We start from the raw sequence: 72089 nt of genomic DNA on the forward strand, positions 1-72089 counted from the left end.
GTGGCAAACACCTGTGAACACTTATGAGCAATAAAAAGTTTACTTTGAGCTCCCAATTTATCCTTATTGTATTGGAGCAAAAGGAGGACTGTGGTTCACAACGGAGAAGCTAGGTCACTATCAGGCAGTGCTGCTGGACAATCTTGAGTGTCAGTCATCACACAAAAAGCAAGATATTCAATAGCAAATACTGCCTCTCCTGCCAGGAACATCAGCACAAATGTGGGATTAATTGCCCTCATAAGGGCCCTCTAGCTAAAAACAAGGCAGTGTCACCCACCTGCACAAACTAGCTTATGTTTTTGCTGATTTTCATGCTCACAAAACAATTTGAAATAAGCATAGTCAAAATAACTGCAGCCAAAAAACATAAAGCTTATAAATTTAATTTTTACATTGTTAAATGCAATAATGCATCCCAATAAATTAGTCATCCCCTGCAAAGGACATCTATCCATGAATAAAAGGGTGAGATGAAGAAAATTATCAAATAGATTTATAGCCCTGCCAAAAGTCCTTGGATTCTTCAAGGACTTGCTAGTATTTGTGTACACTTTTACTAAATAGTTAAAAGCCTTTCCCTTGTTGAACTAAAAAGCACAAGTTGTAAAATGGTACTTCAAAAAAAATTCCTTAATTTGGAGTTCTGATTTCTGTTGAGAGCAGTAGACCAGCTTTCATAGCAAAATTGTTAAAAGTGTTTCAAGATTCTACAGCATCAACTGGTGCCTGCATTCTAATTACCAGCCACAGCTGACAGGAAAAATAGAATATGTGAATTAAACCTTAAAAGACAGCCTCACCAAAATCTGATTGAGAAATGGGACAAAGCACTACCTATTGCCCTCTTGAGAATAAGAGTATCACCCTGAAGTGGGCTGGGTTTGAGCCCTTTCAAATAACATTTAGAAGGCCGTTTCTAAAGGTTAAATAAGCAGATAACTTGCCTCCCAGTTCAGAATTAACTACAATTCAATATGTAAAGTTCTTAAGTACTACTTTAGATGAAATTAGTAATTAAGACTCTAATGCTTTAAATTCCCCACAGGTGTACCCCCTACACCATTACCAGCCTAAAAATTAAGTCTGGGTCTACACCTAAAACAACCAGTATCTCCAGGTTAAATTAAATTCTAAATGGGCTAGGCCTTATTTAGTGTTACTTGTTATTCAATTTTTTCTTAAGTTGCAGGAAATATAACCCTGGAATTCACCATACCAGAGTCAAGTTACAACTGTTCCAGGGTGAAGACACACTACCTGTTAAAAACTGGTAACAGTAAATCCTCCAGAAATACAGTCATGTTTATAGACTCTTTTCAAACCATACTTACAATCTTCCTAATTGTTATGTCTACTGTTGTCCTAGTCAAATACCTCTAATCTATGCACTCAAATAATAACTCAAGTATGTATGAAACACTTCATCTTCCAAAACTCTGGCTAAGAATGATCCATGATTACTTGAATGTAGAGGATATAAGGAATGTTTTTATTAGGGGGAAAAAGAAAGTTTTGTCCAGATATTTGGTTGTTTCAGAATGTGGGACAAAAACCTGAATGGAGGAAAATTTGCAGAAAGTTCACAGAAAGGGAAATTTATTTCTGTGGTAAAGGTAGGAAAATGGTAAAGACTAGTCATGTCACTACTTACTGATAAAACCTCACAACTTAAAAGAGGTGGTTTTTCAAAACCAAATGCCAATAAATATTCTGGCTGCCACCAAAGGTGTTACTTGTCCTCTGATTAATGTTCAATGCTGTATATATGTGCCTAATAATTCACATAATGTAACCCTTTTCATCTTCCAGAGCTCTGGCTAAGAATAATCCATTCTACCCCAAAGGAAATTGACAATATCTATAAGTTATATGTCAAAGGTTTCACCAGATAACCCCTTAATTACTTCACCCCAATAGTCAGCACAAAGCAGCCAGACCAACCAATGGCCAATTCCCAAGACTGGAAATGAATATTATTTTAAGGGGGAAATTATAATGGTTACTTTTAAAATATAATCTTAAACTGTAAACAAGCAAGACATTGTAAAATATAACCTTCAAAACTGGAGACAGCATATAATGGAAGTGCCTATTCTCACAAAGGGGCAATTTGTAAATGTGAAGTGTGCAAACATATATAAATGTAAAGTTTGCACCTTTCCCAGGTGTCACCTAGAAAACAGGAGATAATAGATAACTGAAGTTCTCCAAACCTGTTGCATGTTAACTAAAATAATTGACTCCCTTTGTCTCTAATGGGTTTAGCCAATTAAAAATCACTGGGAGACTGCCCCAAACCTCCCAGATAGATGGGCCTTTTGTTTTTCACTCTTGTTGCATGTTGGCTGAATGATTATCTCTTTTTATCTCTGAACCTGGGTATAAAACTCAATTGGAGAAACACTTCAGGGAGGGAGATTTGGGAAAATTCCCCTTCTTCCCACTAAAATAAACCATAAACTAAACCATATTTTCCTCTTCAGCCTGGTTCAGTGTGACTTCTATTAGCTGCACCAAGCAACAAACACATATATGGGAAGTGTCCCTTCTTCAATTTGAATTGGTATTGTGTTGAGTCTATAAATCAGATTAGGTACATCAATTTAAGCTCTTCAGGAAAAAATCAAATTATGCCATTTAGCTCTGACTGTCTCCCCATAGCTATCCATGGACAGCACAGATCCCTTGAATCAGTCTACATTTCCATAAACCAGAGTACATTTGGCTCCTATACCTACTAGTGTTAACATTTTCTGTTAGTTACGGGACCAGTAAATGGTTACTTCTATATGTGGTCTCTGATCCCAGGGGTCCTTAACTATTGTTTACACCTATGGAGCTTGACCTCCCTCCTAAGGAATAGGGAAAGGGGCTTGCCACAACTCCTCTGGAAAAGCAGAGGTTTCTGACTTCCTTTCTCCCTCAGAGGATTAGGAGCTCACCTTAGTAATCTCTGGCCCCTAGGCAGTTTTCCCCATAGCTTTACTAGGACAATATCTGGTTGCTTAACTATAGTTTCTATTTCTGTGCTACAGTGATGAGATTCACCCCCCTCTGCTTAGGAGATACCCAATTACAGCAGTAAATCTCATGGGAGCCTTTCCCATTGCCCTTACTCCCACCCCCTTCTATGCAGCCTCTCCACCTCCCTGAGGTCAGCTATGGCCTGAGCAGCAAGGGAAATGTGCTGTCCTACTAGCAGACTTTGGATAGACATGAGAGGCCCATAGTAATGGTTGACAGCACCATGCAATACCACATTTTCCATTCCTATGGTAAAATCTTCAGTGTCAGGACCTACAAAAACTATGGCATAAATGGTGTGCTTCATTCCAAGCCCCCCTTAAAATGTCTTGTAGCTCCTCCATAGTTTTCCAATGGGGGTATTGTGTGGATATATCCCCTTCATTGGGTCATGCAGCCTTACATATGTCAATCAGCCACACCAATAAGGAGGTGGTTCTCACATTGGCTGAGGTAGCACACAAGCATTTTCATAGAGAAGGGTAGGTGGAAATAGATGCCAATTTACTCATCTCTACCCCCAGAAAGCACTTATTTCCTCTGTTCTGTTGCCCCATAACCTCAAAAGTCATTTGGATAGGGACTCCCCAGATATTGTCTATACTGCTGCCCCAAATTTTCCATTTCTGCCATGGTACACTCTTATAGTAATATATAATTTCTGTTCAGGAGGCTGGAATTGCTGAGCCCAGGCAGTTGATCTTGTGACACCTTCCATTTCTGTTGTATTATGGGGCACACCTGTCAGGGCTCATCTTCCTCCACCTCCCATCCTTCCTCTCCTTCCAATTCTGGGAAGAGTCTATGAGGTCCCATGTTTTGGGGTCCCATCTGGAGTAGCTAAATTCCCCCAGACTTGAGCTCCAGGAAAATTACAGCCATTGACTTGGGCATATCTTCATGCCAGAGTCTTTAGCTGATTGTCCACTCAGAGCAGGTGATCAGTTAGAAAGTCCTTCATTTCCACCTGGGCATATCTCTTTCTAGTTTTACTTTCTCCTCTAAATGGCATGCAGTAGCTTTCACTGCTTGTTCTGTCTTGGTAGCCATCTGTGGGACTCCTAAAAGGGGCCATACTATGACTGCCAGTATTTGCAGTCCCTTTTCTTTTTTCTCAAATTTAATTATCCTGGTATCCACTGCAAAACAGCAGCCCTGCCAGTTTCTAGGGCATTCCCGTACTCTCACAGCTGTCCCATTCATCCAGGAGGGCATCCACCCCTCCTCACATGGATGGTAGGGGCAATTTGGGATTGCCTCCATGGATTCCCCCTTCTCAGGACCCAGACCCAGTATGGCCAGTGGCTTTTGGGCCTCCTGCCTGGCTCACCAATTGTTCCAACACAGCTTAGCCCTAAGACTGAAGGGCACACCAGGCAGAGAAGGGGTTATTGGTTTAATTGGGACTTTACAGGAGATGATGGCTTCATGGTTGTGGCTGGCTATGGAAAGTGAAAGACTAAAGAAAAGAGAAAGAGAAGTGCCAGAGGGGGTGGTGTAGAAAGACTTAGGTCCACAGGGTGTGACAATGGAATTTCAGTGTGGTATCATGAGTCCTGGGAATTAACACTGATCAAGGGAAGGGAGTTTTACTTCCCTCAACCCATGGGGGATTGGTTGACCTTGACGTCTGTCCCATTCATGTAGGTGGCTGCATGCATTGAAAATGGAGGAGGGCATGGGGTTGTGGGAACTCACACACCCACACCTAGTCCCAACTGGTTAATCCAAAAGCTGGACATTACAACTGTGCTAGTGCATTGTGCAGGCTTAGCAGATGCATCATTCTATTCCAGACAAACAACATCCTGGGAAGGACACATAAAGTTATGATAGTGGTTGGGTGGGAAATAGAGCGTGTTGAATGGTGGGAATATGATGACAGGAATGGAAAATTTATGTGTATACCCTCATTTATTACTGGAATTTTAACCCTGTGCACCAAGCAGCTTTCAAGAGTATGAATAAAAAAAGCATTGAGTAAAGAATAAATGTCCAGAGGAAGGGTATAACAGCAAAATTGGTCTGCACTGACAACCAGAGCCCCCACACTGCATCTGGAGGCAGTTTCACTGTGCAGGCCAGTGCAGCAGGATGGCTCCCCACAGCAGAAGATGAAGAAGATGTGGTGGAAGGTGTCAACCTGGCAGGACACTGGAGCATACAACTGCAGCAGGAAGGCCAGTGGGTACCCACACAGGCTGAAGACCAGCTCCACCAGCTTAACCTTAGAACTGAAGAATACACTAGGCATGGAGTTAGACATGAATTTTTAGGACTTAGAGGAGATGATTTGTTCCACAGCAGTGGAGACCAGAAAAGATGGAAATTAGTGCTTTGCAAAAGTTCAGGGTGCCAGGTGATGGTTTATAAAGCTTAGAACAAGGAGGGTGTAAGAACAGGGTTTAGGCAAGCCCTTGTGACACAGCGTGTGGAGATTTGTTATCAACATTGATCAATGGAAGGCAGTTTCAGCACTTTGTTTACAATATATTTTTCCTCCCCTTGGGACATCTGATGAATGTTAACACCTGTCCCGGTCAAGTAGGAGTCTATGTGAAATCACTATGGAGTGGAGGGGACAAGACCCTGGGTCCCCACAGCCTGCCAGCCCCACTTGCACCAGCCATGCTGGCTGCCCATCCAACTTGCTGGGAAAACGCTCACTGTGCAGGTGCCACACCAGGACCTCCACCATGAACCATAGCTCCTCTAGACCTGCAGAAGTTGATGCCATGGGAAAGACATGGGACTCAGATATGCAGAATATCAGGTTTGCTGAGGAAACATAGAGGGTGCAAAGGCAGACTGCCACAAAGTGCCCAGACAGCAGGATGAGGAAAAAGAGAGAAACCAGAATATAGTACTCAATAGGAAGGAGAGCTATGAAACAATTTGAAGAGAGAGGTGAGAAGGCAGGAAAATGGCATGAGAAGACCTAGGGCCAACCCCTTCTACACATATTCAGCACACTTATCTTCACTGCCTAGAAATGCAGGGGTGGGCCCAGGGTTCCATGCAGGCACAAGGAGGTTCCCAGGTCTCCAAGTTGGTGGGCATTTATAACTCATGTACGATTATGGTGAATTGTGGAAGTTAATGACATATAACTGCAGGAATATTTGAATATTTAAACAAACTAGACTATGCTAACTACTTAAAATGTATGAATCCTATGGAGTGAAATGACCAAGAGTCATGAACAGATGGGAAATATATCTGTGGAGGAAACAAGGCACAAGCTACACAATTTCTCCTAGGGTACTTGTTCTAGTTTGCTAATACAGCAGAATGCAAAACACCGGAGATGGATAGACTTTTATAAAATGGGGGTTTACTTTGCTACACAGTTACAGTCTTAAGGCCACAAAGTGTCCAAGGTAACACATCAGCAATTGAGTACCTTCGCCAGAGGATGGCCAATGGCATCCGGAAAACCTCTGCTAGCTAGGAAGGCAGCTGGTGTCCACTCCAAAGCTCTGGCCTCAAAATGGCTTTCTCCCAGGACGTTCCTCTCCAGCAAGCTTGCTCCTTTTCAAAACATCACTCACAGCTGCACTCAGTTCCCTCTCTTTGAGTCAGCTCATTTATATGGCTCCACCAATCAAGGCCCAATCTGAATGGGTGGGGCCATGCTTCCATGGGAACATCTCATCAGAATTATCACCCACAGCTGGGTGGGGCACATTCCAAGCAAATCTAACCAGCACCAAAACTTCTGCCCCACAAAACCACAAAGATAATGGCATTTGGGGGACGCAATACATTCAAACAGGCACATTCCACCCCCTGGACCCCAAAATGACATTATCTTTCCAAATACAAAATACATTCATTCCATCACAATATCACAAAAACTTAAATCATTCCAGTAACAATAGTTAAGTACAAAATCCCATCAAAATCAATTTAGGCGTGGTCAGTCCTAAGGCATAATTCTTCTTTAGCTGTGGATCTGTGAACTTAGGACAAGTTATGTGCTCCCAATATACAAAGGAGAGACATACATAGGATAAACATTTCCATTGCCATAAGGAGAAACAGTAAGGAAAACAGGGTTAACAGGAGCAAAACAGTTACTAAAACCCGCAGGACAAACTCCATTAGATTTCAAAGTCTGAAAGTCATTTACAGAGCAATGTTGTATCCTTGGGGCTTGAGAGAGTGGGAGTCTAACACTTCCTAAGTGCCTTTGTGGCAGCCCTTTTCTCTCCAAATGCTTGGGTGAGTGCTCCAACATATCCACACACTGGGGAGACCACCTTCTCGGCCCCACCCTCCTCAAACATTGGGGCAGCTCCCGGATTCCCTTCCATCTCCAGGGCACACACTCAACCCCTTCAGAACAGTGTGCTGGAAGCCAGGCTCTCCCCAATTCCCTGGAAATGTGTTCCACCCTCTTTGGGGCCTGAGGTGGCAAAACTCTTCCAGAGCATTGAGGCAGAAAGCCCACTCTCGACCTCCAGGGCAAACTCACCCTTTCCATGCATGTGGGCTGCTCCACTCTCCCAGCCTGAGACCTCTTGATTCCAGACCTCAACCTCCATGGCTCTTTGAAGAGATTTTTCCTTTAATTTTTTCCTTGTCTGTCTCCTCCAGTCCTGACCGGCAATGGCTGTCTATAAAAATCTCGCAAAAATTCTGTTGGCTTTGCATGAAGCACACAGGGGTCAAAGCCATTAGACAACAGGACTTTCCACAGATCCTTTCTGGATAATTCCATCTCCAATCTTGGCTAGTACTGAAATGGCAGCTGGGTTCTGTGTTTGGTTACATCCTCATGTTGGGCTATAGCTTCAGGGATTCCACCTCCTGGAAGCTCATAATTTTCCAAGCGATCAGCTTCTGGTCTCTTTGAACCCAAGAGTTCAGTTCTAAGTTTATCTCTCTCCACTTGCACTTTACTATAAGCTGCAAGGAGAAGCCAGGTTACATCCTCCACATGTAGTCTGGAGATCTCCTCAGCTAAGTATTCCAGGTTGTCACTTTCAAATTCTTCCTTCCATCTGACACCAGGACTCAATTTTGCCAAATTCTCTGCTACTTTAAAACAAGGATCGCCTTTCTTCCAGTTTGCAACAACACATTCATCATTTCTGTTCAAGGCCTCATTAGAAGTATCTTTAGAGTCCATATTTCCACAAACAGTCTCTTTAAAGCAGTTTTGGCCTTTTCTATCAATCTCCTCACAATTCTTCCAGAATCTTCCCCTTATCCATTTGAAAAGCCATTCCAACATGTTTGGTATTTGCAAACTCAGCAGCAAAAGCACCCCACTTCGCTGGTACCAAAATCTGTTCTAGTTTGCTAATGCTGCAGAATGCAAAACACCAGAGATGGATAGGCTTTTATAAAATGGTGGTATATTTCACTACACAGTTACAGTCTTAAGGCCACAAAGCACCCAAGGTAACACATCAGCAATTGGGTACCTTCACCGGAGAATGGCCAATGGCATTTGGAGAACCTCTGCTAGCTAGAAAGGCAGCTGGCGTCCTCTCCAAAGCTCTGGCCTCAAAATGGCTTTCTCCCAGGATGTTCCTCTCCAGCAAGCTTGCTCCTTTTCAAAACATCACTCACAGCTGCACTCCATTCCCTCTCTTTGAGTCAGCTCATTTATATGGCTCCACCAATCAAGGCCCACCCTGAATGGGCAGGGCCATGCCTCCATGGGAACATCTCATCAGAATTATCACCCACAGCTGGGTGGGGCACATTCCAAACAAATCTAATCAGCACCAAAACTTCTGCCCCACAAAACCACAAAGATAATGGCATTTGGGGGACATAATACATTCAAACCAGCACAGTACTGAAGTTTCTTCTAAAACATGTATCTATACAAGCATAAAAGGATGTGAAACTAGGATCTGATAAGGAGAAGGAAAGAAAGAAATTGCTCTCTAATTACATGGTTCCCAATATTTGGCCCCTCCTAAATGTTGATAAGAAAACTTCTTTAGCCAAAGACAAAGGTCAAGAAAGTAAACAATCTCCCAGGAAGTGGAAGAATATAACCATCATGTAAAAGCAGCATTGATCATATCTTAGTGTTAAACACAAATCTTAGTAAAACATCAGGTTTTAGGTCCCTTTAATGAATGTAATAGGGACCCAACATCCTCATGCTATATGGAATGTGTTGTTCTAAAATCACATATTTACACCCTGCCACCCCTGCACTGCTATTCCTCATGGAAGCACTAAACTTCCAGATCAGCCACCACTGGAAAACCTCTCCTGTCCATAAGTCCCAACACACCTATGTCTGCTTCTATACCTGGTGTGTTTTTCACTCTCTTGGTAGCAACCCCCCAACCTCCCCAGAGCTCTGCACAAACTTGGTCTTGGCACTAACAGCTCATTGAACTATTACCACAATTATACAATAGGAATTTAATAATATCCAATGAGAAATGAACAAATATTCATTAACATAAAATAAATACAAGAGCAACACATGGATTGTAAAGGATAATCAAAAGGAGCTGGTCAAAAACATTGTGGAAAGAGCATTCCAGAGAAGGGATTCTGACACCAGGATAGGGATAACAGCAGATCAACCAGCTGGGGTGGATAAGTGGGAAGACCAGTGGACACCTGGAATGTGTCTATTTCCTGAGGTATTTGTAGGTTTCTGTTCCTCTGCAGAGAGGCCTGGGAGGGGCTGAATGCCACATGTGGTTTCTGGATAGCAGAAGTCCCTGATTGTACTCAAAGGGGCTGGAGAGGTGGCTGGGTGTGTCCTATACTCTGGAACCTGGAAAGGACAGGAAGACTGGATAGTGTGGCCCAAGTGCCAAAGTAATTTATGTTCCCTCACCTCATCCCTATTGTGCCAGGGAAGGCAGCAAATCCAGGTTGGATGTGCCCATGATGTGCAGGGTTTGAAAGCAGCTGTAAATGTACAGGGGTGGATGCCTGAGAAGATGTCTAGAGGGCAAGAGGTCTTGACCTTGGCCCTAGGAGTGGTCTGAGCCCAGCCCATGTCAGGCATGGGTTTCTTCTGGGTTGCTACACATATGGATGTGCTGGGTCACAGCCATCTGCCTGCCTGCACTGGAATGGCAGGAGCTAGGGCAGTGGGTGTCCATGCAGGCATTAGCTTGTGGCAGGAGGGCCCCAGGTATTCATGGGGAGGAGCCATGGTCTGGGTGGTAGTGAAAAGAAGCAGCAGCGAGGGAGCCAAGGGGACTCAATATGCCTGGCAAAAGCCTACAGCACCTGGTATTCCCAGATGGCCTCCTATCCAAATTGTAACCAGGCTCAAACCTGATTAGCTTTCAGGATCAGGCAAGAACCAGAAAGTTCAGGCAGTATAGCTGTACCAAGGACCACCAGCACAGGACAGAACTGCTCTGCCCAGTTCAGTCCCTAGAGGGACCCCACTAATCCTAACATCACCCAGCCACCCTGCACAACACCATTAAAACCCTACCTGCCCATGCATGCCCAGAATCTGCTTTCTCCAGTCCCCTAACCAGTTCCCTAACTGCAGGACAGCAAGCTGTGACACTGCCCATCTAGCCCTGCCTTGCAAGAGTGGTGGACTAGACAGAGGGTGAGGAGAAAGCCTGAGACCTGCTTGCACGCAACACATACTCCCTGCACTGGCAGCCGCAGCTCTGTGGGAAAGTGGATGGAGCCTCATACACACTTCAGGCTCCTGGGTGGCCCGTAGGCAGGTTCTCTGCTAAGGCCCTGGGAGCACAGAGGCTGTGGTGCACTTGTCTTTGGTGACCTTGTGGCGGATCCTGCCCGGCCACCCCAGAACCCCTCTAGCACTCATCTTCGCCTCCCCACCACCACCTAGCACCACACCCACTAGGCCTCCAGGCTACTGTGGATTCCGACCCAGGCAGTCACAGAACTCCCAAAAAGATGTGGCCCAGGGTCATGGGAAGATGATGGGTGTGGTTTCCAAGACCCGCCAAAGGCATCCAGAGCCCTGGAGGAACCCATCCTGAGTTCCTATTCCTAGTAGGGTATCAGTTGGGGGTGGGGACAGAGTGTGCTTTTCAGATCTCCCAGGCCTGAGCTGTCCCTCCACAAACCTCCCCATGGCTAGAGTGACTCCCTGGTCCCTTTGGTCAATCTGGCTCCACCCATTTGCCACTAAGGAGCCTGAGCACCAGTGACTCATTCCTCTCCCCTCCCATACCAACAGGAGATCACACTGGTGGGAGATAGACAGTCAGCCTGGGCCCTCCTACCCTGAAGCTAGGAAGCCCAGGGGTGCTGTCAGATGGGCTGGATCCCAAACCTAAGGATATGGACATGGTGACTCTGGGCCAGTTGCTGGCTGGTCCCCAAGGAAAGATGACTTGAACAGAGACTCGGGTGAACCAAGCCAGGAGCTCATGCTAGTGTTGGGCCTGGAGTAGAAGGCACTGCCCTGTTAATGGGAATCAGCCAAGGTGGCCTGGATGTGTGGCACTGCCACCGTGGACTCCACCATGGTCTCTCTTGGGCACCTTCCATCTGGATCTGCCAGCCACTGTGGGAAGACTTATGGGACTCTGTGTTGCATCTCTCTGTTTCTGAGGCTGCTTGATGGTTTCCCTTTGCACTGCCTGCAGAATGGCCACGTGGAGGCAGCTCATGAAGCTGCTAGGTTTTCTGAGAGCACTCCCCACCCACACACCCCCATCGTCCTCAAAGTGGTGTGAGGCTGCCTGGGTGGGTCTTATGTCCTGGAGCATGGTTCCCAGGTGTCAAGGAAAGGGATGTTCCCTTGTCTCAAATCTGTCATGACAGGGAAGGTAGTGAAGGCCTCTGCTATCCATGGCAGGCACTCCCCTTGTGTGCACTGTTTGAGGGCAGGTGCTGAGGGTTAGGGGCCAATGGCCCAGAAGGGTTCCCATGGATAGAGTGTCTTGGCCTCAGTCATGGGGGCCTCAAGGATCATTTACAAAATCTCAATTTCATGGCCTATAGTTAACAACTTAGAAGAAACAGACATTAATTTGAAGGTAGAAACTGCCAAGTTTCACTGAAGAAACAGTGACTAGACCTGTATTCATTGAGGACATTGAGTTTGTAGTGAAAAGCTTTCCAGAAAAGAAAACTGCAGGCCCAGATGGTTTCACTGGTGAATTCTACCCAATATTTAATTAACATTGATGTACTATCAATTCTATGCAATCTCTTCAGGAAAATAAATGAGGAACCACTCCCCAACTCATTTTATTTTGCCAGTTGCACTCTGATACCACAATCAGAGATAATAATAAGAAAAACGTTTTTAACAATGTCTTGACATGCTGACCCTTGTAGTTAAGGTAGCCATTCTTTTTACATGAAATCATGGGAATGGTGTATTTCTTCCACTTCACCCTTCTAGTTTGTCTCTTTGTGGATGTAACCTTGGGAACAAATTCAATCAATATCTGTCAAAAGCCTGGATTTCCATTACATCCAGGCCTCTCTGGTCTTCAAGGATGCACATATATTCCTATGGAATCATTGCATGGCAAGCTATTTCCAGAGATAAGTGTGTATATTGGATTGGACTGTATTGGCAACTCTTAATATTGTAAGAGATGCCCCAAATGTTATTCCTCTTTTTAATAGAAAAATCATTTATTATTTATATAGTAGGAAACATATTTGGAAAAAGAAATGTAAAAATACCTTTGCAGAGAATCAGAGACACAAAAGATGAGGATGAAACTTAACAAATACATGCAAAATACATGGAAAACTCTAAAACATTGCTTTGGGTAATAAAAAGTATAAAAACCAATGAATGTGAAGTTTACTTGCGCAAGCCTGTGGTGCATCTGGAAAAACTTATATTGCAGTCTGGTCTCCTTATTCTAAGTTCTGTTTGTCTTCAGGGGGATTAGGTGAAAAAGGGTCCAGGGTAAGAATAGGACATGCTTTTGGGGAGAGAAGGTTGCAAATCAGCCATGCATTTGATTATTTTATTCAAAGCATAGCCCTTTCATTCTAATCATCTCATATATAGTATGTGGTCTTTGTAGGTTGCTAGTCCTGTTTCAGAGTGTCCATGAATATCACATACTTTGTTTAGGTTCAAAAAGTGATTTTGATAACTGTACTAGTTTGGATGTATTATGTCCCCCAAAACACCATGTTCTTTGATGCAATCTTGTATTAGGGTTGATTTGGTTGGAACCTAATAATTGAGTGTTTTCATGGAAATGTGACTCAATCAACTATGTGCCAGACCTTTGGGTCATTTCCATGGAGGTATTTACCCCTCCCATTCAGGGTGGGTCTTCATTAAATCACTGGAGCCATATAAAAGAGCTGACAAACAGAAGGAGATCAGTGCATCTGCAACCAAATGAAATACTTTGAAGATGTATCTATTTTTTAAATTTTATTTTATTTTGAAATAAATTCAAAGTTATAGGAACAGTTGGAAAAACAATAAAAACCCCATACATAGAACCCCAGCACTCCCTGACCCCCTCCCCTGATACCCCAATCCACCAATTTTAACATGCTGTCACACCACTATTTCTTTCCCTCCCTCCCTCCCTCCTTCCCTCCCTCCCTATCATCCATCATCTATTGCTCTGTCTTCTGAACATATGAGAGCTAGCTGCACCCATCCTTGAACACTATAATTCACATATACAATTCCCATGAACAAGAACATTCCTTTATGCAATCCTATTAAATGCAGCTAAGATGTACTAAAGATTCAACATTGATACAAAGCATACATTCTATATTTCCTTATTTTTTTCCCATATGGCTCAACTGTGTCCCTTTGAGCCTCCTGTCCTCCATCCTCAGATCCCTTCCAGGGTCATCCTTGCCATTCGATTGTCGTCTATTTATACTGTCCTTTTTTTTCCCTCAATTGTGGAAACATATATACACCCTAAATCTTCCCATTCTACCCCCTTCCTGACCTTCCATTAGTGGGATTAGTCACATTTAGAATGTTGTAATGCTATCTCTTTCCCACCATCCAATACTAGAAATTTCTCTTCACCTCAAACAGCAACCCTACAATCATTTCTTAACTCCCCATTGCCCCTTCCCCCATTTCTCTTATCCCATACTCTACTTTTCATCTCTATGGTCATATTCTCTGATAATCTCTTTGTGTTTACTGTGGGGTTTAAAATTAAACTCTTAAATCCACAACAATCTTGTTTTCCTTGATACTAACTTAACTTCAATAGGATACATAAACTATGCTCCTATACTCCTCCATTCCCCCACCTTTATATACTTCTTGTCAAAACTTACATATTTTACCTTGAGTTCAAAACCACTGATTTGTCATTAGAGTTTGTGTATTTTATATCATGTAGGAAGTAAACAGTGGAGTTACAATTCAAAAATTATTGACTTCTATTTGCATTCCATTGTGGTCAGAGAATGTGCCTTGAGTACATCCATTATTTTTTTTTTTTTTAATTTATTGAGGTTTGTTTTATGTTCCAGCATATTAGTTCATTCTGGAGAAAGATCCATGATCACTAGAGAAAAATTAGTGTCTTGGTAATTTGGGATGTAAGGTTCTATATATGTCTGTTAAAATTCTCTATCTCTCTTTTTCCTTTCTTTGTTTCTCTGTCAGTAGGGCTCCCTTTAATATCTGAAGTAGGGCAAGTCTTTTATTGGCAAACTCTCTCAGCATGTGTTTGTCTGTGAAAAATTTAAGCTCTCCCTCAAATTTGAAGGAGAGTTTTGCTGAATAAAGTATTTTTGGTTGGAAATTTTTCTCTCTTAGAATTTTAAATATGTCATGCCACTGCCTACTCACCTCCATGGTGGCCTCTGAGTAGTCACAATTTAGTCTTATGTTGTTTCCTTTGCATGTGATGAATTGCTTTTCTCTTGCTGCTTTCAGAACTTGCTCCTTCTCTTCAGTATTTGAGAGAAAGACTGATCAGAATGTGTCTTGGAGTGGGTTTATTTGGATTTATTCTATTTGGAGTTTTCTGGACATTTCTGCTTTGTGTGTTTATATTGTGTAGAAGGTTTGAGAATTTTTCTCCAACAATTTCTTTGAATACTCTTTCTAGACCTTTACCCTTCTCATCCCCTTCTGTGACACAATGAGTCTTTAGTTTGGACATTTTATTTTATCTATTGTATCCCTGAGGTCCATTTCAATTCTTTTTTTATTTTTCTCTCCATTCTTTCTTTTGTTCTTTCATTTTCTGTTCTGTGGGCTTCTAGGACACTGAGTCATTGTTCAACTTCCTCTAATCTTGTATTATAAGTATCCAGAGTCTTTTTAATTTGGCCAACAGTTTCTTTAATTTCCATAAGATCTTCTATTTTTTTATTTACTCTTGCAATGTCTTCTTATGCTCTTCTAGGGTCTTCTTTATGTCCCTTATCCTGTGCCATGGTCTTCTTCATGTCCTTTATATCCTTTGCCATGTTTTCATTCCTCAATTGTAGTTCTTTGGTTGATTGTGCCAAGTACTTGTCTGTTCTGATATTTTGATTTGGGTGTTTGGAAATGGTTTCTCCATATCATTTGGTTTTATCATATGCATTAAGATTTTCTGTTGTTTTTGGCCTCTTGGCATTTCCTATGCTTGATAGGGTTCTTTCAAGTTGTAAAAAAAATACCAATCTAATTTTTGAGAAATACAAGTTGGTGGTGTACACTTTCTCTAACTAACCAGCAAATGGTGTCTGTGAGTCACGTATACCCTCAAGTCAGTTCTCAACTTTGCTCTTGTAGTGTGTGGGGAAATGATTCTTGTGGGGTTCAGTTGGTGAACTCAATATGGGTGTGTTGCTGGAGCTGTCTGCCCTGAATGTGTGGTGTGTGTCCCAGTGGCTAGGGAGGCAGGGTAGCTTTAATAGTCAAACCTCCCAGGTGTTCCTGGAAATTCAAGGCTGTTGCAAGAGTGTAAGCCTTCATTTCAGTTCTGCCCCCAATCCTCTCTGATGCAGACCCACAAGCCAATGGCATTGATGTAGCATCCCTGGGTTTTCTGAGTGGGCCCCCTTCTCAGCTGTGATCTTCCAGGACCTCTGCTGAGGGAAGGCTATGCTATGTCACTAGTGCATGCCAACCCTCAAGGGAAGCCCAGGGCTGCCAGGCTGTGCAGGGGCCCTCTCAGCCTGATGCAAGGATGGCTGTATGGGGCATCTCCACCCCTCCCCTCTCCTTGCACAGTTCTTCCTTCTCAGCTCAGGGATAACTGGTGCTGCTCTGGGCTGTGGGCATGGACCCAGGCAGGATTGTCTCCAGCCCACCAGGGAGTAGCTGCAAGCAGCAGGGTTTCTTTCTCCTTCTGGCTCTCCCCTCCACTCCCTTGACCTTGAGGGAATCTGAAGCAGGCTATCCTCTATGCCAGACACTGACAGATTGGCTGACTGCTTCTGCTGTGCTTCCACTGTGTGGTTTCCACCATGGCAAATGCAGCCACTCCTGGGTTTTTCCCTTTTCTTTTTTTAAAGAACCAGTCCATCTCCAAATACCAACCCCTGGCTTCCCCCCACTGCAGCATGGCTGCAGGCCTTTCAGCTGGCTTACTCACTTGTTTTAGAATGCAGACTCCTTTTTTCACCAAGTGTATGGCCCCTGTGGTTCTAGCAGACCTTGTCCAGCTGGTGCATCACTGAAATTGGTATTCTGGATCACCTTCTGTTGTTATCTAGAATTTTTCATGGAGGTGTTATTTTTCCCTGTCTCACCTAGCTACCATCTTAGGTTCTCTCCTGAAGATGTATCTTAAAGAACATACAGGAGCCAAGAGTGGAGCTGGAACACAACCTGGGATCAGCAGATACCAGCCCCATGCCTTTCCAGCTAACAAGGTTTTTCCTGATGTCATTGGTCTTCTTTTGGTGAATGTATACTTGTGTTGATTGCTTCATCTGGATATTTTCATGGTCTTTATACTGTAACTTTGTAAACATATATTCCCCCTTTATAAAGCCAGTCCATTTCTGGTATTTTTCATAATGGCAGCATAAGCAAACTGGAACAATGACATTCTTGGCTACAGTACTTGTTATTAACCCACTGGGCCTGCCTGGGTTGTCTCTTTACAATTATGTACCAATTCAAACACCAAGCCTTCTATATTCACAGATACTGGTGGAGAACCATTGCTGTCATTAGCTTTTGGATTTAACTAACAACTCAATTTTAATTTGCTCTGATGTTTCAAACAAGGCTGAGACATTGGGCTTCTCCATGCACTAGCATAAGTGCTGAAGAGGAACTCAGCAAATTCAGGCAGTGCAGCCCTTATATGACACTGGAGATGTTTTTAAAGGAAAGAATCAAATAAAAGGAAACTTTTTTAATGAAGGAATTACTTAGGTGAGTGTTTCAAAAGACACTGGCAGAGAACCTAAGACGGCAGCTAGGTGAGACAGGGCAAAAAAACACCTCCATGAAAAATACTAGATAAAAACCAGAAGGTGACCCAGAATACAGGTTTCAACAATGCACCAGCTGGACAAGGTCTGCTAGAACCAGAGGGGCCATACAATTGGTGAAACTGGGAGTCTGCATTCTGAAATGAGTGAGTAAGCCAGCTGAGACTCAAGACCCATGGCTGTGCTGCAGTGTAGGGAAGCCAGGGGTTGGTGTTTGGAGACAGACTGCTTCTTTAAAAAAAAAGGGAAAAACCCAGAAGTGGCTGCAGTTGTGATGGTGGGAACACAGCAGGAGTGGGTAGAGCCAGCCTCTCCATGTCTGGCATGGAGGATATCCCATGGTAGATTCCCTTAGGGCCAGGGCAGAGGAGGGGAGAGCCAGATGGAGAAAGAAACCCTGCTACTTGCAGCTGGCCCCCCAGAGGGCTGGAGACACTCCTGCCTGGGGCTTTGCCCATAGCCCAGAGCCACACCAGTTGTCACAGAGCTGGGAAGGAATAACTGTGTGAGGAGTGGGGAGGAGTTGAGTTGCCCCACTCAGCCATCTTTGCATGAGGCTGGGAACATCCCTGCATGGCCTGGCAGCCCAGGGCTTCCCTTGAGGGATGGCATGCACTTGTGATGTAGCACAGCATTCCCTCAGCAGAGGTCCTGGAAGATCACAGCTGAGAAGGGGGACCTACTCAGAAAACCCAGGGACACAACATCAATGCTGGTGCTTTGTGGGTCAGCAATGGATAGAGTCTAGGGCAGAACTGAAATGAACCTTAGACTCTTGCAGCACCCTGAATCTCTGGGAACACCTGGGCTGTTTGACTATTAAACCTGCCCTGCCTCCCTAGCCACCTAGACACATGCCCCACATTCAGGGCTGATGACTCCAGCAACACAACCAAACTGAGTTCACCAACTGAATCCCACAAGAATCATTTACCCACACACTACAAGGACAAAGCAGAGGAGAACCAACTTGGGGGATATAGGTGACTCACAGATGCCATCTGCTGGTTAGTTAAAGTGTACACCACCAACTTGTATTTCTGAAAAATTAGATTGGTATTTTTTTTTTTTTTTTTACAACTTGAAAGAACCCTATCAAGCATAGCAAATGCCAAGAGGCCAAAAACAACAGAAAATCTTAATGTATATGATAAAACCAGATGATATGGAGAAACCATTTCCAAACACCCAAATCAAAATATCAGAAAAGACAAGTACTTGGCACAGTTAACCAAAGAACTACAATTGAGGAATGAAAACATGGCAAAGGATATAAAGGACATGAAGAAGACCATGGCACGGGATATAAGGGACATAAAGAAGACCCTAGAAGAGCATAAGAAGACATTGCAAGAGTAAATAAAAAAATAGAAGATCTTATGGAAATAAAAGAAACTGTTGGCCAAATTAAAAAGACTCTGGATACTCATATTACAAGATTAGAGGACATTCAACAATGACTCAGTGTCCTAGAAGCCCACAGAACAGAAAATGAAAGAACAGAAGAAAGAATGGAGAAAAAAATTGAAAAAATCAAAATGGATCTCAGGGATATGGTAGATAAAATAAAACATTCAAATTTAAGACTCATTGGTGTCCTAGAAGGGGAAGAGAAGAGTAAAGGTCCAGAAAGTGTATTCAAAGAGATTGCTGGGGAAAACTTCCCCTACCTTCTACACAATATAAATACACAAAGCATAAATGCCCAGTGAACCCCAAATAGAATAAATCCAAATAAACCCACTCCGAGACATATTCTGATCGGACTCTCAAATACTGAAGAGAAGAAGCAAGTTCTGAAAGCAGCAAGAGAAAAGCAATTCCTCACATGCAAAGGAAACTACATAAGACTAAGTTGTGACTACTCAGAGGCCACCATGGAGGTGAGAAGGCAGTGGCATGACATTTAAAATTCTGAGAGAGAAAAATTTCCAACCAAGAATACTTTATCCATCAAAACTCTCCTTCAAATTTGAAGGAGAGCTTAAATTTTTCACAAATGCTGAGAGAGTTTGCCAATCAAAGACCTGCCCTACTTCAGATATTAAAGGCAGCCCTACTGACAGAGAAACAAAGAAAGGAGAAAGAGATAGAGAGAATTTTTACAGACATATATAGAACCTTACATCCCAAATCACCAGGACACTCATCTTTCTCTAGTGATCATGGATCATTCCCCAGAATGGACCATATGATGGGACATAAAATAAGCCCCAATAAATTAAAAAAAAAAAATTGAATATACTCAAAGCACATTCTCTGACCACAATGGAATACAAATAGAAGTCAATAATTTTTGAATTGTAACTCCACTATTTACTTCCTGCATGATATAAAATACAAACTCTAATGACAAATCAGTGGTTTTGAACTCATAAAACATGTAATTTTTGACAAGAACTATATAAAGGTGGGGGAATGGAGGAGTATAGGAGCATAGTTTATGTGTTCTATTGAAGTTAAGTTGGTATCAAAGAAAAACAAGAGTGTTATGGATTTAAGAGGTTAATTTTAAGCCCTATAGTAAACACAAAGAAATTGTCAGAGAATACAACCATAGAGATGAAAATTAGAGTATGGGTTAAGAGAAATGGGGGAAGGGGCAATGGGGAGTTAAGAAATGATTGTAGGGTTGCTGTGTGAAGTGAAGGGAAATTTCTAATAATGGATGGAGGGAAGGTCATTGTTCTAGTTTGTTAATGCTGCAGAATGCAAAACACCAGAGATGGATTGGCTTTTATAAAAAGGGGGTTTATTTGGCTACACAGTTACAGTCTTAAGGCCATAAAGTGTCCAAGGTAACACATCAGTAATTGGGTACCTTCACTGGAGGATGGCCAATGGCATCCAGAAAACTTCTGTTAGCTGGGAAGGCACATGGCTTGTGTCTGCTCCAAAGTTCTGGTTTCAAAATGGCTTTCTCCCAGGATGTTCCTCGCTAGCAAGCTTGGTCCTCTTCAAAATGTCACTCACAGCTGCACTGAGTTCCTTCTCTTTGAGTCAGCTCATTTATATGACTCCACTGATCAAGGTCCACCCTGAATGGGTGGGGCCATGCCTCCATGGGAATATCTCATCAGAGTCATCACCCACAGCTGGGTGGGGCACATTCCAAGCAAATCTAACCAGCACCAAAACTTCTGCCCCACAAAACCACAAAGATAATGGCATTTGGGGGACACAATACATTCAAACTGGCACAGTCATCAAATTGCAACATTCTAAATGTGATTAATCCCGCTAATGGAATGCTAGGGAGGAGGTGGAATGGGAAGATTTAGGCTGTATATATGTTCCCACAATTGAAAAAAAAGTCTAAATAGATGACAATTGAATGCCAAGGATGATCCTGGATGGGATCTGAGGATTGAGGAGAGGCAGCTCAAAGGGACACAGTTGAGACATAAGAAAAAAAAAGGAAATATAGAATGTAAGCTTTGTATCAATGTTGAATCTCTTGTACTTGTTAGCTGCATTTAATGGGCTTGCATAATAGAATGTTCTCTTTAATGGGAATTGTATATGTGAATTATAGTGCCTGTTCAAGGATGTGTGCAGCTAGCTCTCATATGTTCAGAGACAGCAATAGATGATGGATGATAGGGAGGGAGGGAGGGAGGGAAAGAAATAGTGGTGTGACAGCATGTTAAATTTGGTGGAGTGGGGTATCAGGGAGGGGGGTCAGGGTATGCTGGAGTTATGTGTATGGGGTTTGTATTGTTTTTGCAACTGTTCCTATAACTTTGAACTTATTTCAAAATAAAATAAAAAATAAAAATAAATAAATAAGACAATGGCTATTAGTTATGCAAAGTCTTTTGTTTAATAGACATTTTCAGGCCAAGAGGTTGAGGCAGTGTCATTGCCTTGAGCATTAACAGGCTCCATTTTCAGCTTGCTTTTTTTCTTTCTTTCTTTTTCTTTCTTTCTTTCTTTCTTTCTTTCTTTCTTTCTTTCTTTCTTTCTTTCATTCTTTCTTTCTTTCTTTCTTTCTTTCTTTCTTTCTTTCCTTCCTTCCTTCCTTCCTTCCTTCCTTCCTTCCTTCTTTTTGCCTGAGATAATGATTTTTGGTCTGCCTTAAACTCATAGTGACTGTGTTGTCTTAGCACAGTTGAATAAAACTAGAAATCAATGACAGAAATTTAAGTGGCATTTCTAAGAACCATGGAAGGGATTTTGATTTCCTGGAGCCATCTGGAGCCAATTGTGTATTTGAAATTTCACCTGTGCTCTGTCTATTTTTTTATGCCAAGGGTTACATACCCAGGGGTTTTCTCTAGTGTCATTGCTTCCATACATTTTAAACTAAAACTGAAAAAAGATGGCCTGGCTATAAAACAGAATGATTCCTACCATGTTCTTCATCATCTCAGGTGTCCACTCATCCTTGTCTGCATGTGAAACATGATTGGATCCTTAACAGAAGTCCTGCCTTGCCTCTCCAGTGTAAGAAGAAACAGTTTTGTGAGTGTTTTATGTCATTCCCTTCTTCTTTTCTTACTCTTCATCCCCCTCCATGAATCTCCACTTCTCTCCTGCTTTATTTTTTTTTACAAAACTGGCATAGAAAACACTGATGGGATGGTATTCAAGAAATGAGACCAATGTATTCTTTGTTATTCATTGAATTGAAAAAAAAAAAAAAAAAACTCACTTCCAGAAGTTTTAAGCAGAATGGATAATTGTTAATGAAAGTGCAGACTGAATGGATGACAGCACTTACTGAAACTGGTTTCAGCCAAAAAGGGAAGGACCAGATGGCTCTCCTTGCAGAAAAATTTTCAATATACAGAGTACTTGTTTCAATGATTTAAAGAATTTAATAATGATGGATTCTGTTTATCTTAAGAATTGGATATTTTATTATCTATTGATATTTCATTAATAATTAGAACAAATATCTACCTATTATCTTCTCTTTGCTAGCTTCTGTGCTATATATTCAAGTGATACAAAATGAGTTAATGAATCCTTGTCATAAAAATAAAATATGTACAAGATCCCTTTACACTTTGGTTGTAATTCCAGTGATTTACTCATAGCATTAATGAAAGAGTATATAAACATTTGTTCATGATTCATCCACACACCATATACTTCACATCTGAATATTTTGAAACATTAACTTTATTTTAAATATTATATGGAAGTATGGATAAAAAAATGTAAAATTACCATAATGATTCTTCAGTTTGAAAATTGCTTTCTTTGAGTTTATGCACTAAACTGAATAAAATTTTATTTTATGTTGTGTGGGATGAGAGCATCTATACAGTATTCTAGTTTCCCCAGGAAAACTTTGCTGTACAGAGATCCTCCTGCTACCTGCCAATCTGCAAATAAAGAAATGGTCTAAGTTTTACAATATCCATTTAAAACAATTCAGAACATTTCATAATGTCTTATTCTATTATTTTGGCTTCTATAAAGAAGTTTTATTTGGTTACAAAGTTACAGCCTTAAGTCCATAAATTATCCACAGTAAGGCATCAACAACAGGGTACCTTTCCTGAAGGTTGACCATGGTGTCTGAAAACCTCCGTTAGCTGGGAAGGCATGTGGCTGACATCTGCTTGCTCCCAGGTTGCATTTCAAAATGGCATTCCCCAAAATGTCAGCATAAGATCCCAGTGGCCATCTTCAAAATGTGTCTCTCAGATGCAGCTAGCATAATGGCCTATGTGGCTCTTCTTTTTCCTTTTTAATTTAATTTTATTGTGATTGTTCACATACCATACAATTATCCAAAGAGCCAAAGTGCACAATCAATTGCCCATGGTACCATCATAGAGCTGTCCATCCATCACCACAATTACATTTTTTTCAATTTTTAGTACATTTTCATTACTCCAGAAAAGAAATAAAGACACAAAAAAGAAAACTCAAATCCTCCCATACCCCAAAACCTCCCCCTCCATTACTGACTCAGTATTGGTAGAGTACTTTATTACTGTTGATGAAAGAATGTTAAAATACCACTGTGCAAATGTCCATCCATCCCCACTCTCAACTCCTCCAAGTGCACACTCCATAATGAGGCTGCAGGACCTCATGACCCCCACACACCCAGCTTCCTGTGGAACCACCACACTGACTCCAGTAAGGCTACACCATTCTGCCTCCCCATGAAGAGTAAATAGGCACATCCCTCACTCCAGATTTTCTCTAGCACTTTTACATATATTCATATTTTTTCCTATAATTTTATAGAGATATATCCACATACCATACAATTATCCACAGTGTAGAGTCAGTTGTTCATGGTATCATCATATATATGTACATTTATCACCACAATCAGCAATTGAATATATTGATGACTAAGGAAAAGCTTTTTTTTGGTGAACAATATAAAGGTAGTAAAAAGAAAAATAAAATTTCATACAATATAATAGTAAGGACAGAAAACAGCACCATGACCAAGAATCCCATATACCTCCCCTACATCCCACTCTCTGATTCACTCAACTTTGGTACATGGCCTTTGCCACATCAAATGGAAGCACACTACAGTGTCACTGCCAACCACAGACCCCAATGTGCTTTGGCTTTGTTTTATTCCCAAATACCATCCCTTGTACAACACTCTGCATGGTTGACCTTCATTTGTTCTACCACAGGAAAAACATTTTTATATTTCTACATTTAGCAACAGTCATTGGCCAATCCAGTTTTTGCCAAGTTACACAGTCCATCTCCATCATCCATCATTACCTCTGGTGTCATAAACTCCCCTATCCCACCTCCTTCAGCTTCATTCACAGATATTTTTGTTCAGTGTACATAATAAATTGTGCTACCTTCACACAGTATTATGATATCTATTTCTGGATCTATACAATTAATCCTGCTGAATATTCTGTGGTCCTTCAGCATCAAATGCACAATCTCTACACTCTTTCTAGTTCCTGGTAGCCTGTGTTATCAGCTTTTAACTCTCAAAATTTGCTCCTGAATGTTAGATCATATTAGTGAGACCATGCAGTATTTGTCCTTTTGTTTATGGCTAACTACATTCAACATAATGCCCTCAAGGTTTATCCACCTTATTATATGTTTCATGTCTTTGTTCTATCTTACAGCTGCATAATCGTCCATCATATGCATATACCATAGTTTGTTTATCCACTCATCTGTTGGACATTTGGGCTGCTTCCATCTCTTGGTAATCATGAACAATGCCACAATAAACATCAGTTTACTAAAGTCCATTTTGTGTCTTAACTTTCAGTTCCTTTGGGTATATAGTTAACAATGGAATAGCTGGCTCATATGGAAGATCTATACTTAGCTCCCTGAGAAAACCCCAAACTGTCTTCCAGAGTGGTTGCACCATTCTACATTCCCACCAGCAATGAATAAGTGTGCCTCTTTCTCCACATCCTTTCCAGCACTTATAATTTTCAGTTGTTTGGATAATGGCCACTCAGGTAGGTATGAGATGATATCTTATTGTGGTTTTGATTTGTATTTCCCTAATAGCCAGTGAAGTTGAGCATTTTTTCATATGTTTTTCAGCCACTTGTGTTTCCTCTTTGGAAAAGTGTCTGTCCATGTCTTTTGCCCATTTTTTAACTGGGTTGTTTGTCTTTCTGTTGTTGAGTTCTAGGACTGCTTTTTATATTCTGGATATTAAACTGTTTTCTGATATGTGGTTTCCAAATATTGTCTACCATTGTGTAGGCTGTCTTTTTACTTTTCTAACAAAGTCCTTTGATGTACAAAAGTGTTTGATTTTGAGGAGATCCCATTTGTCTATTTGTTCTTTTGTGGCTTGCCCTTTAGGTGTAAGGTCTAGGAAACCACTTCCTTTCACAAGATCTTTATGATATTGCCCTACATTTTCTTCTAAGAGTCTTATGGTCTTAGAACTTATGTTTAGTTCTTTGATCCAATTAAAGTTAATTTTCATATATTTTCCATTCTCTTGGAAATGGATATCCAGTTCTCCAAACACCATTTTTTGAAGAGATTTTTCTGTCCCATTTGCTTTGGCTTGACTGCCTTATCAAAGATCAATTGTCTGTAGATGTGAGGGTCTATTTCTGAACACTCAATTTGATTCCCTTGGTTGACGTCTCTGTCCTTATGCCAGTTCCATGCTGTTTTGATCACTGTAGCTTTGTAATATGCTTGAAAGTCAGATAGTGTGACATCTCCCACTTCATTCCTCTTTCTCAAGATATTTTTGGCTATTCAGGACACCTTGCTTTTCCAAATAAATTTTGTTATTAGTTTTTCTATTTATGCAAGGTAAGTTGTTGAGATTTTAATTGGTATTGCATTGAATCAATAAATCAGTTTAGGCAGAGTTGACATCTCAATTATATTTAGTCTTCCAATCAATGAACATTGTATGTTCTTCCTTTTTTTAGGTCCTGTTCAATTTCTTTTAGCAGTTTCTTGTAGTTTTCATTAAACAGGACTTTTGTGTCCTTGGGTAAGTTTATTCTTAAATACTTGATTCTCCACCAGACTGACTGCTCCAGTGTCTGGTCTCAGTCTATCTATGGTTGGAGACTTTTTTCAGGAGCCTAAGCTCTTCAATCAGAGCTGCAACTTCAGTTCTCCATCCTGGTTCCCATCATTGAAGGCCCCTCCCCCTTGGGACTGTGCCTGGCCAGGAGGTGTGTAGGAACCCTGGCCACAAGAACTCACAGATTTTGCTGATCTCAGCTGCTCTGCATATCTGTGAGTGTTGTATGAAGCATGCCCTAGCTCAAATTCCTCTGTGGTGTCTGTTCCAGGTAGTTCCTGGCTTTCTACCAACTGTCCCAGAGGAGTAACTAAAAACACCTCACCACTCTGCCATCTTGCCCCTCCTGTACTTGCATTTTTTTACTGAAGGATGTAAGTTTCTGTGATGTGATGGGATGAATGCATTTGGTGTATGGAAAGATCATGTTTTTCTGGTGTCCATGGTGTGTAATGTCACAGTTTGGAAATATTATGTCCCCTGAGAAGCCATGTTTAAGGCAGTCTTGTGGGGGCTGATCTGTTAATGTTGACTGTGCCGGTTTGAATGTATTGTGTCCTCCAAATGCCATTATCTTTGTGGTCTTGTGTGGGGCAGACCCTTGGGTGCTGGTTGGATTTGCTTGGAGTGTGCCCCACCCAGCTGTTGGTGATAATTTTGATGAGATGTTCCCATGGAGGCGTGGCCCCACCCATTCGGGGTGGGCCTTGATCGGTGGAGCTATATAAATGAGCTGACTCAAAGAGGAAAGACAGTGCAGCTGGGAGTGATGTTTTGAAGAGGAGCAAGCTTGCTAGAGAGGAACGTCCTGGGAGAAAACTGTTTTGAGGCCAGAGCTTTGGAGCAGATGCCAGCTGCCTTCCTAGCTAACAGAGGTTTTCTGGAGGCCATTGGCCATCCTCCGGTGAGGGTACCCGATTGCTGATGTGTTACCTTCGATGCTTTGTGGCCTTAGACTGTAATTGTGTAGTGAAATAAACCCCCGTTTTATAAAAGCCTATCCATCTCTGGTGTTTTGCATTCTGCAGCATTAGCAAACTAGGACATTGACTAAGTGGGAAAATATGGATTTGTTTGTTTCCATGGAGGTGTGACCCACCCCACTCTAGGTGATAACTCTGGTTAGATTTTTACATGAATGTGCGATCCCACCCATATAGCACCAGTCTTGATTAGTTCCCTGGGGCCAAATAACAGCTCTGAGAGAAGGAGCTCTGTGCTGCAGTTGAGAGGGACATTTTAGAGACAGCTGCTGACGGCAGATTTTGCTGATGCTTAGAAGATAGCAGACCAGAGCTTGTGCCAAGAACCTAAGACCAGAGACATTTTGGAGAACCCCATTTTAAGTGGAAAATGGGATCAAGCACATGCCAACCACATGTCTTCTGAGCAAAAAGAGGTTTTACTGATGCCAGCAGCCTTTCTTCAGGGAAGGTACACCCTTGTGGATACATTTGCATGGACACTGTTATGGCCTTAGAACTGGTAATTTGCAGCCAAATAAACCTCTTTTATAAAAGCCCATCCACTTCTGGTATTTTGCATAATAGCTGATTAGAAAACTGGAATAGACTTTGTTACCAGAGAAGAGGGGTTTTTCTGACTTTGCAAATACCAACCATTTTAGAATGGCTTTTTACCTGGATGGGGAAGATTCTGGAAGAATTGTGAGGCATTTGGTAGAAAAGGCCTAGATGACTTCAAAGAAACTGATGGTAGGAATATAGACTCTGAAGATAACTCTGATGGGACTTTGAACAGAAATGTTGAATATGATGTTGCATTCCGGCAGAAAGGTGATCCTTGTTTCAAAAGTGGCAGAGAACATGGCAAGATTGAGGCCTGGTGTCAGATGGAAAGCAGAATTTGAAAGCGGCAACCTGGGATACATACCACAAGAGATCTCAAACTACTTTTGTAAGATGTAGCCTGGTTTCCTCTTGTGGCTTATAGTAAAATGCAGGAAGAGAGCAATACACTGAAAAAAATGAACTCTCTGGAACATAGAAAGCAGAAATTGATAACTTGGAATATTCTGGGTTTAAAAAGTTAGATCACAGAAGCTGCAGCCCTACAAAAGGATTTAACCAAACATGGAACCCAACCACCATTTCAGTACAATCCAGGATTGGAGATGTTGTTATCCAGATAAGATTTTTGGAAAATCCTATTGTCTAATTGTTTTTTACCCTTGTATGCTTCATGCCCAGCCTACACTTTTTTTGTGAGAACTGTGTTACTGGAATCACTGCCAGTCTGCCCTGGGAGAGAATATAGTTGGGACAAATTGAAGGGAAATATTCTTTAAGGAAATTCATGGAAGTTGAGGTCTGGAGTCAAGAAATCTCATGCAAGGTGGTGAGTAGGGTAACCAATTCATATGGAAAGGGTAAGTGTGCCCAAGAATTAGTATGTAGGTTTTCCACCTTAGTGCTCAGGAAATGCACTGCCACCTAAGGTCTCAGAGAGGGGGGGAGAATATTCCACTGGAATTTGGGAGAAACTGGCCACCACCCCAGTATTTGGAGAGGGCAGAATGTTTGCCCTGGAGAGGCAGATTCCATGCTGCACCCTGATGTTTTTGGAAGGTGGGGCCATGCAGGTGATCTTTCCAGCGCATGGGTATGTTTGAGCACTCTTTCTTGTGTTTGGAGAAATAAGACTTCTGCATAAGTGTTTGGAATAGGTTGGACTTCTGTTCCTTCAAGCCCCAAGGATACAACATCATTACATAAATGATTCTCAGACTTTGCAATCTAATGATGATTTCCCTGAGGGTTTTAGAAACTGTTTTGTTCCTGTGAACCCTGTTTTCCTTTCAGTTTCTACCTATGGCAATGTGAACCTTTTTCCTATGACTCTTCTTCCTTTGTATGTTGGCAACAGATAACTTGGTCTAAGTTTCACAGGTCCACAACTAGAGGGAAATTTTGCTTTAGGACAAGACAACACCTGTGACTGAATTTGATGGGATCTTGTACTTGCCTATTATTACTGAAAGGATTTAAGTCTCTGTGATGTGATAGGATGAATGCATTTTGTGCATGGATAGATGATGTGTTTCTGGAGTCCAGGGTGCAGAATGTGTCAGCTTGGATATATTATGCCTCCCAGAAAAGCCATGTTCAATGCATTCTTGCTGGGGCTGAACTATTAATGTTGATTCAGTGGGAAAATTTGGCTTTGGTTGTTTCCATGGAAATGTGACCCACCCAGCTCTAGGTGATAACTCTCTTTAACTTATTTCCTTGGGGGTGTGGGCCCATCCATACAGTGCTGGTCTTGATTAGTTTCCTGAAGCCCTCCCTATAAGAGCTCAGACAGAAGGAGCTCAGTGTTGATGAGAGAATTTTAGACACAGCTACTAAAAGTAGAGTTTTGTTGATGCTTTGGAGATATTAGCCCAGAGTTTTCCATGAGAAGTTAAGCCAAGAGAGCTTTTGGAGGATGCCATTTAGAAATGAAACCTGGGAGTGAGCAGTTGCCATCCATGTGTCTTTGGAGCTAACAGAGTTTTTTGGATGTAAACAGCCTTTCTTCAATGAAGATACACCCTTATTGATACCATTGCATAGGTAAATTTTTGGCTTTTGAATTGGAACTTTTTAGCCATATAAACCCCCTTTATAAAAGCCAATCCATTTCTGGCATTTTGCCAAACAGCAGGTTTAGCATACTGGAATAGATTTTGTTTTACCAGATGAGAGGGATTTTGCTGCCTTTGCAAATATCAAACATTTTGGAATGGCTTTCTACATGAATAAGGGGAAGATTCTGGAAGAATTGTGAGGAGCTTGATAGAAAAGGCCTAGTAGGCTTTGAAGAAACTGATGGTAGGAATATAAACTCTAGACATAGCTCTGATGAGACTTTAAAGAGTAATGTTGAGTATGGTATTACATTCTGGCATAAAGGTGAACCTTGTTCCAAAGTGGCAGAGAATTTGGCAAGATTGGATCCTGGTGTCCAAAGGAAAGCAGAATTTGAAAGTGACAACATGGAATACTTAGCTCCAGAGATCTCCAAACTACATGTGGAAGATGTAGCCCAGTTTCTCTTTGCAGCATATAGTAAAATGCAAGAGGAGAGGAGTAAGCTGAGAAATGTACTCCTAGGTACAAAGAAAACAACTGATAGATTGGAAAATTCTGGTTTCCAAAAAGTTAGATCTCAGAAGTTACAGCCCTACATGAGGATTTAACCAAACATAAAACCCAATCACCATTTCAGTACAAGCCAGGATTGGAGATGTCTTTATCAGATAGGATTTGTGGAAAGTCATATTGTCTAATGGTTTTGACCCTTGCATGCTTCATGCCAAGCCAACAATTTTTGTGAGCTCTGTATGACTGTAATCACTGGCAGTCTGGACTGGAGGGAATGGAATTGGGACAAATTGAAGGAAAATATTCTTGAAGGAAAAATCATGGAAATTGTGGTCTGGAGTCAAGAAATGTCAGGCAAGGAGAGTAGAGCAACCAATGCATATGGAAAAGGTCAGTGTGCCCAAGAATTAGGAAGTAGGATCTCTGCCTTGGTGTTCAGGAATGGGGCTGCCACCTAAGGTTCAGAGTTGGGGAGCACATTCCAATGGATTGGGGAGAACCTGATCACCATCCCACTATTTGGAGAGGGCAGAGCATTGGCCCTGAAGAGGCAGATATCATGTTGCACACTGATGTTGGAGGAAGGTGGGGCCAAGTAGAAGGTGGTCTTCCCAATGTGCAGATATGTTTGAATACTCATCCTAGCATTTGGAGAAAAAGGTGCTTCTGCATGAATCTTTGGAAAAGTTTGTGATCCTGGTCTCTGAAGCCCCAAGGATACATTATTATATAAGTGACTCACTGACTTTGAATTCCAATGATGTTTTCCTGAGGGTTTTAGAAACTGTTTTGGTCCTGTGGACACTGTTTTCCTTTCAGTTTCTCCCTATGGCAATAGGAACTTTTATGCTATGGATGTTCCTCCTTCTTATATTGGCAGCAGATAACTTGTTCCAAGTTCCACAGGTCCACAGCTGGAGGGGAATTTTGCTTTAGGACATGACAACACCTGTGACTGATTTTAATGGGATCTTGTACTTATCTATTGTCACTGAAAGGATTTAAGTTTCTGTGATATGATGGGATGAATGTGCTTTGTGTATGGAAAGGTCATGCTTTTCTTGGTTCCAGGGTGTGGAGTGTGCCAGTGTGGATATATTATGTCCCCCAGAGAAGCTACATTTAATGCAATTTTGTGGGAGTTGATATATTAGTGTTGATTTGGTGGGAAATTTTGGATTTGGTTGTTTCCATGGTAATGTGACCTACCAAAATCTAGGTGATAAACTTTTAGATTATTTCCATGGAGGTGTGTCCCCACCCATATAGCACAGGTCTTGAATAGCTTACTGGAGCCCTATAAGAGCTAAAAAAGAAGGATCTCAGTGCTGTAGCTGAGAGAGACATGTTAGAGACAGCCACTGAAAACAGATTTTGCTGATGCTTCAGAGATTTTAGCCTAGAGTTTGCCATGAGAATCTAAGCCAAGAGACATTTTAGAGAATGCCATTTTGAAATGCAACCTGGGAGTGAGCAGGTGCCATCCACATGCTTTCAGATGTAACAGAGTTTTCCCAATGATAACAACCTTTTTTTCAGAGAAGGTACCCCATTTTTGATATCCTTGCATGGATACATTTTCAACTTTTGAACTGGAAATTTGTCACCAACTTAACCTCATTTATAAAAGATAATCCATTTCTGGTATTTGGGATAATGGCAGCATTAGCAAACAGGAACAAAGAATTTGATTGTTTTTCTTTCCCAATTTAATTTGAATTCTTGTGACCATTGGGGAGAATTTTTGCCTGGATGATCACACCTCCCTTTTTTCATAAATTAAAGTTTAGTCAGAAGATCATCATTTAATCTGACTTAGGTGTTTTTGGCAGACATTCTGAGGGTAAGTTAGGACTTGTAACTTCATATTTCTCTGTATTTAAAATGTATCCCTAGTGGTCTAAATGAATCTTGCCAGATCTTAACATTCAGCATTTTAATTTTTCTGCATTTAGACCAGTAGGGGAGAGAGATCATAGCTAGGTAGTTGGATGGAGTTATACATTGATAGATTGTTTTCATACTGGCAAATTGGTGAGTTGCCTAAAGGAGTATTAGGATAGTAATTAAGTGGGAGAGGGAGGGCAAAGCTAACTTTGGTTGTTGTTCATTGGAGGAATTTCTGAGGAATTTTCATTTAAACTAAAATTGAAAAGAGATGCATGTAGTGTGAAAAGGTATGCTTGTGGATTGAGGTGGAAATGTAGGTGAAAATAGTCCTCAGTAGAGATAATAGTAATGTTTAATTAGGCTTGGTGATTTCAAGAGGATGTGTAAAAGATGAATCACTGAATGCTTTTTGGAGAATTTAACAAAGATTAAAGACAGGGGAAGGAGTAATATTTATATTTTGGCTATTAAGAAGATATTATCTTGTGATATATTTCATTTTAGGTGCACACAATTAAGCAAGTAGCCATGATCATTCTGAAATGGAATCTAGAAAAGTGTTTTCTGGCTTTTGGTTTAGAAATATCAGTGGAAGAAATTAATGAAATTGAATAAATGTGAGAAAAGACTAGTACAGCACATCAAATGAGGAGAGAATGGGGTTAGGATTTAGTTTCAAGATGTTCTAGTAATGTTCTTGAGGAGTGCTTTGCAGCAGACATGGGGAAGTGTCTAGAGTAGTTTGAATACAATCAGGAGATGTGATATCAGAGAAAGAAAGGAAAAAGTGAGTTCTAAAAAGGATGTTGTGATCCAATAATTTTGTTCCAAGTGAGTATGGGTAGATCAGTAGTGATTAGTGAGGACACCAGCCTTGATTTTTGCGAGTCAAACAGTGAGTTGACTTTGAGGCCATGATAGATGAACTTTCAGTTTCTCAAGGGAAGATCTGGAGAGTTAGAACTTGAAAGATAATGCATAGACAGTAGATTTGCCTTGCTTTTATTTTTTTCAAAGTGGAAGAGTCAAAAATGAGCTTAAATGAGGAGTTTGTGAAGAGAGCAAGAGGTTTCTAATAAAGGCAATTTAATTTATAATCAATAATATAGTGCAGAACAAAACATGAGATTGAGATCAATTGGAGACATTGGACTTGGCCAGGGGTACCATGATTTTTCTATGTAATAGGAGAGATAAAGTAACTAATAATGTATATGCATTCAGGGATATTTAAAATTATTATGGTATTATAGTGTAATTTGGCAAATTACATTTTCCATCTGCTTAGGAGGAGGTAATTTCATCTGTTAAAAATGAGGGTAAATGATAGAGTGCATGAGATTCAAAAGGTATGGAGAAGGTTTGGAGTAGTTATGGAGTATGCAGGAATGATCAAATTAGCAAGACATAGTACAGTTCCCAGGTATATTTGAAAACCTCTAGAACTTGTGAATCTTTGCTTTTTCCTGGATAAATATCTTACTCATATATTGTGTAAGATGTGGTCATGAATAATTACCTGTATTTGAAGTCATTGAATATTGAAGTTTTGGTTGGTAAATGTTATAAACAGTCAGAGGAACGTAATGTTTGCCTTGGTAGTATCTTTGAAATTACAAACTCTGGAGTAAACTGGGCAGTAAAAATGAGAGCTATCAAATGATGTTTGTTGAGAGGGGCCAGTGCAGTGTACATTTTCATGTAGTATGAAAATCTGGGTATAGGGAGTATTTTTGTGGGGAAACTAGGAGAGCAGGTTGTAGCCCCAGAGTGGGAACTCTGATATTTGATGTGAGAGACACATTCCATGTAACAACCTGTGAGTGATGTGTAAAACTCCAGGAATTTATGCTTGGGGAAAACAGAGAAAAATTCTAATTCTAGCTGTGTAATTTTCTACCATGTAACTTTGTCATAATATTAAAATTTTCTGAAATTTCTGAATCTATGATCATGTCATTTGTTAACTTTGTATAAGCTGTAAATGGAATTATTATGAAGGTAAAATAAACAAATACAGTTAAACATCAATGGCATCACACATAATACACATTTTTTCTCTTTTTTTCTGGGCCTTAGATACAAATTGGTGAATTAATCCTAACATTGTTTATGACAAATTATTATCATTTGTCCATGAAATATGTTCTTAGTGTTTTAGGGAAAAATTTACTGGCTATAAATATTTATGGTTTCACACACACACACACACAAACACACACACAGGCAAACACACATACCACATATAAAGAGAGAAAGAGAAATGAAGGGATGTTCCCACAAATGAAGATTAATATGGAGCAGTAATACAGCAACCATTTTATGAAATTATCAGATGAAGCAAGGGAATATCCTAACAAACCCATTCATTCTATATTTTCTGAGCCTCCTCACTTCTGAGGACTGTGGGAGATGACATAAATATTATGACCATGTGTTCCTCTTACTTCCTTATAAAGGGAATTTGAAGAATTGATATGGTGTATGGACATCACTGATAACTCCAAATGAAGGTAGTATTTGAATTTATTAACCCCATCATGAAATTGTTTTGATGTTGAATGACAGATATTTGATTTTTTAAAAAAATTCCTCAGATTTATTCACATACCATACAATCATACAAAGTATATAAACAGTTGATCACACTACCATAATATAGTTGTTTATTCATCACCCTGATCAATTTTTTTTAACATTTTCCTTGTACCATAAAAAGTGAAAGCAAGAATAAATAAAACAAGAGTAAAAACAGAACACCCAAATTGTCTCTCCCATTCTTCCTTCAGTTTTTTCTGTCCCCATTTTCCTACTCATCCCTCCATACACTGGACAGAGGGAAGTGTGATCAACATAGCTTTCCCAATCACATTGCCAACCCTCATAAGCTACATTGTTATGCAAGCATCTTCAAGATTCAGGTGTTCCAGGTTGTAATTTGATAGTTTCAGGTATTTATTGCTAGCTATTTGAATTCATTAAAACCTAAAAATGGTTATCTCCACTGTGCATTAGAGTCCCCACCAGAGTGACCTCAGCTCCTTTTGGAATCTCTCAGTCAGTGAAACATTTCATTCCATTTCACATCCCCCTTTTGGTCAAGAAGGTGTTCTCCACCCCACAATGCTGCAACTAGATTCCTCCCCCAAAGTCAAATTCCATGTTGCCAGGGAGATGTATACCCCTGGGAGTCAGATCCCACATAGGGGGGAGGGAATTGATTTCACCTGCCAAGTTGGCTTAGCTAGAGAGAGAGTGCCACATCTGAACAACAAAGAGGAACTCAGGAGACCCTAAGGCACAGTTATAAGCAGGCCTAGCATCTCCTTTGGAGTAACAGTCTTCCCAAGGGCAAGTCCTGTGATAGAGGTCTTGACACATCAAAATGCCAGTCCCCAGTGTCTGTGAGCACATCAGCAATCTTCAAGGTGGGGAAGCACAAAACCCCTGCATTCTCCCTCAGCTCCTCAGGGGGCTCTGCATATTTTTTCATTTTTTTTAAATTAACTATTAACTATATCAACAATTTTTAAAACATACAATTTAAAAACATTTAAAACAAACCAAAACAAGAGAATAAGGAAAAGACAACTAACCTAACATAACTACATTACTTCCAACATGTTACTATTCTACCCCAAGGAAATATACAGACTATAACCCAGCAAAGGAATAAGAAAGACAGATAACCTAAGGGAGCAACATTTCCATAAACTTGTTCCTACCATACCCACCAGAAATTAACAAACCTTAGTCATTCCCAGGCACTCCCAGAATGTTAAATTTACCCAAAATAACATATCTGTTCTTATTAGATTATCATTCCCCCCTTACTAATTGCTCTCTATTGTTAGGTCCCCTACATTCTACATTATAAACCATTTGTTTTATATTTCACAATGTCCATATTAGTGGTAGCATATAATATTTCTCTTTTTGTGCCTGGCTTATTTCACTCAGCATTATGTCTTCAAAGTTCATCCACATTTTCATGTGATTCATGACATTGTTCTTTCTTACTGCCATGGGGTATTCCATCACGTGTATATACCGCATTTTATTTATCCGTTCATCTGTTGAAGGACATTTGGGTTGTTTTCATCTCTTGGTAATTGTGAATAATGCTGCTATGAGCATTGGCATGCAGATATCTGTTCACATCACTGCTTTCAGATCTTGCAGGTATACACCGAGAAGTGCAATTGCTGGATTGAAGGGTAACTCTATATCTAGTTTTCTGAGGAATTGCCAGACTGTTTTCCAGAGTAGCTGAACCATTATACAGTCCCACAAACAATGAATAAGGCTTCCAATTTCTCCACATCCTCTCCAGCATTTGTAGTTACCTGTTTGTTTAATGGCAGCCCTTCTAATTGTGTGTGAGATGGTATCTCATTGTGGTCTTAATTTGCATCTCTCTGATAGCTAGTGAACCTGAACATTTTTCATGTGTTTCTTTTTTCCCACCCTTTCACTTTAAATTTCTTTGTGTCCCATGTCTAAGATGAGTCTCTTGTATGCAACATATTGATGGTTCTTTTTTTTAATCAATTCTGCTAATCTATGTCTTTTAATTGGGGAGTTTAACCCATTTACATTCAACATTATTACTGTGAAGGCATTTCTTGAATCAGCTATCCTCTCCTTTGGCTTATGTTGTCAGATATGTTTTTCTGTCTCACACTTAATGTACCCATAATGAATCTCTTTGTACTGAACCTTTCTCCATATCTCTCTCTCCTTTCTTTTGTTTCTCATATATCATGCCAATGTCTTGTCACCTTCATGGTGCCCACTGAGTGGTCACTACTTAGTCTTACGCTGTTTCCTTTGTAAGTGGTGAATTGCTTCTCTCTTATTGCTTTCAGAACTTGCTCCTTTTCTTCTGTAATTAACAATCTGATCAGAATATCTCTAGGAGTGGGTTTATTTGTTTTTATTCTGTTTGGAGTTTGCTGGACATTTATGATTTGTGTGTTTATGTTGTTTAGAAGGTTTGGGAAGTTTACCCCCAAAATTTCTTTGAATACTCTTTCCAGACCTTTACCCTTCTCTTTCCCTTCTGGAAAACCAGTGACTCTTATATTTGTATATTTTATATTATCTATCATACCCCTGAGGTCCATTTCAATTTTTTTCAAAATTTTCCCCATTCTTTCTTTTGTTCTTTCACTTTCCATTCTGTCTTCTGTGAGGTCACTGATTTGCTGATCTGCTTCCTCTAGTCTTGTGTTGTCAGTATCCAGAATCTTTTTTATTTGGTCAACAGTTTCTTTTATTTCCATAAGATTGTCTATTTTTTTTTATTTGCTCTTGCAATTTCTTTTTATGCTCTTCTAGGGTCTTCTTCATGTCCTTTATGTCCTATGCCATGCTCTCATTATTTGTCTTTAGTTCTTTGTTAATTGCTCCAAGTACTGTTTCTCCTCTGATCTTTTGATTTTGATGTTTGGGTTTGGGTTATCCATATCATCTACTTCATATGCTTTAAAATATTCTGTTGCTTTTGGCCTCTTGGCATTTGCTTAAATTGATAGGGTTATTTTAGGATATGTAGGCTTATGAAAACAGTTATCCCTAATTTGTCAGATCTACAGCTTGGTAGCATACCCTTTCTCTAACTAACCAGCATGTGGCATCCATGAGCCACCTATTCCCCTCAAACCAGTTTTCCCCAACTTTGTCTTTGTGGTGAGTCGGGGTCTGAATCTTATGGGAGTCCAAGTGGTGCACCAAGTTTGCATGTGTAGTTGGTGCTGCCCACCCTGAATGTGGGGCATGTGTCTGAGTGGTTAGGGAGAGATGGCAGCTTTAATAATCAAACTTCCCAACAGTTCCTTCAGATTAAAAGCTGTTGTAAGAGCCTAAACCTTCAGTTGAGTCTCACCACAGTTTGTCTCTGCCACTGCCCAGAAGTCCTTGGTATTTGTGTATGGTCCCTGAGACTTCTGAGTGTGTCCCTCTTCCAAGCCATGCCCTCCAAGGGCCTCTGCTGAGAGAAGATTGTGGTACATCACAAGTGAGCACATCCCCCAAGGGAAGTCCTGGGTCACTGGACCATGTAGTGTTTTCCCAGCTGTGCCAGTTTGAATGTATTATGTCCCCCAGAAAAAGCCACATTCTTTGATGCAAACTTGTGGGGCAGACAGAATAGAGGAGATTAAGTTGGAATGTTTGGATTAGGTTGTTTGCATGGAGATGTGCCCCACCCAGCTGTGGGAGGTGACTCTGGTGGGATACTCCCATGGAGGTGTGGCCCCACCCATTCAGGGTGGGCCTTGATCAGTGAAGCCGTATAAATGAGCTGGCTCAAGGAGAGGAAACGAAGTGCAGCTGTGAGTGACGTTTTGAAGAGGAGCAAGCTTGCTAGAGAGGAATGTCCTGGGAGAAAGCCATTTTGAAACCAGAGCTTTGGAGCAGATGTCAGCCATGTGCCTTCCCAGATAACAGAGGTTTTCCGGATGCCATTTGCCATCCTCCAGTGAAGGTACCTGATTACTGATGTGTTACCTTGGACACTTTATGGTCTTAAGACTGTAACTGTATAGCCAAATAAACCCCCTGTTTTATAAAAGCCAATCCATCTCTCATGTTTTGCATTCCACAGCATTAGCAAACTAGAACAGATTTTGGTACCAGAGAAGTGGGGTGCTTTTGCTGCTGAGTCTGCAAATATCAAACATGTTGGAATGGCTTTTTAAATGGATAAGGGGAAGATTCTGGAAGAATTGGGATGAGCTTGATAGAAAAGGCCAAAACTGCTTTAAAGAGACTGTTTATGGAAATATGGACTCTAAAGATACTTCTGATGAGGACTTGAGCAGAAATGATGAATGTGTTGCTGCAAACTGGAAGAAAGGTGATCCTTGTTTTAAAGTGGCAGAGAATTTGGCAAAATTGAGTCCTGGTCTCAGACAGAGGGAAGAATTTAAAAGTGACAACCTGGAATACTTAGCTGAGGAGATCTCCAGACTACGTGTGGAGGATATACCCTGGCTTTTCCTTGCAGCTTATAGTAAAATGTGAGTGGAAAGAGATAAACTTAGAACTGAACTCTTGGGTTCAAAGAAACCAGAAGCTGATGGCTTGGAAAATTATGAGCTTCCAGGGGGTGGAATCCCAGAAACTACAGCCCAACATGAGGATGTAACCAAACATGGAACCCAGCCAGCATTTCAGTACAAGCCAAGATAGGAAAAGGAGTTAAGCATAAAGGATTTGTGGAAAGTCCTATTGTCTGATGGCTTTGACCCCTGCATGCTTCATGCAAAGCCAACAGAATTTCTGCGAGATCTTTATAGATGGAGCCACTGCCAGTCTGGACTGGAGGAGAAAGACAAGGAACAAATTGAAGGAAAAATTTCTTCAAAGACAGAGCCATGGAGGTTGAGGTCTGGAGTCAAGAGGCCTTGGGCTGGGAGAGTGGAGCAGCCCAAATGCATGGAAAGGGTGAGTTTGCCCTGGAGGTCAAGGGTGGGCCTTCCACCTCCATGCTCTGGAAGAGTTTTGCCACCCGAAGTCCCAAAGAGGGTGGAGCACATTCCCAGGGAATTGGGGAGAGCCTGGCTGCCACCACACTGTTCTGAAGGGGTTGAGCATGTGCCCCGGAGATGGAAGGGAATCCGGAAGCTGCCCCAATGTTTGAGAAGGGTGGGGCCGAGAAGGTGGTCTCCCCAGTGTGTGGATATTTTGAAGCACTCACCTAAGCATTTGGAGAGGAAACGGCTCCTGAAAAGGCCCTTAGGAAGGGTTAGGCTCCCACTCTCTCAAGCCCCAAGGATGCAATGTTGTTCTGTAAATGACTCTCAGACTTTGAAATCTAATGCAGTTTGTCCTGCAGGTTTTAGGAACTGTTTTGGTCCTGTTAACCCTGTTTTCCTTACTGTTTCTCCTTATGGCAATGGAAATGTTTATCCTATGAATGTCCCTCCTTTGTATATTGGAAGCATATAACTTGTTCTAAGTCCACAGATCCAAAGCTAAAGGAAAAGTGTGCCTTAGGACTGACCACGCCTATATTTGATTTTGATGGGATCTTGTACTTAACTATTGTTACTGAAATGATTTAAGTTTCTGTGGTATTGTGGGATGAATGTATTTTGTATTTGGAAAGAATATGTTTTTCTGGGGACAAGGGGGTGGAATGTGCTGGTTTGAATGTATTATGTCCCCCAGAAAAAGCCATATTCTTTGATGCAATCTTGTGGGGCAGACAGAATAGTGGGGATTAAGTTGGAATGTTTGGATTAGGTTGTTTGCATGGAGATGTGCCCCACCCAGCTGTGGGAGGTGACTCTGGTGGGATACTCCCATGGAGGTGTGGCCCCACCCATTCGGGGTGGGCCTTGATCAGTGGAGCCATATAAATGAGCTGGCTCAAGGAGAGGAAATGGAGTGCAGCTGTGAGTGACGTTTTGAAGACGAGCAAGCTTGCTAGAGAGGAATGTCCTGGGAGAAAGCCATTTTGAAACCAGAGCTTTGGAGCAGATGCCAGCCACGTGCCTTCCCAGCTAACAGAGGTTTTCCGGACGCTATTTGCCATCCTCCAGTGAAGGTACCTGATTACTGTTGTGTTACCTTGGACACTTTATGGCCTTAAGACTGTAACTGTATAGCCAAATAAACCCCGTTTTATAAAAGCCAATCCATCTCTGGTGTTTTGCATTCCGCAGCATTAGCAAACTAGAACACCAGCCTACTGAAAGGATGGCTGTTTGCAGCATGTTAATTTCCTCCTTTTTGCACACCTCTGCCTTCCTAGCTCTGGGACAATTAGCTGTGGGTGTGCAAAAGCCTATCATCCATGCCAGATATTGTGGCATGTACACATGTTGCTTGAAACACTTCCCATTGTGCCAGGTTGTTTGGTGCAGCTCTGAGCTGTGGTTCTGTGGCTGGACAGAAGTGTTCCCAGCCTGCTGGCCAGATGGCTCTATGGGGTGTGATTATTTCCCCCTTTTTGCTAACCTCTGCCTTCCTAGCTCTGAGACAATTAGCAGTGGATGCCTGAAAAGCTATTGTCCACACCAGATATTGATGCATGCCCACAGGTTGTGGGGATGCAGTTCCCACTGTGCTTCACTGTGCAGTACTTGCTGCCATATACACAGCTACTTTTGGGTTTTTAAAACTAGTCCAACTCCAAATGCTAACCCCAGTTTCTTGAGACTGCAGCATGCCTTCTGGTTGTCCAGCAGGCTCACTCACTTGTTTCAGAATTGAGATTCCCAGTTTTACAAAGTGCATGGTCCCTGTGGATTTAGAAGTCCTTGTCCAGTTGGTGCATTGCTGAAACTGGTGTTCTGGGTCACTTTCTGTCTTTTATCTAGTATTTCTCATGGAGATGTTTTTGCCCTGTCTCTTCTAACTACCATCTTCCAGAAGCCTCCCTGGATTGGCTTTTATAAATGGGATTCATTAGGTTACAGCTTTACAGTTCTAAGGCCATAAAAGTGCCCAAACTAAAGCATCAAAAGAGAATACCTTCAACAAAGAAAGGTGGATGGTATACAGAACACCTCTGTCAGGTTGAGAGGCACATGGCTGGAGTCTGCTCTTCCTTTTCTCCTTGGTTCTTGTTTCAAAATAGCTTTCTCCAAAATGTCTCTGGGCTTCCATCTCTTGTAGTTTCTCTCTCAACTCCTGTGCATCCTTGCTCTTCCAGGGCATTTCTCTCTAAGCATCTGGGGGTGCTCTCTTATCATCTTTGGTGCAAACTCTATGCTTCATCTCTCATTTTAGCATCTTCAAATATACATTTGTTTGCATCTCCAACAATGTCTGTGTGGGATCTCAGGTATCTATAGGACTCTGGTGATCTAAGACCTACCCTGAATGGATGTGGTCACACCTCTGGGGAAAAAAAGTTAAAAATCTCACCCAACAAGACTGGATTAATGATTGTGGCTCTTCTCAGGTCCAAAACAGTTTCAATCTTGCACAATATCCAAATCCACTAGGGAAAGCTCTGAAAATCAGTGTCAAGAGGGTTGAGATAGTGGTCTTTCCAGAACCCCGAGGTGTTGAACCAAGATGATTTACAGCACGTGCATACAAAAGGCCAGGGGAGGATAGAGCAGGAATGGAGTTAGGGTCCAGAGGGCATGGATAGGTATTGGAGGACCTATGCTAGATCATAAATGAAAAATACATAAATCTGAGAATTTGTACAGTATCTATGTGCATGAGAAGACCAAAATCCACATGCAGTATGAGTTAGAGATATCTATTTTTTTACTATTCTAATTTGCATTTATTTCATTAATAAAGCTAATTATTTTCTTTTTCCATTTTCCATTTATATTTTTTCTTCTATCATTCCTTTATGTCATTACCCCATTTTTCTATTACAGATTATCTTTTTTCCCTCATTGATTTAAAATAACACTTTAGGACTCTGCTGTCTCTGCTGTCACCTCTTTCACCAGAGCCATTCACTGCTGTGGGGAGAGTGAGGCAGGGCTACTGGAGCCACCATAGAACCTGTCTCAGTGAATGAGGACAAGACAATTGAGCTCATGTTACCAGAGTGTATTTTTGGCATTTTGCTGAAGAATGCTGGATACCATAAACAGAAAGAATGTTGGAAGATGATTGACTGCTGTCTTCTCTTAGACTAGTCTGAAAGGAAATACACCCATTAATTCTGGATTGGTGGATCTGAAGTACAAAATATTTTCAAGATAATGGAACATCATATGTGATCATCTCCAGAAAGAGGCCATCAGATGTAAACTATCAAAAAGAAAAAAAAGGCTTGTGTATTAAATATTTTGACCAGTGCTCTGAATCAGATCAAGTGGAATTTGTGGAACATTTTCACTATCAGCATGGACATATTAACTCTTACCTGAAGCCCAAGTTGCAGCAGGACTTTATTACTGCTTTACCAGAGCAAGGCTTAGATCACATAGCAGAAAACATTCTTTCCTACCTAGATTCCAGATCTCTGTGTGCAGCAGAACTGGTTTGTAAAGAATGGCAATGAGTGATCTCAGAAGGAATTCTTTGGAAGAAAATGACTGAATGAATTTTATGCACAGAACCTCTACGGAAGGGACTTTCAGAGAAAAAGAGGGTGGGATCAATACCTGTTTAAAAACAGACTCACAAGTGGCCCTCCCAATTCATTTTGTAGGTCATTATACCCAAAGATTATCCATGATATAGAGACTATAGAATCTAACTGGTGGTGTGGATGACAAAACTTGCAGAGGATTCAGTGCCACTCTGAAAATAGCAAAGGTGTCTACTGTTGACTGTATGGTGATGAAAAAATTATCAGTGGCCTATAAGATAATTCTATTAAGATTTGGGATTAAACCAGCTTGGAATATTTGAAAGTGTAATGGGACACATAGGTTCTGTCCTTTGCATCCAATATGATGAACATTTCATTGTAACTGGCTCTTCAGTCTCTACAGTAAGAGTCTGGGGTGTGAACACAGGTGAAGTTCTGAATATGGTGATCCACCACAATGAGACTGTATTGCTCCTACACTTTAGCAATGGACTCATGGTGACCTGTTCCAAAGACCACTTTATCACCATGTGGGACATGGCTTCTGCCACTGATATCACTTTAAGCTGTGTCCTGGTTGGCCACCACACTACTGTCAATGAGGTAGACTTTGATGATAAGTGCATCATTTGTTCTTCTGGTGACAGAACCATCAAAGTGTGAGGCATGAGTACTAGTGAACTTGTTTGTACTCTGAATGGGCACAAGGCATGGATCAGCTAATTGTTAGTGGTTCATCAGATAATACCATTAGGCTATGGGATATTGAATGTGTCACCTGTTTAAGAGTCCTAGAGGGACATGAATAATTTTTCCACTGCATCCACTTTGATAACAAGAGGATTGTCAGCAGGGCCTATGATGGGAAAATTAAAGTTTGGAACTTGTAAGCCACTCTTGACCCCTTCACACCAGCAAGCACTTTGTGTTTGTGCATGTTGGTGGAATATTCTGGTTATGTGTTTCAGCTTGTTTGATGACTTTCAAATCATCAGCAGCTCCCATGATGACACTATTTTGATTTGGGATTCCTTAAATGTGCCTACCAGTGCCCAGAATGAGATGCACTCTCCCACCAAAACATACACTTTCACTTCCAGATAACAGTCTGCACTTTTACCCACTTCAGGGATTCCTAGTCTTGAACTACTGGCTACATGGCTACCAAATGCCTAAGGGAGTTTATTCACAGCTGAGTTAAGAAGCTGTAATTGGTTCTAGATCTTGGGTAGATGCAAAGCAGCCTAACTCTTCAAGTGAGATACCTATTTTTGAATCATGGAGAGATTGAAAGGCTTTGAGCACCATGGGATAATTAACACATGAAACAATGATTTTTATGTAATTATTTATAAGATAGCTGTAGTCACATTTTGATTATTAGCAACATAATTCATAGCCTTCTTACATATGAGTTTAGGAGTTGAAGCGCTTCCCCTGTTTCTCTTAGAGTAGACTACATGTTTCTCTTGGTTGAACTGGGGGAGTAGTATTTCCAGGTGAAGGATTGGGTATATGTGATAGGACAAGTTTTGATTCTCATGGCTTCTTGCTCCATCCTCAGCTTGGATGCTTAGTGCTTGGACTGTCTGAGAGTGAAAACCCAGAGGAAGATAGTTGGTGGCAGAACTACTGACAATGAAACCAGTGGTGAGTAGGGAATTGCTATTTCTACTGAAATTTAACCTTTTCCAAGATATGCAGATTTCCCATACTGGTCTGGCACATTCTAAATACAGTCATGGGATACTCACATATTTGAGGTCCACTTGTGTATACACAGGACTCTGCTATAGTTATGGTGGGTGAGACAGTGGGTAAGAAATAATCTTCTCTCCCCCATTTACACTAATTTGTCCAGCCTCTACAAAAGCTGTGTATTCACAGAAGAGATATGAGAGGATTTATTTTCTTCATGCATCCTATGGCCTCAGTGTGGAAGTAATTCATTCATTCTTTTAGTTGTAGTGCTGTGCTTAGGATTGTGGTGAAAATAAGGGATAGAGAGGAGAAATTGCACAACTTAGTCCAATAGGGAGGCAGATGGTTCATCAGGTGAGCTCAATGAGTCCAATGTTATGAATGCTGGGGTCATGACTATGCCATGTTCAGGAGACCACAAGAAAGATGACAGTAAAGTCAATGAAAAGGAAAGTATTTATTTTGTTCAATACTTCATATTTTCACATTTTGAAAAGGTGTTTGAAATTCTCATTACCATCTTGTCACCAGTTAAACATTCTCTCTTTAAAAAAAAAAAATGTGTACAACTTTGTAAGTGGAAGCACTGAACAGGTAGTATTGTTTCCTTATTTGAAGCTGTGCACACAGGAGAGGTATTGTATGTATTGTAAAATTTTAGGACCAGTGAAAATATTTGAAGAGCTATAAAGAGAGCAGAACAAATAACAAGTCTATTTGTCACTGAACAGAATCAAGATGAGTATACAAGAGACACAATGTAAGCTCCAATTTGGAGGTCCAGGTGATTATTGAATATGGGAGGACTTCTACCATAGGAAGAGTCACCCTAAGACTGTCCTTTTTAGTATAGTGGTCTCAGGGGACCCTGGTTTTTCCTACTAAACAGCTTACCCTCATATCTCAATAAAAACCTGAGATTTTAGATGTGAAAGAGGAATAATACTCTTCTGAAGTTCTGTATAAAGACTGTACACTTCTTCAGAATCATGTACTTTGCTTCAGTTGTACTTTCCATTTTAATGAATAATAGATTTATCACTTTTACTTAACAAGTGTTGGTTACATAGGAATCATCAGCTCATTAGATTTTTCAAAACTTGTTGCATTTTGTTAAACCATTTCCTAGACAGGGAAACTGAGGTCATTCATTGCAGATGCCTCAAATTGGTGAACTTGGATGTTAAATTTATATCTGAGTGCACATCAGGTATTACATAATTGGGGAGTGCAAGAATAATATATGAAAAAGTAGTTCATTACTCCAAGACCCTAGGGAGAGAGGGTTGCCATGTGGAGCCAGTGAGAAACATGTACAGCTCTGATTCTGTGTGGGCAGCACACAGCTAAGCAAAATGGACCCTTGGTATTGTGCTTTTAATATGGACCAAAAGTATAAGTTAGTACATTTTCCACAGGAGTAAGTGATTAGTTTAAAGCAAAAACCTGTGAAAAGAGGAGGGTACTAAGTGACCCAGGTTTGTGGTGATCATTACCTTACAATTTGAGACCACTTGTGTATTCTGGGTGAAGCATGTCAGTGATGAGGCAGATGACAAAAGATTTAGGTTTGAAACCTGAAGAGTTATGTCTTCAGGGATGGAAAATTCTTAGCTAGCCCAAAGGTCAGTGTTGAGGCAAGTGTCTTGGCCAAAATAAGATGGATTCTGAGGCATAACACAAAGTATCCCTTATGATGCATCTGTGGATTTAGTTGAATTTGATGAAAGAGATTTAGTTATGAATTCTCAAGAGAAAATTTTGTGATCACCATCTGGAAGTTATTATCAGAATTTTTGGGAAATTTTCAGGTTATATCATTCCACCTGTTATGCAATATTGCCATATGGTGAATTTTTATGTATTCAGAGTATATACATCTCTGTGAGTGTATCTGATAGATGCTGGGTTAGCAGTAAGAATGATCTAACTGGAATCCCAAGCACAGTTTGAGCATTTTGTACACAACCACCACCCTTCCTCAGGGCTCTCATTTCATCCAATATACTCTGGATATTGGCAGGGATGGCATTGACTGAACCAAAATGCCTATGCCACTTTAGGAATCAGTGACCTTCAATGATGTAGCTATCAACTTTACCAAGGAAGAGTGGACCATGCTGGACATGAACCAGAGAAAGATGTTCAGAGATGTTATGCTGGAAAATATCAACCATCTGGAGTTCATAGGTGAGTTTCTCAAAATATTCTATCTATATACAGCTATCTATCTATTCATGCAGCCATCCATCTATTTAATCCAGCATCAAGTTGTTCAAGTATCTAGACAATGGTCCCATGTGCCACCCTGATCTCTACTCTGATTATTTCATAACTCTTATGGGTATTTAAAAGAAACTTTGTGTTTTTGTTTATTCCTTATGTCTTATGTGTCCCACCAGTGGCATCTGATTTTCCACTCTAAAATTTCAGGTCTTTCTTGCTGCTCAATCTCCAATAATAACAATGTGAGAATGCAATGAATTTTATTCTATGGAAAAAATAAATATTCTCTAGATAATTATTATCAACTAGGGACTGTAGTGAAGTTTTGGCACACAGAAGACATACTATTTTCTACATAGAACATAGATTGTTTTTGTTGAGTTTATGTTTATTGGATGCTTTTATAAAATATACTTCAGCCATTTTGGAATCATAATTTCTCCTGGTATGAAAATATTGAGTATACTGTAGTCCATGAATTTAGACATGGGTATCAATATATCCTTAGTGTTTTTGACTGAAGGGCAAGAATCATCATTTGCAGGAAAAGGATTTTCAATATACTGTATTTAAATTATACTTCCTTATGCTTTTCATAAGAGCTCACCTTCCGTTCCTCATAGTCTGCCCTGGACTTGATGATCATAAACTTATATCACTATAGATCTCAAAATCTATGCTTCTGAAGATGGCAGACTGGTGAGCTGTATGGTTTAGTTACTCCTCCAGGAAAGTAGGTAGAAAGCCAGGAACTGCATGGACTGGACACCACAGAGCAATCTGACTTTGGGCATACTTCATACAACACTCATGAGAACGTGGAACTGCTGAGATCAGCGAAATCTGTAAGTTATTGCAGCCAGGGGACCTGCGCCCCTCCCTGCCAGGCTCAGTCCTGTGGGAGGAGGGGCTGTCAACTCCGGGAAGGAGAAGGGAGAACTGCAGTGGCAGCCCTTATCAGAAACTCATTCTGCTGATACAAACTCCAACCATAGATAGAAGGAGACCAGACACCAGAGAATCTGAGAGCAGCCAGCCCAGCAGAGAGGAGACAGGCATAGAAAAAAAAAAACACAAAAAACTCCAAAATAAAAGTGGAGGATTTTGGAGTTCTGGTGAACATAGAAAGGGGAAGGGCAGAGCTCAGGCCCGAGCTCAGGCCCTGAGGCGCATATGCAAATCCCGAAGGAAAGCTGATCTCTCTGCCCTGTGGACCTTTCCTTAATGGCCCTGGTTGCTTTGTCTCTTAGCATTTCAATAACCCATTAGATCTCTGAGGATGGCCCTTTTTTTGTTTTTTTTAATCCTTTTTCTTTTTCTAAAACAAATACTCTAAGAAGCCCAATACAGAAAGCTTCAAAGACTTACAATTTGGGCAGGTCAAGTCAAGAGCAGAACTCGGAGAACTCTGAGACAAAACGCAATAATCCAGTGGCTGAGAAAATTCACTAAACACCACAGCTTCCCAAGAAAAGGGGGGTGTCCACTCACAGCCATCATCCTGGTGGACAGGAAACACTCCTGCCCATCGCCAGCCCCATAGCCCAGAACTGCCCCAGACAACCCAGTGTGATGGAAGTGCTTCAAATAACAGGCACACACCACAAAACTGGGCGTGGACATTAGCCTTCCCTGCAACCTCAGCTGATTGTCTCAGAGTTGGGAAGGTAGAGCAGAGTGAATTAACAAAGCCCCATTCAACCATCATTTCAGCAGACTGGGAGCCTCCCTACAGAGCCCAGCAGCCCAGAACTGCCCTGGGGGGACGGCACTCACCTGTGACATAGCACAGTCATCCCTCAACAGAGGACCCGGGGTGCACGGCCTGGAAGAGGGGCCCACTTGCAAGTCTCAGGAGCCATACACCAATACCAAGGACTTGTGGGTCAGTGGCAGAGACAAACTGTGGCAGGACTGAACTGAAGGATTAGACTATTGCAGCGGCTTTAAAACTCTAGGATCACCAGGGAGATTTGATTGTTAGAGCCACCCCCCACTCCCTGACTGCCCAGAAACACGCCCCATATACAGGGCAGGCAACACCAACTACACACGCAAGCTTGGTACACCAATTGGACCCCACAAGACTCACTCCCCCACTCACCAAAAAGGCTAAGCAGGGGAGAACTGGCTTGTAGAGAACAGGTGGCTCGTGGACGCCACCTGCTGGTTAGTTAGAGAAAGTGTACTCCACGAAGCTGTAGATCTGATAAATTAGAGATAAGGACTTCAATTGGTCTACAAATCCTAAAAGAACCCTATCAAGTTCAGCAAATGCCACGAGGCAAAAAACAACAGAAAATTATAAAGCATATGAAAAAACCAGACGATATGGATAACCCAAGCCCAAGCACCCAAATCAAAAGATCAGAAGACACACAGCACCTAGAGCAGCTACTGAAAGAACTAAAGATGAACAATGAGACCATAGTACGGGAGACAAAGGAAATCAAGAAGACCCTAGAAGAGCATAAAGAAGACATTGCAAGACTAAATAAAAAAATGGATGATCTTATGGAAATTAAAGAAACTGTTGACCAAATTAAAAAGATTCTGGACACTCATAGTACAAGACTAGAAGTTGAACAACGAATCAGTGACCTCGAAGATGACAGAATGGAAAATGAAAGCATAAAAGAAAGAATGGGGAAAAAAATTGAAAAAATTGAAATGGACCTCAGGGATATGATAGATAATATGAAGCGTCCAAATATAAGACTCATTGGTGTCCCAGAAGGGGAAGAAAAGGGTAAAGGTCTAGGAAGAGTATTCAAAGAAATTGTTGGGGAAAACTTCCCAAATCTTCTAAACAACATAAAAACACAAATCATAAATGCTCAGTGAACCCCAAATAGAATAAATCCAAATAAACCCACTCCGAGACATATACTGATCACACTGTCAAACACAGAAGAGAAGGAGCAAGTTCTGAAAGCAACAAGAGAAAAGCAATTCACCACATACAAAGGAAACAGCATAAGACTAAGTAGTGACTACTCAGCAGCCACCATGGAGGCGAGAAGGCAGTGGCACAATATATTTAAAATTCTGAGTGAGAAAAATTTCCAGCCAAGAATACTTTATCCAGCAAAGCTCTTCTTAAAATTTGAGGGAGAGCTTAAATTTTTCACAGACAAACAAATGCTGAGAGAATTTGCTAACAAGAGACCTGCCCTACTGGAGATACTAAAGGGAGCCCTACAGACAGAGAAACAAAGAAAGGACAGAGAGACTTGGAGAAAGGTTCAGTACTAAAGAGATTCAGTATGGGTACAATAAAGGATATTAATAGACAGAGGGGAAAAATATGACAAACATGAACCAAAGGATAAGATGGCTGATTCAAGAAATGCCTTCACGGTTATAACGTTGAATGTAAATGGATTAAACTCCCCAATTAAAAGATATAGATTCGCAGAATGGATCAAAAAAAATGAACCATCAATATGTTGCATACAAGAGACTCATCTTAGACACAGGGACACAAAGAAACTGAAAGTGAAAGGATGGAAAAAAATATTTCATGCAAGCTACAGCCAAAAGAAAGCAGGTGTAGCAATATTAATCTCAGATAAAATAGACTTCAAATGCAGGGGTGTTTTGAGAGACAAAGAAGGCCACTACATACTAATAAAAGGGGCAATTCAGCAAGAAGAAATAACAATCATAAATGTCTATGCACCCAATCAAGGTGCCACAAAATACATGAGAGAAACATTGGCAAAACTAAAGGAAGCAATTGATGTTTCCACAATAATTGTGGGAGACTTCAACACATCACTCTCTCCTATAGATAGATCAACCAGACAGAAGACCAATAAGGAAATTGAAAACCTAAACAATCTGATAAATGAATTAGATTTAGCAGACATATACAGGACATTACACCCAAATCACCAGGATACACATACTTTTCTAGTGCTCATGGAACTTTTTCCAGAATAGATCATATGCTGGGACATAAAACAAGCCTCAATAAATTTAAAAACATTGAAATTATTCAAAGCACATTCTCTGACCACAATGGAATACAATTAGAAGTCAATAACCATCAGAGACTTAGAAAATTCACAAATACCTGGAGGTTAAACAACACACTCCTAAACAATCAGTGGGTTAAAGAAGAAATAGCAAGAGAAATTGCTAAATATATAAAGACAAATGAAAATGAGAACACAACATACCAAAACCTGTGGGATGCACTAAAAGCAGTGCTAAGGGGGAAATTTATAGCACTAAACGCATATATTAAAAAGGAAGAAAGAGCCAAAATCAAAGAACTAATGGATCAACTGAAGAAGCTAGAAAATGAACAGCAAACCAATCCTAAACCAAGTACAAGAAAAGAAATAACAAGGTTTAAAGCAGAAATAAATGACATAGAGAACAAAAAAACAATAGAGAGGATAAATATCACCAAAAGTTGGTTCTTTGAGAAGATCAACAAGATTGACAAGCCCCTAGCTAGACTGACAAAATCAAAAAGAGAAGACCCATATAAACAAAATAATGAATGAAAAAGGTGACATAACTGCAGATCCTGAAGAAATTAAAAAAATTATAAGAGGATACTATGAACAACTGTATGGCAACAAACTGGATAATGTAGAGGAAATGGACAATTTCCTGGAAACATATGAACAACCTAGACTGACCAGAGAAGAAATAGAAGACCTCAACCAACCCATCACAAGCAAAGAGATCCAATCAGTCATCAAAAATCTTCCCACAAATAAATGCCCAGGGCCAGATGGCTTCACAGGGGAATTCTACGAAACTTTCCAGAAAGAACTGACACCAATCTTACTCAAACTCTTTCAAAACATTGAAGAAAATGGAACACTACCTAACTCATTTTATGAAGCTAACGTCAATCTAATACCAAAACCAGGCAAAGATGCTACAAAAAAGGAAAACTACCGGCCAATCTCCCTAATGAATATAGATGCAAAAATCCTCAACAAAATACTAGCAAATCGAATCCAAAGACACATTAAAAAAATCATACTCCATGACCAAGTGGGGTTTATTCCAGGCATGCAAGGATGGTTCAACATAAGAAAATCAATCAATGTATTACAACACATTAACAAGTCAAAAGGGAAAAATCAATTGATCATCTCAATAGATGCTGAAAAAGCATTTGACAAAATCCAACATCCCTTTTTGATAAAAACACTTCAAAAGGTAGGAATTGAAGGAAACTTCCTCAACATGATAAAGAGCATATATGAAAAACCCACAGCCAGAATATTACTCAATGGTGAGAGACTGAAAGCCTTTCCTCTAAGATCAGGAACAAGACAAGGATGCCCGCTGTCACCACTGTTATTCAACATTGTGCTGGAAGTGCTAGCCAGGGCAATCCGGCAAGACAAAGAAATAAAAGGCATCCAAATTGGAAAAGAAGAAGTAAAACTGTCATTGTTTGCAGATGTTATGATCTTATATCTAGAAAACCCTGAGAAATCGATGATACAGCTACTAGAGCTAATAAACATATTTAGCAAAGCAGCAGGATACAAGATTAATGCACATAAGTCAGTAATGTTTCTATATGCTAGAAATGAACAAACTGAAGAGACACTCAAGAAAAAGATACCATTTTCAATAGCAACTAAAAAAATCAAGTACCTAGGAATAAACTTAACCAAAGATGTAAAAGACCTATACAAAGAAAACTACATAACTCTACTAAAAGAAATAGAAGGGGACCTTAAAAGATGGAAAAATATTCCATGTTCATGGATAGGAAGACTAAATGTCATTAAGATGTCAATTCTACCCAAACTCATCTACAGATACAATGCAATCCCAATCAAAATTCCAATAACCTACTTTGCAGACTTGGAAAAGCTAGTTATCAAATTTATTTGGAAAGGGAAGATGCCTCGAATTGCTAAAGACACTCTAAAAAAGAAAAACAAAGTGGGAGGACTTACACTCCCTGACTTTGAAGCTTATTATAAAGCCACAGTTGCCAAAACAGCATGGTACTGGCACAAAGATAGACATATAGATCAATGGAATCGAACTGAGAATTTGGAGATAGACCCTCAGATCTATGGCTGAATGATCTTTGATAAGGCCCCCAAAGTCACTGAACTGAGCCATAATGGTCTTTTCAACAAATGGGGCTGGGAGAGTTGGATATCCATATCCAAAAGAATGAAAGAGGACCCCTACTTCACCCCCTATACAAAAATTAACTCAAAATGGACCAAAGATCTCAGTATAAAAGAAAGTACCATAAAACTCCTAGAAGATAATGTAGGAAAACATCTTTAAGACCTTGTATTAGGTGGCCACTTCCTAGACTTTACACCCAAAGCGCAAGCAACAAAAGAGAAAATAGATAAATGGGAACTCCTCAAGCTTAGAAGTTTCTGCACCTAAAAGGAATTTCTCAAAAAGGTAAAGAGGCAGCCAATTCAATGGGAAAAAATTTTTGGAAACCATGTATCTGACAAAAGACTGATATCTTGCATATATAAAGAAATCCTACAACTCAATGACAATAGTACAGACAGCCAAATGGCCAAGAAACACATGAAAAAATGTTCAGCTTCACTAGCTATTAGAGAGATGCAAATTAAGACCACAATGAGATACCATCTAACACCGGTTAGAATGGCTGCCATTAAACAAACAGGAAACTACAAATGCTGGAGGGGATGTGGAGAAATTGGAACTCTTATTCATTGTTGGTGGGACTGTATAATGGTTCAGCCACTCTGGAAGTCATTCTGGCAGTTCATTAGAAAACTAGATATAGAGTTACCATTCGATCCAGCGATTGCACTTCTCGGTATATACCCGGAAGATCGGAAAGCAGTGACATGAACAGATATCTGCACGCCAATGTTCATAGCAGCATTATTCACAATTGCCAAGAGATGGAAACAACCCAAATGTCCTTCAACAGATGAGTGGATAAATAAAATGTGGTATATACACACGATGGAATACTACACGGCAGTAAGAAGGAATGATCTCGTGAAACATATGACAACATGGATGAACCTTGAAGACATAATGCTGAGTGAAATAAGCCAGGCACAAAAAGAGAAATATTATATGCTACCACTAATGTGAACTTTGAAAAATGTAAAAGAAATGGTTTATAATGTAGAATGTAGGGGAACTAGCAATAGAGAGCAATTAAGGAAGGGGGAACAATAATCCAAGAAGAGCAGATGGGCTGTTTGGCATTCTGGGGATGCCCAGGAATGACTATGGTCTGTTGATTTCTGATGGATATAGTAGGAGCAAGTTCACAGAAATGTTGCTATATTAGGTAACTTTCTTGGGCTAAAGTAGGAACATGTTGGAAGTTAAGCAGTTATCTTAGGTTAGTTGTCTTTTTCTTACTCCCTTGTTATGGTCTCTTTGAAATGTTCTTTTATTGTATGTTTGTTTTCTTTTTAACTTTTTTTTCATACAGTTGATTTAAAAAAGAAGGGAAAGTTAAAAAAAAAAAAAAAGAAAAGAAACCAAGGAAAAAAAAAAGATGTAGTGCCCCCTTGAGGAGCCTGTGGAGAATGCAGGGGTATTTGCCTACCCCACCTCCATGGTTGCTAACATGACCACAGACATAGGGGACTGGTGGTTTGATGGGCTGAGCCCTCTACCACAGGTTTTACCCTTGGGAAGACAGTTGCTGCAAAGGAGAGGCTAGGCTTCCCTATGGTTGTGCCTAAGAGCCTCCTCCCGAAAGCCTCTTTGTTGCTCAGATGTGGCCCTGTCTCTCTGGCTAAGCCAACTTGAAAGGTGAAATCACTGCCCTCCCCCCTACGTGGGATCAGACACCCAGGGGAGTGAATCTCCCTGGCAACGTGGAATGTGACTCCCGGAGAGGAATGTAGACCTGGCATTGTGGGACGGAGAACATCTTCTTGACCAAATGGGGGATGTGAAAGGAAATGAAATAAGCTTCAGTGGCAGAGAGATTCCAAAAGGAGCCGAGAGGTCACTCTCGTGGGCACTCTTATGCGCACTTTAGACAACCCTTTTTAGGTTCTAAAGAATTGGGGTAGCTGGTGGTGGATACCTGAAACTATCAAACTGCAACCCAGAACCCATGAATCTCGAAGACAGTTGTATAAAAATGTAGCTTATGAGGGGTAACAATGGGATTGGGAAAGCCATAAGGACCACACTCCACTTTGTCTAGTTTATGGATGGATTAGTAGAAAAATAGGGGAAGGATATAAACAGACAAAGGTACCCAGTGTTCTTTTTTACTTCAATTGCTCTTTTTCACTCTAATTATTATTCTTGTTATTTTTGTGTGTGTGCTAATGAAGGTGTCAGGGATTGATTTGGGTGATGAATGTACCACTATGTAATGGTACTGTAAACAATTGAAAGTACGATTTGTTTTGTATGACTGCATGGTATGTGAATATATCTCAATAAAATGAAGATTAAAAAAAAAAAAAAAACTATTTGGGAAAGAATGACCATGACTGCGGTAACGTTAATCCTAAAGGCTGAAGTTGTTGCCCAAAAGCAGATGTCAGAAGAACTATACCCTTCAAGTCATTTCACTACTGTTTACCCATAAGCAAGGGAGAAATACAGTCAGTGCCACCTGCTCAGCCCTTATTTCCATAAAGGCAAAGATTAGCAGAAAGATTGTCATCTCAGTTAAGTGAAATATCTGAATTCTGAACTATCAGAGGAAAAATGAGAGAGAGAGAGAAATTACTAGCTTGACAAACCTGGCTCTGGGTTCCCTGACCCAATTTGAACCAAGTAAGGTTTAATCCATAGTCTGAGGTCAGCCTCGATTCAGGAGTTGCTCAAGAAATTACCTCAGTTCTCAGAATGACCTAAGGGATCAATTCTCAGCCCCAAATGGACCCGAACCTTCAGGCTCATTTATAAAGCACTTACTATGGAGCCAAGGCCTGTGCAAAATGGCACATCATCATATTTAACCTCCAGAACAAATCTATGTAGATGTTCATGTCCACCTCCTTCAGAGGTAGAGACTAAGCCCTAGAGAGGGCAAAGTCAAAAAGCTGGTGGGTAAAGAGAGAACTTAAACCAGGTCTGTTCAACAGCAAACCCAATGCTTTCAAACTTCTTTTAGCTGTGTTTCTAACCAAAGGGGTTTGAAAATTTGATTGGACAAATAAAAACTGTCATGCATCAGACTGGCCTTTGGACAGGAGAGACCACCCTAACTAAAATACCCGACCGCTGCCACCCGACACTCTTTCTTTATTCTACTTTTTTAGCATTTATTTCTTCTTGAAATTATATTCATTTATTTCACAAATATTGATTATGCTTCTATTATATTCCAGGCACTGTGGATATAGCACTGAACTGGAGACACAACAATCTCTGCCCTCATGGAGCTTTGTTAACTTGTTCCTATCTGTCTCTCCTACCAAAATATAAGCTCCACAAGGGCACGACCATTATCTGTCATCTTACTACATATATCTCACATCTAGAAGAGCCTCTTGCACATGGTTCATGCTCAATGAATATTTACTGAATAAATGAAAGAAAATGAGTACAAGGGATGGCAATATTTGCCAAAGATCTCCACCCAAGATATCCTCCTCAGCAACAGTGTAAGAACCTGTCCAACAATACACCAAATGGATTTTATGCCTATGCAGAGTTCAGTTCTATACTACAAATGGCCATTATATAAGGTTTTTAATTAAATGTCTAATATTTTTCAAATCTTGTTTAGTCATCCTTAAGAGTTCATTTTTCTGTACAAAAATGCAGTCAGAGATAGTCACAATACTGTGGCAGACAGTAAATGCATATGAGGAAAAGAGTTTTAAAAATAGACTTTTATTTGCAAAATTAAAAAATAAAACAAAACAAAAAAAAATCTATGCTTCTGTTTCTCATAAATAGGGTATCAGGTTTGCATATCAGAAGTGCTTTCACAGTCAGAACAAGGAGAACTGTGGAGAGAAAGATTAAGATTTCTCCAAGTACAGAGTCCAGGTGAGTTCTAAGACTCTGTGCTTCTCTATGAGGAGGGGAATTGTCACTGAATGACCAAGTCCTTAGAAGTATCAACCAAAGATTTCCTGAGGAGGTGGGGCAAGATGGCAGCATAGAGAGGAGTGGAAGCTAAGTAGTCCCCCTGGAACAACTACAAAAAAAAACAGAAACAACTAGTAAATAATCCAGAATAACTGCAGGGGGACAAACGAGACCATCCACTCATCATACACCAACCTGAATTGGGAGGAATGCCCAAGAACACAGCATAAAATCTGTAAGTAAAACCTGTGGATCCAAGTCATGAGACCCCCTCCCCCATAGCCCAAGCTGCAAAGCCTCCTGGTGCCAGAGAGAAGCTCTCTCCCAGAAAGCAAATATAGCTCAGCTGATCTCCAACTGGGGTTTTAAGTAGTGAGTGTGAACTGCTCACTACAGGTACACATCCACAAAAAACAGACAGAGGCTCTGGGTGATGACTGACCTTGGAGAGCCGGAGGGTTGCCTTGGACTGGGTCTGAAGGGGACTGTTTCTTTTTTGGCTCAGTGGAGAAAGCCCCAGTCATATTCAGTTTCCAGGGCTGTGACTTGGGGAAGGGTGGAGACAGCACAAGGTGAGAGCGAGACCATTGAAATGCTAATGACCTCCACCTCGGGGATCTGTCTTCTCTAAGAGGAAAGGGGTGGGGCCCTTTCCATTCAGAAACAGACCCCAGAGCCTGGGGGAACACGGCCATACCTCCTCACACCATTCAAGAATTATAGGCTAACAGGCATCACCTGCTGGGCAGAAAAGCACAGTGACCTGAGGCATCAAAGGGTGGAGCAATTTTCTAAGACACACCCACAGGGAAACCAGGTACTGAATATTTCTTCCCTCTGGGACCTGAGCCTGTTCTGGTCCAGGAAAACATGATTTGGATAACCAAGGAAACCATGCCTAGACAACAGAAAATTACAACCTACACTAAGGAAAACAAAGTTATGGCCCAGTCAAAGGAATAAACATACACTTCAACTGAGATACAGGAATTTAAACTAATGCTAGGTCAAATCAAAAAGTTTAGAGAAGATATTGCAAAAGAGATAGAGTCTGTTAAGGAAACACTGGGCATATATATGGCAGAAATCAAAAGTACAAAAAAACAACTAGTAGAATCTATGGAAATGAAAGGCACAACACAAGAGATGAAAAACACAATGGAAACATACAACAGCAGATCTCAAGAGGCAGAAGAAAACACTCAGGAACTGGAGAACAAAACACCTGAAAGCCTACAAGCAAAGGAGCAGATGGAGAAAAGAATGAAAAAATATGAGCAACGTCTCCGGGAACTCAAGGATGAAACGAAGTACAATAATGTACGTATCATTGGTGTCCCAGAAGAAGAGAAGGGAAAGGGGGCAGAAGCAATAATAGAGGAAATAATTAATGAAAATTTCCCATCTCTTATGAAAGACATAAAATTACAGATCCAAGAAGCGCAGCGTACTCCAAGCAGAAGAGATATGAATAGGCCTGTGCCAAGACACTTTGTCCCGGCCGGCGGGACGTTCAACGGAGGCTCCGAGTCCTGTGAGGGAGGAATGGTATGGGACAAGAGACACGAGGAACGACAGCAAGACAGGTTTCTGATCAAGCTGCAAAACTTTATTGAAGAGGCAGGGTATATATACCCTAAGGTAGAGGGAGTGGCTAGTACGAACGGGTGGCGGCCTAGGATTGGCTGCTGCTGTTGCTAGGGTGGATGGCAGATGTAAGGCTAGCACAGGATTGGTGGCTACTGTTGCTGGGGTAGAAGGCAGGTAGTAAAGCTAGCACTCTAGATGTGAACCTTAGGCGCAAACGGCTATCACTTCCATAGAAGGCTGAGGGCAACTTAAGCCGCTATTGCATCAGCCCCAGCTGTCATGTTGCATATCTCCGGCATCGCTGAGGGTGGATTTTATACATGCTACCTTAATCATCCCCAACAACACTTAATAATCAGATTATCAAATGTCAAAGATAAAGAGAGAATCCTGAAAGCAGCAAGAGAAAAGTGATCCGTTACATACAAAGGAAGCTTAATAAGACTATGTGCAGATCTCTCAGCAGAAACCATGGAGGCAAGAAGGAAGTGGTGTGATATATTTAAGATACTGAAAGAGAAAAACCACCAACCAAGAATCCTATATCCAGCAAAGCTGTCCTTCAAATATGAGGGAGAGCTCAAAATATTTTCTGACAAACAGACAATGAGAGACTTTGTGAACAAGACACCTGCCCTACAGGAAATACTAAAGGGAGCACTACAGGGTGATAGAAGACAGGAGTGCATGGTTTGGAACATAATTTTGGGAAATGGTAGCACAATGTAAGTACACTGAACAAAGATAACTATGAATATGGATGAGAGAGGAAGGTGGGGAGCATGTGAGACACCACAAGAAAGGAGGAAAGATAAAGACTGGGATTGTGTAACTTGGTGAAATCTAGAGTACTCAACAATTGTGATAAAATGTACAAATATGTTGTTTTATGAGGGAGAACAAGCAAATGTCAACCTTGCAAGGTGTTAAAAATGGGGAGGTATTGGGGGAGGGATGCAATCAGCATAAACTAGAGACTGTAACTAATAGAATTATTGTATCATGCTTCCTTTAATGAAACAAAGGTGATATACCAAGGTAAATGCAGACAAGAGGGGGGGATAGGGGAGGCATGTTAGACACTTGACATTGGTGGTATTGTCTGATTCTTTATTCTACTTTGATTTAAAGTTATTTTTCCTTTTGCTGCTTCCTAGCTGTCATTTTTTTCCTTTCTTTTGCCTCTCTACCTTCTTTGACTCTCCCTCCTGCCTTGAGGAAGAAATGTAGATGCCCTTATATAGATAGTGGTGAAGGTGGTGAACACATAAATGTATGACCATGCAGAGAACCATCAATTATTTACTTTGGATGGAAGGTATGGTGAGTGAACAAAACCATATTAAAAAAAAAATGGGTTGATGACAAAACCTCGAGGGCAATATACTGAGTGAAATAAGCCAGACACATAAGGACAATTATGGCAGGGTCTCACTGATAGGAATTAATTATAATATGTAAGCTCATAGACATGAAATATAAGGTACCAAGATATAGGACGAGGTTTAAGAATGGGGAGTGATTGCTTAGTATGAGCAGAATGTTCAACTAGGATGAACTTAAATGTTTGGAAATGAACAGGGGTGTTGGTAGCAAGATGTGAGAATAACTAACAGTGCTGAATGGTGTGTGAATGAGGTGGAAAGGGGAAGCTCAGAGTCATATATGCTACAGAAGGAAAGTTGGAGGTCAAAAGATGGGAATGTATAAAACTGAATCCTATGGTGGGCAATGTCCATGATCAACTGTACAAATACTAGAAATTGCTTCCATGAACCAGAACAAATGTATGACAATACAATTAGAAGTTAATAATAGAGGGGCATATAGGGAAGAACTATATACCTATTACAAACTATATGCTACAGTTAGTAGTATTTCAACATTTTTTCATAAATAGTAACAAATGTACTATATGACTACTAGGAGTCCACAATTGAGGGGGGTTGGTTAGGGATAGGGGAGGATTAGAGTTTCCTTTTCTTTTTTGTTTTTTCATCTTTCACTTTATTTCTTGTCTGGAGTAATGAAAAGTTTCTAAAAATTGAACAAAAATTAAGTGTGATGTATGCACAGCTGTATAAGGGTACCCAGGGGCAAGTGATTGTACACTTTGGATCTTTGGATAATTGTATGGTATCTGAGCAATCTCAATAAAAATGAAAAAAAAAAAAGATTTCCTGAACTGAATGATATTCTCTGAAATGTAGGCTATGAATTTGGGGGAAAATCTCCTCAAATGTGTAATTTTTCCATATATGTATCAATTTCTATTCAAGAATCCATCCATGATTGTCTTTCAATTAGGGAAAGGATATTTGTGTACTTACAGGAGTTAAATTTTCACATAATGGCCTGTGTTCTGGTCCTACTGTTTGAGGATTTTCCCTCTCTTTACCACCAAATATCCCATCTTCTTATTTTCCTATTTTCCCTTACTTTAAGGCTGAAAATATTTTATTTGTCAAATTTCCAGAAAAGTGTTTCTACCTCCTAAAGTACACCTTAATTTTACATTGTTATCCAATCTAAATGACAATATTTGAAAAATAATCATATGATAATTGAGGGTTTTTGAATATTTCATTCTGCTTATGCCACTCTATAATGCTTTTAAAATTGTTCCAGGCAGGGAAACTGACCATAAAAAAGAAGAAATGATAACCATGCAACATATCCCTAAGAAGGACACATCTACCAACCAGACAAAGGTAAGTTTCATGATTGTGAGCATTTGTCCCACAATTAGAGAGATAGGATTTAATAATTTAGGAGGTCATAACAATCACCTGAGTAATTGTAGATGGTATTATTCACTCTCCCATCACAATTTGTGGATAGTTTCAATTACAGAAAAAATTAACCTGAGCTCAAAACCATAACCTGAAGTTTTATAAAAGGAAAATTGCATAAACATGGTTCATATACCTATTCTTTGAAACATAATGAAGTTTTCAAAATTAATTAGATAGCTCTGCAGTTGAGATGATACAAAAGAGAAGATCTGTTCATACAAGAATGTAGTATCCCATGTATATGGAACTATTATAATGAATTATAACTGGAGACTCTAAATGATTAGACTAGAGAGTTATGTTAATAAATATATGTGGCTACATCATTAACAGTCTCTCTTGTCATTTATACCAGCAGATTTCTCACACTGAAGAGGATCCCCTTGAAAGTAATGATATGGGAGAATGTTTCACTCACTCCACAATGACTGACATGGGAAAGAAGCCCAATGCAAACAAACAATTTCAAAGAGTTCTCAATTATTATTCATTCATTGGTCAAAATAAGAAAATGCAAACTGAATGTAAGTCATATAAGTGTCATCTATGTGGAAAAGTCTTCAGATGTAGTTCTGGCCTTAGACAACTTGAGAAAATACACACTGGAGAAAAGCCATATGGCTACCATCTATGTGGGAAAGACTTCACTGGTAGTTCTACCCTCAGACAACATGAAAGAATTCACACTGTGGAGGATCCATATATCTGCCATCTATGTGGGAATTCCTTAAGTCAAAGTTTTAACCTTAGGCAACATGAAAGATTTCACAATGTGGAGAAACTATATGCTTGCCATAGATGTGGGAAAGATTTCATGGATAGTACCACCCTCAGACAATGTGAGAGAACTCATACTGAAGTAAAAGCATATGTCTGCCATGTATGTGGGAAAGACTTCACTGATAGTTCTACACTCAGACATCATAAGAGAATTCACACTGGGGAGAAACCATATGTCTGCAGTATGTGTGGGAAATCCTTCAGTCATTGTGGTACCCTTAGGCGACATGAAAGAATTCACACTGGGGAGAAACCGTATGTATGCAGTATGTGTGGGAAATCCTTCAGGCATTGTGATACCCTTAGGCAACATAAAAGAATACACACCGGAGACAAACCTAATATCTGTAATATATGTGGGAAATCCTTCAGTCTATGTAGTAACCTTAGGCAACATGAAAGAATTCACACTGGGGAGAAACCCAATGCTTGCAATATATGTGGGAAATCCTTCAGTCGTTGTGGTACCCTTAGGCAACATGAAAGAATACACACTGGAGAGAAACCCAATATCTGCAATATATGTGGGAAATCCTTTAGTCATTGTGGCCACCTTAGGCGACATGAAAGAATTCACACTGGGGAGAAACCATATGTATGCAGTATGTGTGGGAAATCCTTCAGGCATTGTGATACCCTTAGGCAACATAAAAGAATACACACCGGAGACAAACCTAATATCTGTAATATATGTGGGAAATCCTTCAGTCTATGTAGTAACCTTAGGCAACATGAAAGAATTCACACTGGGGAGAAACCCAATGCTTGCAATATATGTGGGAAATCCTTCAGTCGTTGTGGTACCCTTAGGCAACATGAAAGAATACACACTGGAGAGAAACCCAATATCTGCAATATATGTGGGAAATCCTTTAGTCATTGTGGCCACCTTAGGCGACATGAAAGAATTCACACTGGGGAGAAACCATATGTCTGCAGTATGTGTGGGAAATCCTTCAATCATTGTGGTAACCTTAGGCAACATGAAAGAATTCACACTGGGGAAAAACCATATTTTTGCAATATCTGTGGGAAATCCTTCAATCATTGTGGTACCCTTAGGCAACATAAAAGAATACACACTGGAGAGAAACCCAATATCTGCAACATATGTGGGAAATCCTTCAGTCGATGTAGTAACCTTAGGCGACATGAAAGATTTCACACTGCAGAGCAACCACATGTCTGCCATCTATGTGGGAAATCCTTCTATGTACATGATAAACTTAGGCAACATGAGAAAACTCACACTGGGGAGAAACCATAAGTTGGCCATCTATGTGGGAAATCTTTCCATCTACATGGAAAACTTAGGCAACATAAGAGAACTCCCACTGAGGAGAAACTATAAGTCTGCCATCTATGTGGGAAATCCTTCCATTTATGTGGTAAACTTAGGTTACATGAAAGGACTCATGGTGAGAAGAAACTATACACCTGCCAAGTATGTGGGAAATGCTTCACTTATAGTCTCAGATGACATAAGGTAATTAAAACTGGGCAGAAAACATTTTTCCCATCTAAGTAGGAAAACCTTTAGACATTATTCTGCTATTGGACATCAGGGAACTCATTAAGTATGTTTTGCTTATGTAAGAGCCTTCAGCCACAGTTCTACCATTTAAAATAAAATAATTCACACAGGAGTGTAATAAATATCTCTCAATGTAATAAATGGGTAAATGCTTTTATTTACAATCTATCTTTAAATAACATGATTTTACAATTTTAGGATGAACTCAAAATCTAATTACCTATAATAAATTTCAGCTTAGCTCCATCTTTCAGTATACAAGTATAGCTCAGAGTAGGAATAACTTCTAAACCATAAAAATGGGCAGAAATATCCTACTAGGAAGAGGATATTCTAGGAGAACAAGCTATAATATTTAATGGAGTGTCTACTCAATGAAAAAAATGTGAGAAATTCTTTACTTAGAAAGCAATGTGTAGAATACATGTGAAGTTTCACATTGTATAATACAGTCTATGTATATATAGAATGAAGAAAGGTCTTTGGTGTTTTCAATTTACCCATCAGTGTTAAATTTCTCATACTGAGGAAATGTCAACACTAAAATCAAGGTGAAAAGGTGTTCAGCTGGAGTCCACACCAGGAATATCAGACTGGGAAAAATAACTATCAAGAATGCTTTACAACAAAATTCAGACATGAATTCAGAGTTTTCCCTTTTGACATGTTAATGAAAAATAAATTAAAATCTGGGATTGTGAGGTGATCTGAAACTGCTGAATGCAGACTTTTGTAATGAGTTGTAGGCAGGGAAATCAGAGTTCTTTTCAACAGATTAGCACAGGCACATATTTGTGAGGTAAAAAATGGCTGAAAATTCTAACTTTCAACTTCTGTTTTTTCATGCAACTCTAAACATAATTATGATGACTAGGTTAAATCACAAAATATCTTTAAATGTTAACTGACAAATGTACAACCAAAGATGATCTGTCATAATTCTTATATACTGTTAACAAGTATGTACAGAGCAATAATGAGCAGAACATAGATAAATAAACAGATAACTTGGGAGTCATTTCTGGTGATACAGACATTTTCCCTTTTAAATGTTTTTATTGGTCTTTCAACTTAAAATGGAAGAAAAATTAAATCTTAGAATAATAAGATTGTACATCCTGGGGTATTTGGGGACATGGGAATGGAAAATCTCCACAATCCTGATCAGGCATTTGCTCATGCCATGCATTAAAAATGTGTTGCCATTATCTATCTCCAGGAGGGTGACTCAGGTAGTGGCAATTATGGGACAATTCCTAAGAGGGCTGAGATGATGGGTGTTTGGACAATTCTGGGCATGATTTGCCCCATGACATTTCCCAGCCATGGGCTCTGTTCTGGTTTGCCAATGCTGCCAGAATGCAAAGTACCAGAAATGGATTGACTCTTATAAAGTGGGTTTATTTGGTTACAAGGTTACTGTCTTAAGGCCATAATCATGTCCAAGCTAAGGCATCAACAATAAGGTACCTTCACTGAAGGATGGCTAATGCCATCCCAAAAATCTCTGTTAGGTTGGAAGGCATGTGGCTGGCATCTGTTGCCCCCAGGTTGTGTTTCAAAGTGGTTTTCTCCAGATATCAGCATCAGCTTTCAAAAGCTGTCTTTAAAATGTGTGTAAGCTGGAACAGAAAGGTCCTGTATGAGCTCTGATAAAGGGCTCTAGCAAACTAATCAAGACCCATACTGCATGGGCATGGCCACATCTCCATGGAAATTGTCTAATCATTTATCATCCACAGTTGGATGGTTCACATATCATTGGAAACAATCTAATCCAAAGCTTCCAACCTCATCAACACTAATATAGCCACCCCTAGAAGATTGCATCAAAGACATGGCATTTTTGGTGACATAATACACTGAAACCAGCACAGGCTCCAAGAGTAACTCCATATCTCTGAACTCCAGAGATAAACAGGGCTGCATCAGATGCCAAGATCTACACCCATAACGGTGGTCAACTGGGGTTTGAGAAACACCAGTCTGAGCATGTTGCATATATGCAGTGGCTGTTGTGGCTGCCACCTGGGCAGTCCCTGCAATCCCCTCAGCAGCCTGTAATGCTCCTGCAGGGAGTGCTTCTTTCTCTTTCTGTGCCTGGAAAACAGAAGGAGCTTGTGCACATCAGCCACCCAGAGTGAAACCAGCATTTCCACCTGTCTGCTGCATGAAGTCTGATCACCAGTTCACCAGCATGGCTTTGAAGAGACTGTGGCTAGAAATATGGATGCTAAAGATAGCTCTGATGTGGCCTTGAACAGAAATGCTGAATGGAAGAAAGGCTATGCTTGATTTAAAGGGGCAGAGAGTTTTGTAAAATGAGTCATGCTTTTGGATGGAAGGCAGAATTTGAACATGGTGAGCTTGGATTCTTAGCTGAAGAGATTTCAAAACTGAGAGTTGAAAAGGCAGCCTGACTAATGCTTGCAGCTTATAGTAAAATATGAGAGGAAAGGGATATGCTAAGAATTGAAGCCTTGGGTACAAAGTAACAAGATATCAATGGACTGCAAATCTCTGCGCTACCAGAAAGTGATACCCCAGAGGACAGTGCCCCATGTGAGGATTTAATCATACTTGGAAACTGACTGCCATTTCAGTAGAAGCCAGGATTGGAGATGGTGTTATCAAGAAAGGATTTGTGGAAAGTCTGATTTTCTGATGGTTTTGACCTCTATATTCTTGTGCCAAGCCAACAATCATTTGCAATATCTGTATAAATGGAATCACTGCCAGTTTGGGCTGGAGGGAATGGATGAGAAAAAAATTGGAGGAAAAATTCCTTCAAAGACAGAACCATGGAAATTGAGATCCGGAGCCAAGAAATCTCTGGGAAGGAGAGAAGAACAACTGAAGCATATGGAAAGGGTGAGTTTGCCCTGGAGTCAGAGTGTGGCCTTCTGCCTCAATGCTCAGGAAGAGTGCTGCTGCCTGAGGCCTCAGAGAGATTCGAGCACACTTCCTGGTGATTGTGGTGAGCCTGTTTAGTCAGGGTTGAGCCTGTTCCCTGGAGATAGGAGAGAGTTAGGTGCCACCTTGGTGCTTGTGGAGGGTAGGGCTGAGAAGGATGTCATTTCCCCAGTGCATGGATATGTTGGAGCTCTCACCCTAGCATTTGGAGAAAAAAGAGCTGCCATATAAGACTTTGGAAATTGGACTCCTGCTCTTACAAGCCCCAAGGATAAAACATCATTTGATAAATAACTGTCAGACTTTGAAATCTAATGATGCATGCCCTGTGTGTTTTAGGAACAGTTTTTGTACTGTGAACCCTGTTTTCCATTCAGTTTCTCCTTAGACAATGGGAATGTTTATCCTATGACAGTCCCTCCTTTATATATTGGAAGCAGATAACTAATTATAGGTTTCGCAGGTCCACATCCAGAGAGGAAAAAATTTGTTTTAGGACAAGACCACATCTGTGACTGATTCTTATGGGGTCTTGTACTTACCTACTGTTACTTAATGGATTTCAGCTTTTGTAATATTTTGATGGGATGAATGTATTTTGTATTTGGAAATAATAGGTCTTTGGGGAATCAAGGGGTGGATTGTGCCAGTTTGGGTATATTTTGTCCCCTCAAAAGCCATGTCCTTTAATGCAACTTTCTGTGGTCAGATGTATTAGTGTTGGTTAGGTTGGAAACTTTTGATTGTGTTTCCATGGAGATATGACTCATTCAACTGATTAAATTTTTTCCATGGATATATGGACTCTGCCATTCAGGCTGGTCTAGATTTAATCACTGGCATCCTAGAAAAGAACTCACAAATAGAATGAGCTCAGAGCAGCAGAGAGGGATATTTTGGAGGGAAGCTAAGAGCTGACACTGACACTTAGAGATATTTGGAGATGCAGACAGATGGATGTTTAGCTACCAGATGAAGCCCAGAGCTTTCCCTGGGATATGCTAACACAGAACCCTCAGGTGCTTAGAGAGAAATGTCCTGGTAGAAAGAACCAAGGATGTCCAGGAGCTGAGAGAGAAGCTAGAACAGAACCTGGGATCAAAAGTTGCCAGCCACATGCCTTCCCAGATAATGGAGGTTTTCTGGAAGCCATCAGCCATCTTTCATCATGGTTAATGTCTTAATTTGCACACTTTTAATGTCTTTAGGACTGTAACTTTGTAACAAAAGAAAAACACATTTATAAAAGACAATCCATTTCTGGTATTTTGCATACTGGCTGCATTAGCAATCCAGAACAAGAAAGTAAGATGAATCTCACAATATATTTTAAAAAAACTGCCCTTGTTGATCTCATATATAAAGTATACCTTTCTGGCATCTCTTAACACTTCAGTCATTGTGTTTTTTATGAAAGATTCTTTATTACTTTAAATTGATTGAACTTGAGTATCTCTTATATCTCCACCATTTTACTGGAAAATACTTTAAGTTCAGTTAATGTGTTATTGAACTAAGACCAACCTAGATGCAGTATATGGCATATATGAAATCTAGAGGAAAAGACTCCTTGAAACATCTCCAAACCATTAATTTAACATTTTAAAAACATTTCAAAATTAAGGTCTCTGTACATATTATAAAAATTCTAAAAATTTGATGCTTTGTAGGAGTTTACTTGACTGAGTTATTTCTGCATTATACTTTGTACTATGTATATTTTTAATTTTTACTCATTTTATTACTATCAATATATGTTTCTATATGTGGAAGTAAAAAGTAGCTATGTTTGATGACCTTATCTGAAAATGTGATGGACTGATCTATTGATTAGATGATTCATGCATTCATTAATTTCACCACAGTGTACCTTTGCAGGCTTATAAAATAAAAATAACAGCTGCTGTCATCTTTCCTTTCTACTTATGAAGTTTGATATTATTTGTGGGAACCAGTAATTATTGAATAACATTGTGAAGTTGAAAAAGACAAAATGTATTGAGTCTTCTGTGTTGTGTAAAACATTACATTTTACCATACAAGCTGAACATAATTCAGAATGTGAATAAGCTGAGACAATAAAAGATTGTCACCTCATTTCCTGGGATTCCTGACACCTTTCTTCCAGGATCTCCACCTTTAGAGTCCCCCATGACCCCAGTAAAAGATTATTTACCCCAGAAAAATATGCTTGGACAGAAATGAAGTCCACAAATTTAATAATTGGTGTCCCAGAAGGAGAAGAGAAAAGTAAAGTGCTAGGAGGAGTATTTGAGGATAAAATTGGGAACTCTTCCCACCTTACAAAGACATAAATATACAAAGAAGAAGCCTAACAAACTCCAAATAGATTAAATCCAAATAGAACCACTCTGAGGCATATAATAATCAGATTGTCAAATGTTGAAGAGAGGGAGAAAGTCCTGAAATCTAGACAGAAGTGATTCACCACATAAAAGGGAAACCATATAAAACTAAGTACTGCTACTGAACAGGCACTATGGAGGTGAGAAGGCAGAGGTATGACATATTTAAAATTCTGAAAGATCAGAAATTGCCAGCAAAGAATACATTACCCAGCAAAGCTGTACTTTAAAAGTGAGGGAGAGTTTAAAATTTTCACAGACAAACACAGGCTGAAAGAATATGTTGTCAAGAGACCTGCCCTGTAAGAAATACTAAATGGAGTTCTGCCCACTGAGAAAAAAGTCAGAAGAGAGAGAGCTGGAGAAAGGTACACAACATAAATGTATTAGAAAACATAACTTAAAGGAAAAAAGAGAGAGGGGGAAAAACAGAACTAAAACACAAAAGGATAATGTGGTTAGTTCAAGAACTGCCTTCACATTAATGAATTTGAAGGGGAATAGATTAAACTCCCCAATTAAAAGATACAGACTGACTAAATGGATTGAAAAGTATGATCCATTGATGTGCTGTTTACAAGAGATTCATCTTAGACCTAGTGGCACAAAGAGATTGAAAGTGAAAGGATAGAAAAAATATCCACAGACACTGTAACCAAAGAATACAGGGGTAGCCATAGATATATCAGATAAAATAGGTTTTAAATGCAAAATAAATATGATGAATTACACTTAATATACATTTATATATATAAAGAAATATATGATTGCATTCAAAATAACAGTATATACATTTTCTCTAGTGCTCATGGAATGTTCTCCAGGAAAGAGCAAATGTTGGAGCACAAAACAAGTCTCAATTTAAAATGACTGAAATAATTCAAACCACATTCTCTTACCATAATGGAATGCAGCTTGAAATCAATAACCACCATAGAACAAGAACTTTCAATAATACATAGAGGTGACGTGTAAATCTCCCATGCAACATGGGACATGACTCCTAGGGATAAGTCTGTATCTGACAAAAGAGATGAAACATATAATGAAAACACTGGATACACATAAGGTAGAAATTGAAAGTTCAAAACAACAACTGGCAGAATCTATGGAAGTGACAGGCACAACACAAGAGATGAGAGACACAATGGAGACATAAAAACAGATCTCAAGAGGCAGAAGAAAACATTCAGGAACTGGAGAACCAGAGACCTGAAAGCCTACACACCAAAGAAGAGATAAAGAAAAGAATGGAAAAATATAAGCAAACATCACTGGGAATTGAATGACAGTACAAAATGCAGGAATATACATGTCATGGGTGTCCCAGAAGAAGAAAAGGGAACAGGGGCAGAAGTAATAACAGAGGAAATAATGAAAATTTCCCATCTTTTATGAAAGACATAAAATTATGGATCCAAGAAGCGCATTGTACCCCAAACAGAATAGATCTGAATAGACCTAGGTCAAGGCACATAATAATCACATTATGAAATGCTAAAGATAAAGAGAGAATCCTGAAAACACTAAGAGAAAAGCAATACATCACATACAAAGGAAGCTTGATAAGACTATGTGTGGATTTCTCAATAGCAACCATGGAGACAAGAAGGAAGTGGGGTGATATATTTAAGATACTGAAAGAGAAAAACTACCAAGCAAGAATCCTATATCTGGAAAAACTGTCCTTCAAATATGAGGTATCATGGGGTTGAAAAAGCTTTCTTGACCCAAAAGAGGAAGATAAATTAAATGAAGTAAAGTTTCCAGGGCTGAAAAATATCAAATGGTGTCAAGAGGTCATACTGGGGATTATTCTTACACATTATAAAGTTATGCCTTTATAGTTTTTAGTGTATTAGAATAGCTAGAGGGAAATACCTGAAACTGTTGAACTACAACCCAGTAGCCTTGTTTCTTGAAGAAAATTATATAACTTTATAGCTTATGTGGTGTGATTTTGTGATTGTAGAAATTCTTGTGGCTCACACTCCCTTTATAGACTGTATGGACAGATCAGTAGAAAAATGGGAACAAAAAGTAAATGAATAATAGGGGAGTATGGGGGAAATGGGTTGTTTTGGATGTTCTTTGTACTGTTATTTTTATTCTTATTTTTATATTTGCTATTTTGGGAAAGGGAGAAAACAAATGACAAGTTGATAGGTGCTGCAAAAGCATTTGACAAAGTTCAGCATCACTTTTTGGTAAAAAAACTATTCAAAATGTCAGAATTGAAGGAAACTTCTTCAAGTTGATAAACGGCATATGTGAAAAACCCAAAGGCAACCTGGTCCTCAATGGTGAGAGAATGAAATCCTTCCCTTAAGATTGGGAATGAGATAAGGATGTGCAATGTCACCACTACAATTCAACATTCTGCTAGAAGTTCCAGCCAGAACAATCCAGCAAGTAAGAGAAATAGATGCATCCAAATTGGAGAGGAGGATGTACAACTTTCATTAATTTTAGATGATATGAATGCATATTGGGAGAATTCTGAGAAATTGACAACATAGATGCTTGAGCTAATAAATTCAGCAAAATGTGAGGGATACAAGATTAATGTGCAAAAATCATTAATGTTCCTTTATACTAGTAATGATCTAACTGAACAATCAACAAAAAAAAATTCCATTCACAGAAAAATCAAGTACCTAGGAAGAAACTTAACCAAAGATGTGAAGAACCTCTACACAGAAAATTACAAAACTTTATTAAAAGAGATCAAAGAGGGCCTATATAGGTGGGAAGATATCCCATGTTCATGAATAGGAAGGCTAAACATCATTAAGATGTCAATTCTATACAAATTAATTTTCTGATTCAGTGCAGTCCAATAAAAATTCAAATGACCTACTTTGCCGACTTGGAAAACTAGTTATCAAATTTATTTGGAAGAGAGAGGGAAATTGAATTGCAAAAAAAAAAAAAATTCTAAAAAGAAGAATGAAGTGGGAGGATGTATATTTCTTGACATGAAATCCACAGTAGTCAAAAAAGCATGGATCTGGCACAAAGATAGACATTGATAATGGAATAAAATCTTCAAATAAGAAATAGACACCTAGGTTTTTGGTCAACTGATTTTTGACAAGGCTCCCAAATCCATTGAACTGGGCCAGAGTAGTCTCTTCCCCAAATACGCTGGGAGAACCAGATATACGTATCCAAAAGAATGAACAATAACCTCTACCTCACACTGTATACAATTAATTCAAGTTGGATCAAAGACCTAAATATAAGAGCTAGTACAATAAAACCTCTAGAAGATAATATAGGGAAATATCCTCAATACA

The 72089-nt window shown here is 40.1% G+C and overlaps 1 pseudogene; it reads left to right on the plus strand.

Moving 5' to 3' along the window:
* Positions 1-28382: 28382 nt before the first annotated feature.
* Positions 28383-44401, plus strand: LOC119533083 (annotated as a pseudogene).
* Positions 44402-72089: the final 27688 nt, after the last annotated feature.

The sequence above is a fragment of the Choloepus didactylus genome, chromosome 4 (genome assembly GCF_015220235.1).
Source record: "Choloepus didactylus isolate mChoDid1 chromosome 4, mChoDid1.pri, whole genome shotgun sequence".
Lineage (NCBI taxonomy): Eukaryota > Metazoa > Chordata > Mammalia > Pilosa > Megalonychidae > Choloepus > Choloepus didactylus.